At 43.8% G+C, this 72,089-nt stretch overlaps 1 long non-coding RNA gene across 1 annotated transcript; it reads right to left on the bottom strand.

The window, feature by feature from the left end:
• Positions 1–25,025: 25,025 nt before the first annotated feature.
• LOC142244104 (uncharacterized) lies at positions 25,026–43,938 on the bottom strand. The gene is made up of 3 exons (XR_012724441.1): positions 43,786–43,938; positions 36,090–36,162; positions 25,026–25,611 (listed from the first exon to the last, which is right to left on the bottom strand). It is a non-coding gene; the product is annotated as an uncharacterized LOC142244104 (long non-coding RNA).
• Positions 43,939–72,089: the final 28,151 nt, after the last annotated feature.

Here is a 72,089-nt window from a genome sequence, read left to right as displayed (position 1 = left end):
GACTACTATGGACAGCTTTCTGCCCATAAACAGTGTATGTAGAACACTGCCAATCAGAGGTAGGGGTGAGGTTATACAGAGCTGATGAATATGGCAGCACGCCAAGTAGTCCTGTAATGATAAACTACTGCTGATTAAACAGTGATTTTATCAAAACTACACGAAGCAGCCCCGCAAGTGACACATCGCTGGAATCAGGGTCTCTGACCCTACATTATGCTGCTCTTAGATTAGGTGGCAAAAACCTGCTGACAGATTCCCTTTAAGTGGTAATAATTTTTTTGTTGTGTCGTCATTTTCCGTGACCCATAACATCTTCATTTTTCGGCAACTGGGGCTGTGTGATGACAATTTTTTGTTTCCTAAGCTGATGTTTTTCCTAATAGTATCAGCATCCCACAATCATGTCAGAGGCGTGCTGATGTGAGTGGGAAATGATGTCCACCCCTGCCGGCACATGTCAATCTCTGACGGTGGGATTTAACTGGATAACAGAAGCAGGTGAATCTCTAATCGGCTCGCGGCTGTTAGGCCAGGGCCACATAGGGGCTAATGCGATCAGACCTCAGCTGCGGGGGACGGGCCAGCACTGAGGAGGGGTGGGCCAGTGCTGAGGAAGGGTGGGCAGACACTGCGGAGGGGAGGGAGGGATGTATCTCCCTCTCTCCTCCGTAGCCGGCTATTGCCATTCTCGCCCTACACTCGGGGTACACCGGTGTACTGCGAGTGCAGTGCAATCTTTCTCTCGCCCCATATACTTGAATGGGTGCGAGAGAAACAGTCTTGCATTACAGTAGTAGCATGCTGCAATTGTTTTCTCGGTCCGATTGGGGCCGAGAAAATAATCGCTCATGGGTGCTGACACACAGGCTAATATTGGTCCAAGTGGAATGTGATGTTTTATCGCACTCCACTTGGTCCAATTTTCATACCGTGTGTCTTAGGCCTTAGACACACATGATGGCTGATTAAATCAGCCATCATGTGCAGGGAATGGTGCAGGCTCAGCAGGTGAGCCCGCATCAAAGGCAGAGGCACGAGTTTTGATGTACATATACGTCAAAAATCATGACAGGGTTAATTGTTTGCACTGTCGTTTTAATTTAACTATTTTGAGGTAGAAATTACATGTTGATTGCTTTTATTGCATTTTTTGGGAACTGCCACAACCGAGAAATGGCAAATCTGACATTTCAATTTTCTTTCTTTCCAATGTTTAACATATGGTTTTTACAATATTCGATTTTCATACATTGGACTTTTACTGACCTGAAAATACCAAATGTTTTTTGTAGTATAAAGTGCAAGATATACAATATTGCAGTATATAGGATAATTTTGTGTATTCTTATGAAGCTGTCAAGCCAGGAAGACTAAGCTGAAAGCCATAGGGGGCCTTCGGCAGACCTCCATCTACTATGGTAACCCATCGGCTCCCTGCAATTGGGTAAATGTGAGCTAATGGGAGACGGTAAACGAGCACACTGCATGATCATATAGAAAAATTACACAGAAAAGACAACAAAGGTCATAAATATAATATATTTTATTGATATATTTTGAACTAAACCAGGAATTCAAAATATGATTCAAAATATATCAATAAAATCTATTATATTTATGACCCTTGCCAGCTTTTCTGTGTAGTTATTATTCTTGGCTGGTTCTGATAGGTCATTATTGTGATGGTCTAATCACGCCCCTGTGCACACTTTGAATTGATTTCTTATTGAATATATATTTTTATATATATATATATATATATATATATATCCACATATATATGTGTGTGTATATATATATATATATATATATATATATATATATATATATATATATATATTGTCTATGGTGCAGGGTTTCTTCTTTTGTTGCTTTTGAATTGTTTATGGCTATATAGCAGCAGGGTTTGTATCAGGACCTTAGAGCTCAGGGGGTCCAAAAAAGATGTCTCCTTTGGTCCATATGAGATGACCAATACCTCCCAGGCTAGATGTGGGATATATTATACACTGGAGCTTCAAGTTTTGCACTACACACTGGCAAATAAACCTTATTCATGGATTGACAGCTACATTTAGGCCTCTGCCACACTCACGTGAAAATCACGCACGTGCCGCGAGACACATATTTTCCTTGTGTGTTGCGTGAGGTAAGTACTTGTCTCCGGTACGTGCCGGCCATGTGTGTTCTCCATGTGCTATCCACAATAACACACGGAGAATCGGTAATTTACATACTCACGTGGTCCTTGCTGCTGTCCAGGGTACTGATCTTCAGCTCGTGTCATGCCCACTCCCCGCTGATGCTGCTTCTGGCCAAGCAGAGGGGCGGAGATTAACACCCGTGACATCACGCCCACCTCCTTAACACGGTCATAATGAGCGCCAGACGGCAGTAACTGTTTACAGCGGAAGACTCTGCAGGGCTGAAGGAGGTGAGTATGTTTTTTTTTATTTTAAAATAATGACACGTGTTTCTCCGGCATGTGTCACACGGGACCACATCCACACTACATCCGTGCTGCCGGAGAAAAACGGACATGCCGCCGTATAGGGCACACGTACAATCCACACGGACACACGTTCCGTGTGGATTTATGTTAATGTGCCTGTTACCATAGGGTTACATTGGTGTACGTGTCTCCGGTACGTGAAAAAACTGCCAAACACGTACCGGAGGCACGAACATGTGACAGAGGCCTTAAATGGTTAAACAGCAGCGATAAGAGCTAGCTCTGGATGCTGCTGTCACAGGGAGATGCTGGCCCCTGAGCTTGTTCTGTACACCATGCATGTGAACTGTGAAGAAAATGTACATTACAAGTAATTAAGGGGTTAAAGAGCCTTCCTATATGACTGTAATACATCCCATTTGGGGTTCTTGCCGCTCAACAATGCAAAAAATATCTTCAAAATACAAAGGTAGTTTAGCTTTGCTTGGAGAAAAAAAATGAAACTGACATGGTTGTACTTGATGTAAGATTATAGTTCTTACCTCCATGGCCTTTCTGTGTAGGTAGAAGCACAGGACTAATACACGATGAACTATGATGCTCGTCAGACCTTTTTTTCTTATTTTATGAAAAATCAATGACTTCCATTTCAATAACCTGATAGAAACTCCTTCAATTTCATATATTTTGTCACCATTAGAAGACTTTAATGTCATCGTGTTTTTCTGTGTAATATAGTAATCAGAATCACACCTTGTAACCCAATTATAACCTAAAATGGCCTCGTATTTAGGTTGCATTATGCTCTGAAATCCATGCGTGTTAGCACATACGCAGGCTAATGCACTTAGCTGCTTATTATCTGCTATTACCTTATACACTATTTCTTCCATGGTCGCGTTGCACTAAACTTTGCCCCTTTTAGTTGTGAGTTGAGTGCTTATTATTTCTGTCATATAGAACTTTGTGTCATATGCACATACCCAAATCTTATGTTGCTGACTAGCGTGCTTATTTTAACCTCTTTGTTCTTGACTTGAAAAAAATCTCATTATAAGTAAAATGTAAAATTATGCCGTGGTGAACAATTAGGTAATAATTTTTGCTTTTTTTGCCTGTTTGTTCTGTATTAGTTAAGAAATGGATAGTAAAAATATTGCTCATCAGTGCTAAAAATTGGTTGTAATGGGTCCCCACTGTGGCACATTAAAACCCTTTAAAGGGTTTGTTTCATCATCAATATTGAGGATCCCGACGTCTTTCTGACATCTTACTGGGGAATGTACACTCCTGCTTGATTGACAGTTTGGATCAGCAGCATTCTTGCCACCCAAGTATGAACTGCAAGATCCCCAATGTGGTTATATGAGGCAATTTGGACTCAGCAGCATCAGAGGAGTATGGCAGAGTCTAGGAAGGTCTTTGGCAGCCCTGTAAACTATCTCTGCTATGTTCCGAAGTTACCAGAATGGCGGTAACCAGTTATCGTACTCACCTGATCCTGGTAACTCAGAACAGACATTTCTTTGACAGCCAACACTGACCTCTGGAGCTGCCTGCACTGGATCCACTGACATATATCACTGTTTATTATTTTAAAAACATTATTGTCTAGAAAAAATATATTTAAGCGTTGAGGATAAGAAAAACACATTATTACTCCCCCAGCCTACGTTACTCAATGGGGTTGTCCAATACTTTACATTGAATGCCTATCACTTTTCCAGTGACAGCAACATCTAAAAGTGATCACTCGCAGAGCAGAATTACCCATCTTTGTCACCTGTATAGAGGCCTCAGCGGGGTACTGCAGATTGCCGCTTCTTTAGAGTATAGGTGGATCTGCAGTACTTAGAAGTGGCCACTATACAGTTGAGTGGGACAAAGGTGTGTAGTTCCGCAGTACACTGATCGCTTTCCGACAACACCATTATTGGGAACAGCTAATCAGTAGTACTGCCGGGTGTTGCACCCCAACTGATCTAATACTGATGACCTGTCCTAATGGTAGGCCATTAATATACAGTAAAGTACTGGACAGCTTTACTTCTCCTTCATCCTGTTGCTTATTCCCTTTGAAACATATGACATACTGGTACGTCAGAGGTTGTTTCCCTCCCGTTGATGGGGGCTTACACACCAAGCCCTCATTTTCCCTGCACATGTCAGCTGACCAGATCAGCTGACATGTGCCTCTAACAGTGCAGGGTGGACTGGAGTTCAACTAACAACTGTTAACTTGTATAAATCCTACTGTCAATCTCTTACAGCATGATTTAACACACCGATGGGGAGCGCGCCAATCCCTGCACCGATTCATGGCCTCGTGACCTGATCGCTGGGTGCTGATGGGTTGTCATGACAGCCAGGGCCAGCTGATGACCCCCGTGTCTGTGATGATGAACTTCCTATGAACTCTGGCTGTGAGCTGGCATTCATAGGAAGTCACAATTTCTACTGTGCAAAACAGTGCTATTGCTCACCTAGCCCCCGTTCCTTTGGCACTCTGCTCCAACCTCCGGTGCACTGACGCTTCACACAGCACAAGCAATGATATGAAGTTATCACATCTGTTGGCCCTAATGCTGATTGGTGTAAAACAGAGCCAGCAGCCCCCTCCTCCACCAATGCATTCACCGTTGTCTGCATTTTGAGGATGCAAATAACTGTGACTTCGGGTGGTGCACATGTGCCAGCAGGCTGAATGGTGCAACCTGCGGTCCACTGTTTTCAGCCCTTCGGCTGTCTCGGTCTGCGGGCCTGACTAGCAGAGCCAGAGGCCTAGATGTGGCCTGTGAGACACACATTGCCCAGTCCTTATGTACAAGGATTAAAAGTGCCTGAAAGCTCTGATGGTGGTCATGTTGGTAGCGAGACCTATATGCAGACATTCCATGTGTGGGAATTCTCTTCCATGTTGCCAGAGGACCTATCTGTTGCATTGCGCAAGCTATGCTATTGGAAAATAAGCCAGTACCATCCTGTGGCACACATCAATTAAAAAGCTAAATCACTCTGTCAGCACATGAAAAATCATCACCTGCTCAAGTGGGGAAAGCAAACCGACCAGCAAGATGAACAAGGCTCAAGGTGTCCTCCTTCCTCACCTCATGTTCATCTTTCTGGTAACCAGTCTACACCTGCAAGAAGTGCCCTGTTGTTATCAGCCACTTCGGTCCCCTCACAGGTCTGTATACTTCTTTCTCTATCTTAATTGCATCATCAGTTCTCCTTGTGTGACCAAAACACATTAAGTTGTCCAACTCTTTAGGAAAAACCCTAAATCTCAATGAATCCTGACCTAACAGTCTACAAAGTGCAGCAAAACATTATTAAAAAGAGCTCGCTGCTGCCACCTATTGAGCATTCATGACTGCACGGTCACTGCAACCACAGTAGTGCAGGTCATGTTGAATAGAAAGAGAAAAATAGTCTCTGCCAACAACACCGGGTGACACTCCTCTCTCTGGGAAGTTGGTTTCTTCAATCTGCAGATATCTGAGGACAATCAAGCTGACATCATGTAGAGTACATTGTTAGGTCTGGTAGCCTACTAAAGGTACCATCACACTAAGCAACGCTCCTGCAATCCCACCAGCGATCTGACCTGGCAGGGATCGCTGGAGCATCGCTACACAGCTGCTGGTGACCTGTCAATCAGGCAGATCTCCACAGCGATCAGAGATCAGCCACCAGCAACCCGTGTAATGACGCTGTGCTTGGTAACCATAGTACACATTGGGTTACTAAGCAAAGCGCTTTGCTTATAGTTACCCAATGTGTACATTGGCTATGTGTGCAGGGAGCAGGGAGCTGGCTTCTAGAAGCTGCGGACGCTGGTAACCAAGGTAAATATTGGGTAACCAAGCAAAGCCTTTTCTTAGTTACCCGATGTGTACCTTGGTTACCAGCGTCCGCAGAAGCCGGCTCCCTGCACATTCAGATCGTTGCTCTCTCACTGTCAAACACAGTGATGTGTGCTTCACAGCAGGAGAGCAACATCCAAAAAATGGTCCAGGACATTCAGCAACGACCGGCGACCTCACAGCAGGGGCCAGGTCATTGCTGGATGTCACACACAGCGACATCACTTGCAAGATCGCTGTTGCGTCACAAAAACCGTGACTCAGCAGCGATGTCGCTAGCGATATCGCTTAGTGAGACGTGGCCTTAACTCTACTACATATTAAGATGGGAATACAATGGACCTAGTCTTTTAATATGATTTTACTAACTCTCCTCTCCCATTTGTAGACTAACCTGGCATAGATGATGGCAATGCTGGAACACGCTGCAAACACATTTTCTTTTACTCCAGCTGTGCTCCAGGTGTGCATTATGCGTTTATGCTTAAAACATAAAACTCTGCCCCTTACCTTCCCAAACAAGTCTATTTCTTATCACCTCACTTTCCAACAATCCAAAATGAATCTTTGACTTTTTTCACTCTCTCCTTAGTCCTAAAGTGTAGGCCCCAGCAACAGCCTCAGGGTTGACAATCGAAGAAAAAATGTAACATATCTGACATTAAATTGTCTCCCAATCCCAAAATAGCATGGACCCTATACGCTCCCGTACTTCAACATGTTCAGTTTCTGTCTTTCATCCAGTCACCAAACAAAAAGTTACTAAGCTCCTTGCTTTGCTTTCTTTTTGTCCATATACCTGTATCGGTCACCCTATTTCCGCACAGATTCTCCAGGTCCTGTGCCCAGCTCTCACCACTCACCTAACTAAAATATATACCTTCTGTCTTTCATTCTTCATCTTTCACTCCACCTTCGAGAATATCACCAAAACCCCTTTATTAAAGAAAAACATCCCTCGACCAGAACAGCTCTGCTAACTACAGATTGGTCTCTAATCTCCCCTTCATCTATAAACTCATAGAATGGCTTTGTCTAGTGTAATGCGCTGTCTTTCAGAGAACTCTCTTGATCCATTACAATCTAGTTTCCACACTATTTGCTATTTGGGGCATTCCAGTATTTGACTGAGTGCCCTCTGACTGCTGTGCCCCGTAATAAGGGGTTAATCCGGTCGTCCCATGTAATTTCTCCCTCCTCCCTGTTTACTGTGATTTTATTTCAGTGATTTTATTTTGATATTTTGGACTGTGACCGACCCCATCCACTATAAGATGAGATTTGATGATTAAATCTTCAAATAAAGAGAGTTCTCTTTTATATACTTGAGTCTGGTTTTTCATTACATGGGACGATCAGTTATGGGTTTGTTGGGTCTCAGCAGTCAGAGCTTACTTTAATGGTCACTATTCCCTTTTGATTGCCTGGGATCTCTCTGCAGCATTTGACACCATGGTTCACCAGCTCCTCTGTACTATGCTCCACTCTATTGGGTTTAATTCACCATTCTCTTACAGTTTTCATTCTACCTTTCTGACCACTGCTCCACTGAATCTTTTGCCGGCTCTTCATCCTCTCCTCTTACCCTTACTGTAGTGGTTCCTCAGAGTTCAGTCCTTGATTCCTTCCACTTCTACTTACAGTGCCTACAAGTAGTATTCAACCCCCTGCAGATTTAGCAGGTTTACACATTCGGAATTAACTTGGCATTGTGACATTTGGACTGTAGATCAGCCTGGAAGTGTGAAATGCACTGCAGCAAAAAAGAATGTTTATTTCTTTTTTTATTTTTTTTTTAAATTGTGTAAAGTTTATTCAGAGGGTCATTTATTATTCAACCCCTCAAACCACAAGAATTCTGTTTGGTTCCCCTAAAGTATTAAGAAGTATTTTAGGCACAAAGAACAATGAGCTTCACATGTTTGGATTAATTATCTCTTTTTCCAGCCTTTTCTGACTAATTAAGACCCTCCCCAAACTTGTGAACCGCACTCATACTTGGTCAACATGGGAAAGACAAAGGAGCATTCCAAGGCCATCAGAGACAAGATCGTGGAGGGTCACAAGGCTGGCAAGGGGTACAAAACCTTTCCAAGGAGTTGGGCCTACCTGTCTTCACTGTTGGGAGTATCATCCGGAAGTGGAAGGCTTATGGAACTACTGTTAGCCTTCCACGGCCTGGACAGCCTTTGAAAGTTTCCACCCGTGCCGAGGCCAGGCTTGTCTGAAGAGTCAAGGCTAACCCAAGGACAACAAGGAAGGAGCTCCGTGAAGATCTCATGGCAGTGGGGACATTGGTTTCAGTCAATACCATAAGTAACGTACTCCACCGCAATGGTCTCCGTTCCAGACGAGCCCGTAAGGTACCTTTACTTTCAAAGCGTCATGTCAAGGCTTGTCTACAGTTTGCTCATGATCACTTGGAGGACTCTGAGACAGACTGGTTCAAGGTTCTCTGGTCTGATGAGACCAGGAGTGAGATCTTTGGTGCCAACCACACACGTGACGTTTGGAGACTGGATGGCACTGCATACGACCCCAAGAATACCATCCCTACAGTCAAGCATGGTGGTGGCAGCATCATGCTGTGGGGCTGTTTCTCAGCCAAGGGGCCTGGCCATCTGGTCTGCATCCATGGGAAGATGGATAGCACGGCCTACTTGGAGATTTTGGCCAAGAACCTCCGCTCCTCCATCAAGGATCTTAAGATGGGTCGTCATTTCATCTTCCAACAAGACAACGACCCAAAGCACACAGCCAAGAAAACCAAGGCCTGATTCAAGAGGGAAGAAATCAAGGTGTTGCAGTGGCCTAGTCAGTCTCCTGACCTTAACCTAATTGAAAACTTGTGGAAGGAGCTCAAGATTAAAGTCCACATGAGACACCCAAAAAACCTAGATAACTTGGAGAAGATCTGCATGGAGGAGTGGGCCATGATAACTCCAGAGACCTGTGCCGGCCTGATCAGGTCTTATAAAAGACGATTATTAGCTGTAATTGCAAACAAGGGTTATTCCACAAAATAATAAACCTAGGGGTTGAATAATAATTTGACCCACACTTTTATGTTGAAAATTTATTAAAATTTAACTGAGCAACATAACTTGTTGGTTTGTAAGATTTATGCATCTGTTAATAAATCCTGCTCTTGTTTGAAGTTTGCAGGCTCTAACTTATTTGCATCTTATCAAACCTGCTAAATCTGCAGGGGGTTGAATACTACTTGTAGGCACTGTATATACTGCTCCTATTGGACAAACCATCAGCAGATTTGGTGATGCACAATTATATACATATTCTAACAGCATCACGCCTGCATTACTGCAAAAAAAAAGTGTTGGTCTGTCCGCATCTGTTAACATCATGTCCACCCTCTATCTGAAAACGAATCTGTCAAAAACTGAACTTCTTGTGTTTCTTCCCTCTACTAACATACCCAAACATGAAATTGCCATTTTTCATTTTCCTACCATGGTTCATGACACTGAGCTTTCTCTCATCCCCTTTATTCCATCACTTGCTCCTAAGAAACATTGTGAGAAACTGTCCTTTTCTTACCTTTGACACTGTAAAAACTCTAAGGCCATGTGTCCACGGGAGATCGTACTTGCAGACTTTTCTGCAGGTATTTCCGCAGGTTCACGCATCAACTCCCCGGAATCCGCAGCTATCCGTTGCTGCGGTATTTCTGTGGAATTGTTGCGGTAAACCTGCGGAAACAATGCTGATTTACTGCGGAATTCTCGCCCTGTATCACCACAGTGGAAAGGCAGGAATTCTGTAGAGAATTCCGCATGTGGCTGCAGGAAATCCGCAGCATTTTCTGCAGCCGCAAATACCGCAGCATTGATACAGCACTCCCCAAATCCCATAGGATAACATGGGGAGTGTCTGTACTTGCGTAAACCCGCGGATTTATTGTATCTGGAAAATTTAGAAAATCTGCGGGATTCCCGCAGCAAAATCCACAGTATCTTTCTCCCGTGGGCACATGGCCTTATTGTTGCTCTGATTCTTTCTCATATGGACTACTACAACCTGAATGCTGCAGCCAGGAGTAGTAAAATCATCATGATATGTTCCCTTTAAATAAGAAATTGTTTAACAATTCAATTATAAGAATATAAATTGCCATAAATATCTAATTTTTTTACATGTCATGTTTCATTTCTCTCCAGGTCACCCACATTTTTCCCTATAAAGAAGACTGGTCACTAGAGATGACTGAGTGACCCCGTGGAAGTTCGGTTCAGCAGGTTCAGCCGGGCTTTAGATAAAGTTTAGCTTTGAGACTCAGATTTGACCTGAATCCCAATGGAAGTCACTAATTAAGCAGTTTGTGTCTTTGCCCACATGCAGCCAGCCGTAAAACAGATCACTTCCAAGGGAGGGTGGGTGGGCGGGGTTTTTCCATTTTTTTGTTTGTGCCCACAACATCTGATCATGCTGTTTTTACCCCCAGTGCAAGCCGATGAAACACTTCATTGGCGCGCACTGGGCTGAGCACCGAGCGTACCCGAGCACAGTGATGCTCGCGCAAGTGGTGTTCATACGTAAATTGCCCGAAATCTGTTTTTTGTTTTTTTGTAAAGTCTGTGATTGGTACGAGGCTCGGGTTCGCTCCTCTCTATTGGTCCCTTCTTACTTCTGACATATTTACATGTGGTGTAAATTTTGCTGTTTGCCTGCACTGTAAAGTTATTTTTCTTTGTGCACCTCCATTCCTGAAATATGTAGAATGAATATGTAGTATATTGAACATTACTGTATGGAATGGGCCACTATTCATCCACCATACCCTACACATTAGCGTAGTGACGTATATTTCTTCATCCAATTTTCATTCCTGAAATATGGCGCCCTTTTCCTTGAACATAAATCTGGTCAACTAGACATGATCCTTTTGATGACTTGCTTGGAGAAGATTTGAGAGCCATGGTTACTTGCCTTACAATATGGACGGAAAATGGACCGTATCTCAGGAATGGAGTGAAGTGCAGCAAGCAAAAAAAAAGAAAAGCAACCCTCAATTCAGATCAGTGGTGGCTTTTACATCAGATAAAAAATATCAATGGTAACCGACTGTGTTCTTGATAATGAAATACAATTTGGAGCCCTGAAGTAAGATTGAAAGATTTTGTTTCCTCCAAGTACGATGCTTCAGGGTGTTTCATTGCTCTTTTACGCATTTACTTTATAAAATATTATGATAAAAACAAAAAGACTTGCTGACAAAATTATACTGTTTATGATCAGCATGTGTGGCGATTGAAAGAACGGCTGTATTATTGTAAAACGGCCACAATTGTAGTGATAGCTCAGTTGATCAAGCCAACGTATAACATCTTTGCTGACTTAACGTAAAAGGACTTCATATGATAAACTCCTCCCCTGGCTGCAGTTTGCTTTAAAAAAACAAAACAAACTATGTTTTAATCACCTTTCTCAGGTCCAGTGTCTCCACCGCTGCCACCAGTGTCTGATATTGTCTGCAGAACTGAAGTGCCATTGATAGAACTGCAGCCTGTATCCGCGCTCCGTGACTCTGACCGGTTGGCCACCATGAGCCATTTAGAGCCGTTGAGCTCAGTTTTTGGCTACAGCGCTGTCAATAACAACAATAATGAGCACCGAAAACAGTGGCAGAGACTCAACACAGGACCCAGGAAGGGTGGGTAAAGTCCAGATTGTTGGATTTTTTAAAAAAACAAATCTGCTGATGGGGAACAGGAGTTTTACTGATCCAGAAAGCTCCTTTATGTTGTGATCCCAGCAAAGAATAATAGTTATAGCACCACACTTATTTGGCATTCTCAAAAATGTCTTGGCTGCTACGCTTCATTGTCTCAGCTGAAGAATCTTTCCCATCTAAACATAATTCAAGGTTCCCGTTTGTATCCAGGTCACCAGTTTCTTGGCCAAGATGGGGGCAGTGCTTGATTAATAAGGGTATTGGTTGTTCCACTTTTACCTCCTTCATGATTTGTATTGTGATTTAGTGGACACATACTGATCTTCAACAACAGAGCTTAGGCCACAGGCAGTGACTATTAATTATTCCCCATACCACCCACTAGACAAACAAAAGGCTTTAAAGACTATAAATTAAAAAAGTCCATTTGATCTAAAGCTTTTGTGCTGATAAAACCCTTTGTTAATCAAAATTACTCTTCTAATCTTCCTAGTGTGCTCATATTGGAGATATATATATATATATATATATATATATATATATATATATATATATATATATATATATACATATATATAATCCTAAGCAAACTATAACACACACGTGTGTGTTTATATGTATATATATATATATTATAGTTTGCGTAGAGTTAATAGAAAGGCTGTAGTGAACCCTACAAGTGTATCCTGTATTGCTGTTTTGAATGCTTAGAAAAAATAAGTATTTTATCCTTACTGTTTAAAAAAGTAATTTGATTCTGCCTTACATCCATGAATATCTTGGCCCACCATACACAATACCATTGTTGCCCATCTACTAATTATTTTTTAGATGTGTGATCGATGGGCGTAATAATATTATTTAATCACAGCTGGCATCTTACGCTAAACATTGTTTGAATCCTAGTAGTTACAGTGGGGAAAATAAGTATTTGATACAATTGCTAATTTTTCAAGTTTTCCCACCTACAAGGAATGGAGAGGTCTGTAAGTTTTATCGTGGACAACACTTCAAATATGACAGACAGAATACAAAACATAATCCAGAAAATCACATTGTAGGATTTTTAAATAATTAATTTGGATTTTATTGCATGAAATAAGTAATTCAATAGAAAAACAGAATCTAATATTTGGTACAAAAATCTTTCTTTGCGATTACAGAGGTCAGACGATTCCTATAGATCTTAACTAAAGGCCGCTTTACACGCTGCGATATCGTGACCAATATCGCTAGCGTGGGTACCCACCCCCATTGGTTGTGCGACACGGGCAAATCGCTGCCCGTGGTGCACAACATCGCGCGGACCCGTCACACTACTTACCTGCCCTGCAACGTCGCTGTGACGGGCGAACCGCCTCCTTTCTAAGGGGGTGGTTCGTTCAGCGTCACAGCGACGTCACAGCAGCGTCACTGAACCGCCGCCCAATAGAAGTGGAGGGGCAGAGATGAGCGGGATGAACATCCCGCCCACCTCCATCCTTCCGCATTGCGGGCGGGATGCAGGTAAGGAGAGGTTCCTCATTCCTTCGGTGTCACACAGAGCGATGTGTGCTGCTGCAGGAATGACGAACTACATCGTTACTAGAGCAGCAACGATATTCGAGAATGTACCCCCATGTCACCGATGAGCGTTTTTGCACGTTTTTGCAACGATGCAAAATCGCTCATAGGTGTCACACGCAACGGCATCGCTAAAGCGACCGGATGTGCGTCACAAATTCCGTGACCCCAACGAGATCACTTGAGCGATGTCGCAGCGTGTAAAGCGGCCTTTAGTTTGCACACACTACAGCAGAGATTTTGTCCCACTCCTCCATACAGATTTCCAGATCTTTGAGGTTTCAGGGCTGTCACTGGGCAACATTCAATTTTAGCTCCCTCAAAAGATGTTATATTGAGTTAAAGTCTGGAGACTGGCTAGGTCACTCCAAGACCTTGAAATGCTTCTTATGGAGCCACTCCTTAGTTGCCTTGGTTGTGTGTTTTGGGTCATTGTCATGCTGGAAGACTCAGCCATGACCCTTCTTCAATGCTCTTACTGAGGGAAGGAGGTTGTTGTCCAAAATCTTGCAATACATGACCCCATTTAATATCCCTTCTATATGGTGGAGTTGTCCTGTTCCCTTAGCAAAAAAAGTACCCCTTAAGTATGATATTTCCACAGCCATGCTTTACGAGTGGAGTTGATACCAAAAAGTTGTATTTTGGTCTCTTTTGACCACATGGCTTTCTCCCATGGTTCCTCTGGGTCATCCAGATGATCATTGGCGAACATAAAATAGGCCAGGATATGTGCTGATGTAAGTAGGGGGACCTTGTGTGCTCGGCAAGACTTTAATCCATGACAGTGTAGTGTGTTACTAACAGTAATCTTTGAGACTGTGGTCCCAGCTCTTTTCAGGTCATTGAACAGGTCCTCCCGTATAGTTCTAGGCTGACTCCTGACCTTTCTCAGAATCATCCTTTCCCCATTAGGCGAGATCATGCATGGAGCCCCAGATCGAGTAAGATTGACAGTCATCTTGTGTTTCTTCTCTTTTCTAAAAATTGCGCCAACAGTTGTTGCCTTCTCACCAAGCTGCTTGCCTATTGTCATGTAGCCCATCCCAGCCTTATTCAGGTCTACAATTTTGTCCCTGGTTTCCTTAGACAGCTCTTTGGTCTTGGCAATGGTGGAGAGGTTGGAGTGTGATTGATTGAGTATGAAGACAGGTAGTTGAAACAGGTACTGAGTTCAAACAGATGAAGTTAATACAAGTAACGAGTGCAGAGTATGAGGTTTTATTAAAGAAAAAAATAACAGGTCTGTGAGAGACAGAATTCTTGCTGAATGGTAGGGGATCAAATACTTATTTCATGCAATAAAATGCAAATTACTTATTTAAAAATCATACATTGTGATTTTCTAGCTTTTTGTTTTATTCTGTCTTTCACAGTTGAAGTGTACCTCTGATAAAAATTACAGACCTCTCTATTCCATTCTCTATTCTCCATTAGGTGGGAAAACATGCAAAATCAGCAGTGTATCAAATACTTATGTACAGTGCCTACAAGTAGTATTCAACCCCCTGCAGATTTAGCAGGTTTGATAAGATGCAAATAAGTTTAATATTTTGTGGAATAACCCTTGTTTGCAATTACAGCTAATAATCGTCTTTTATAAGACCTGATCAGGCCGGCACAGGTCTCTGGAGTTATCTGGGCCCACTCCTCCATGCAGATCTTCTCCAAGTTATCTAGGTTCTTTGGGTGTCTCATGTGGACTTTAATCTTGAGCTCCTTCCACAAGTTTTCAATTGGGTTAAGGTCAGGAGACTGACTAGGCCACTGCAACACCTTGATTTTTTCCCTCTTGAACCAGGCCTTGGTTTTCTTGGCTGTGTGCTTTGGGTCGTTGTCTTGTTGGAAGATGAAATGACGACCCATCTTAAGATCCTTGATGGAGGAGCAGAGGTTCTTGGCCAAAATCTCCAGGTAGGCCGTGCTATCCATCTTCCCATGGATGCGGACCAGATGGCCAGGCCCCTTGGCTGAGAAACAGCCCCACAGCATGATGCTGCCACCACCATGCTTGACTGTAGGGATGGTATTCTTGGGGTCGTATGCAGTGCCATCCAGTCTCCAAATGTCATGTGTGTGGTTGGCACCAAAGATCTCGATCTTGGTCTCATCAGACCAGAGAACCTTGAACCAGTCTGTCTCAGAGTCCTCCAAGTGATCATGAGCAAACTGTAGACGAGCCTTGACATGACGCTTTGAAAGTAAAAGGTACCTTACGGACTCGTCTGGAACGGAGACCATTGCGGTGGAGTACATTACTTATGGTATTGACTGAAACCAATGTCCCCACTGCCATGAGATCTTCCTGGAGCTCCTTCCTTGTTGTCCTTGGGTTAGCCTTGACTCTTCGGACAAGCCTGACCTTGGCACGGGTGGAAACTTTCAAAGGCTGTCCAGGCCGTGGAAGGCTAACAGTAGTTCCATAAGCCTTCCACTTCCGGATGATGCTCCCAACAGTGGAGACAGGTAGGCCCAACTCCTTGGAAAGGGTTTTGTACCCCTTGCCAGCCTTGTGACCCTCCACGATCTTGTCTCTGATGGTCTTGGAATGCTCCTTTGTCTTTCCCATGTTGACCAAGTATGAGTGCTGTTCACAAGTTTGGGGAGGGTCTTAATTAGTCAGAAAAGGTTGGAAAAAGAGATAATTAATCCAAACATGTGAAGCTCATTGTTCTTTGTGCCTGAAATACTTCTTAATACTTTAGGGGAAGCAAACAGAATTCTTGTGGTTTGAGGGGTTGAATAATAAATGACCCTCTGAATAAACGTTTCACAATTTAAAAAAAAAAATAAAAAAAGAAATAACATTCTTTTTTGCTGCAGTGCATTTCACACTTCCAGGCTGATCTACAGTCCAAATGTCGCAATGCCAAGTTAATTCCGAATGTGTAAACCTGCTAAATCTGCAGGGGGTTGAATACTACTTGTAGGCACTGTATTTCTAACAACAAACAAAACAAGTTATCCTCTGTCCATAGGAGTTATCTCTATAGGATAACTTGCTGAATATTGGGACCCTGATAATCCCCAGAATAAGGCTCTGCAGTCTCATTTTGAGTAGAGTGGGGCTTGGCATGCTCAATTGTCCATGGGACTGAGGCTAATTCATGCCCATCTTTCTCCAGGAGTTCAATTGCTCCAGTCAAGCCTTGATCCCAAGATCTCCCTGCGGTCCCAGTACTAAGGGGTACTTTGCACACTACGACATTGCAGGTGCGATGTCGGTGGGGTCAAATGGAAAGTGACGCACATCTGGTGTCGCTGTCGACATCGCAGTATGTGAATTCTTTTACATACGATTAACGAGCGCAAAAGTGTCGTTATCGTATGATTGGTGTAGGGTCCGACATTTCCCTAATTTCGCAGCAGCGATGGTACGATGTTTTTCCTAGTTCCAGCAGGCAGCACACATCACTGTGTGTGAAGCCATAGGAGCGAGGAACATCACCTTTCCTGCGTCCATCGGCAATGAGAAGGAAGAAGGTGGGCGGGATGTTTATGTCCCGCTCATCTCCGCCCCTCCGCTTTTATTGGCTGCCTGCCGTATGATGTCGCTGTGACGCCGCATGACCCACCCCCTTAAGAAGGAGGTGGTTCGCCGGCCAGAGCGACGTAGCAGGGCAGGTAAGTGCATGTGAAGCTGCTGTAGCGATAATGTTCGCTACGGCAGCAATCACAAGATATCGCTGCTGCGACACGGGCGGGGACTATTGCGCACGGACGGCATCGCAGCATCGGCTTGCTATGTCCTAGTGTGCAAAGTACCCCAGCGACCAATCCCTTATCCTATGGATATAGAATAACTTGTTTATTTAAGAATAGCCCTTTAATGCTTCATTCCAGTGATAATTGATATGTAGTGGCAATAAGTGTAGCAATAAATGGCAAGCATACATAAAATGTTCAGATCCAATCATGAGTTAATGAGTTAACCTGGGCACAAATGTTTAGATCAATACTACACTATTATTAAGGTCGTAAGCTTGTAAAAATTTGATTGACTTACTATATATTGCATCATATATATTGTCTTTTTTCAGTTTTGTACTTATTTCAACTGGTGCCTGATTTTCAGTGATTGACTATCCACAGTGAGAACTTTATATTTCTTAAGAACAAGTGTTTGAGTGAGGTCACATATGTGCAATTCTATCATTGATAGTCTATGGATATGATGGAGATAGTAGCGAGACCTGGTGATGCTGCTGAGAGTTGTCTTTACTACCCATCGCCTTTGAATATCTGTACTTTACTTCTATTTACAGTCGCCGGAGCTGCATTATATGGCCTATGACGGAGCTTTGTGGGATCATTTTTGATAATAAAATTGCTGAACGAGGAATAGTGGGGAGAAGTCTTTATGCAAATAAACATTTTTTTCGGTGTCTGTGGATTTTTTGGGGATTACTGGGTTAGTAATGGGGGTTTCTGATAGACATCTCTTAATAACAAACCCTTGGGCTTGATGTCAGCTGACATTACACAGTTGACATCAACCCCCAAAATATTACTCTGATTGCCATTGCACCAGGGCAATCGGGAAGAGTTGGGTAAAGTGTCAGAATTGGTCCATCTAAAGAATGCGCCAAATCTGGGGTGGCTGCGAGATAGTATCTTTAGGCAGAGAAGGGCCCAATGTCCATGGACCTACCCAGCCTGATAATAACAGCCCCTAGCTCTGCGCTACCTTGTCTGGTTACTCCACACTGTTTCTTTAATTTATTTATTAGGTTAAACAAGGCTGAAAACACCATTTAGTGCCACATGAAATGCACTAAAGGGTACAAGTGGTCAAACCCTGTTCTAATATGACCTCACTCTCCCACAACAAGTCTTCCTGAACTGCTTCTAGAGGACATTGCACACCTGGGTCTCATATAAGACCCTATGATGCAATGTGCCTGGCCAATCGCAGTAATGCCAGTAGCCAACATGGCTATGGCAGTATTGTGTATGGCAGGCAATCCATGTATGTTAATTGGCTGCCTAATAGCTATGAAACATGTGGGGTTGGGACTCAAGCATGGAGCTCGAGTTCTCGTGATACTTGATTGAGTAATGAGAGTACCCAAGCACCCTGATGCTCGATTGAGTATCGAGCAGTGACGAGCACACTCACACATCACTGCTCAAAGCCATTTACTACTTCATACCTTGCTGTGCCGATTTTACCCAACACTACAGCATATATTTGACACAAGGGTGCGCTCACCAATTTCAAATTCAGTATGAGCATTTCCCTATCTGGTTCAAGGTCGTTTACTTGAGCATTTTTGGGAAAACTTGGTAATGATCGGCTATGTTCGTTTTCCAAAATGCTTTTCTAATAACATATGATGCTTTTGGATAGGATTGTGGTGCTGTATAATGAATGGGGAGATGTGTTTATGTGTTTAATGACGGGAGTGGGTGGGGAGGAACGTCAAACTTTTTTTTTATTAACTTTATTTGTGGATGTTCTTGCAGCCCATCATTGTGCAGAAAACATTCACATGGTTCAGATACAAGGGCTTGTGTAATTAATTGCCTAAGTCACATGTTCTTCTGTAAATAAAATGAGGGCATGCGGCATTGATGATATTTTGTGATGTTAAAGCTTATGGGAGATGCTGCTGCCACTGCAACTAAACAGGTAGCTTAGCTAGGGGTTTAATCATAGGTAGTTCAGATAGATAGATAGATAGATAGATAGATAGATAGAATAGAATACGGACATGCAGTGTAGGGAAAGGTGTGTGTGCTACAAATCGGCATTTTATGATATAAATATGGATTGCTACTTGTGAGTGCCTGCTACAGAGTTGCCAATGAACAATCTAAATACATATTGGTACTTTTTAGTGCCTGTAGAAACTTTGGCAGTGTACCATCTCAATAGGTATTGCAACTTCTTAGAGGCAGCTAAAATTTTGCCAGTGAACCATCTCAATGGTATTTCTACTTTTAAAAGCCTGCTAATAATTTGCCAAGGAACTATCATGATAGGTATTGGTACTTTTTAAAGCCTGCAAAAAAATTGTTAGTGAACTATTTCAATAGGTATTGGTACTTTTAAGTGCCTACTAAAAATTTGCCAGTGAACTATCTAACTAAGTATTGGTACTTCTGTGGGCTATCCCAATATTGCCATCTCAGCCAAGAAATACAGAATTTTACTTTTGTGTTAGGTGTCTGACAGGTGTTGGCCTAGGGTTGCGAAACATCGGTTTCAAAGGGGAAGAGTACATCAAACATGAGTGGTAAATCACGAGGTTGTGGTGGAAGGGGGAATAGGCAGCGTGTTCGAGGTATACGTGAGGGATGTTCTAATGTTGGTTAAAGCTCTACTAAGCAAAAACCAGCTCATGCTATCCCAAGAGAACTGAAAACAACTTACATTACTGGATGGGCTACTACACTGCATTTCTTTGGCAGACACACATCGCTTCACCTTATAAATGAGGGCCAAAAACAGCAATTGCTAGAGTAGATGGCAAGCGCTGCATCAAGTGGCCTCCCCTCCTCTTCCTGCATCTCAACATCACACAAAGTTAATTCTGCAGAAGTGCCACCCCAATTACACTTGTTTCCCCCCACATCACAACTCTCCAACTGACTGTCAGAAACCACCCATGGGCGAGTTTGCAGAGTTGTTCACATATTCTATCTCATGGGCATCAGAGGTCTGCTCCAAAGATTCACAGGCTGAAGAGGACAAAAGCATCTGCACCGATACCCAAAATCTTTGTCAGTTGGATCCAGGGTGGGATGAGGTCAGTTCTGAGTAGGATGCAGATCCACATTAACAGACTTATATCCCCGATGGTGGAGGTGATGATGATAAGACTCTGATACGTGTAGCGCATGCGCACTGCATTGTGATGTCAGGTTAAGAAGAGGGCTGGGTGAATGTCAGGGCAAGGAGCTGGACAACAGAGAGGATGATGATGAAGTTGTTGATCCCACTTGGTGTGAACCAAGAGGCATGCAGCGGAGTACCTCAGCAGAGAAGGTGGAGGAATAGGAAGATGAGGTGTTATCCGCACAGACACAGAGTGATACAACCAGGACAACCCCTGCATCCCCAGCCACAACCCTGGTTGTGTCCAGCAGCAGTGGCAGGTCTACATTTCGCATGGATGGCAAGGGTTGCCTGGCTTGTGTCTCTTTTGTGATGGGAATGGATGACCCAACTCACGTTCTCTAAAAACTAGGATTCAGTGGAGGGAGAAATAAAATCAATTTGTCTACTACATTCATGAACCGTCACATGACCAACCAACATGCGTAAGTCTGGGACTCTTATTGTGCTACAATGTGGCCTAGCGAGCATCCGTTACAACCCGACGTCCCATCAGCTGCATCTGATGCTTCTTCCTCCTCCGTCACTCTTGAAACTGTTCTCACCCAGGTCTCTACCCTCAGAACCTCCACTTGTTTAACAACTACAGTTGGGGTGAGTGAAACCCCATCAGTTGTTACGGAAGTGAATATGCCTATGGATTTTGACCAATCTCACAGACTGAGCATACCACATGTTTCACATTCAACCATATCATCTTGCACCTCCCTCTCAGTCCACCAGTTTGTCATGTACAACCTACTCCACCCTCTCTCAGCACACAAGCCAGCCTTTGCTCCCGCAGTTCTGGTCACGAAAAGGATTATTTCCCCCTACACATGCCAAAGCTAAAAGCTTGAACTTCACCATATCGAATCTGTTAGCAACGGAAATGCTGCCTTTTTGCCTGGTGAATACAGAGGGTTTCCAAAAGTTGATGGCCATGGCAGTCCCACATTACCAGTTGCCCAGTCATTACTTCACTAATAAAATGTGCCATGCACTACACAATCACAGACAACATTACTTATTCCTTGGAAACTCTGTGGCTCCCATGGTACACTTCACCACTAACGCTTACATAAGCAAGCATGGCCAGGGGCATTATATCTCACTGACTGAGCACTTTGTTACTTTGGTGGCTGTGGAGGAAGGTGGGGAAGGGGCTGCTTCCCAAGTCTTGAAATCCTCAAGGCTTGCAGGACCAACCTCTGTTTCTTGCTCCACTGCTTCTGTCTCCTCCACCTCCTCTAGGGCCTTCACCTGCACCGTCTACCTCTTTCTTAAAGGGAATCTGTCAACATTTTGACCTTTTTAAACTATTAACATGGGCATATAGGATATAGAACGCTGAAAAACGTCATACCTGTATGTCTCATATCAGATGCCTTGTTGTGAAAAAAATCATCTTTTATCAGTTTATGTAAATGAACTGTTCCAGACAATGGGGCGGATGCTGCCTGCAAGATAACTCTGTATCCAATGCTTATTATAAATAAAAGGAGCGTTACCAGTGTGAGACAAGTCACTGACACAGAACAGGAGAAATTAAATTTTTCTTCTTTCAAATACATTTTTTGCAGCTCCCTAGGCTCTGCTTCATTGCAACAATGTTGCAACATTGTCTTCCTGCAAGCTGAAGCCGAGAGGAACCTGCAGAAGTATTAGTTATAATCGCATACAGCTCAACAATGAGAGCAGATTGGCCATCCCACATCACACTGGTAACACCCCTTTTATTTAAAATAAGCTCTGGAGGCGGAGTTATCTTCCAGGCAGCATCTGCCCCACAGCCTGGAAGAGCACATTTACATAAAGTGATAAAAGATTATACTGATATGAGACATAAAGGTATGGCTTATTCAGCATTCTATAACCTGTATTCCCATATTAACAGTTTAAAAAGGTCAAAATGGTGACAGATTCCCGTTAATGTAACACGCGTTCCAAGAGTGCAGACAGAATCCTCCCAACTTCACACAGCTCAGCCAGCGCTCAACACAATCAGGCAGTGCGGAAATTAATATGCATTGGAGAACGCAAGTCACACAGCTGCAGAGTTGTGGACCGCTATCCAGGCCAAGTTTGATCAATGGCTCTCTCCACTAAACCTGGGGCCAGGGAAGGGCGTATGCTATAATGGTGCACACCTGGTGGTGGCCCTACAACCTGGGCAACATCAGACATGTGCCTTGCATGGCTCACATCCTCAACCTGGTTGTACAACAATTTTTAAGCCACTCCCCCGGCCTGAATGCACTGCTGCAGAAGTATGCTCACTTTTTAAAATGGAAATACCAGGATACATCCTGTGAGTTGCATGGGCCATACCTCACTGCTTTGCAAAGATACTATGGAGAAATGGAGGGGTAATTGATGTCATTTTCCTGCTGTCTGCTTGAAATGCTTTTAAATATCAAGACTATTTTTAAAATAGAAATGCCAGACCACATGCTGTGTGTTGATTGGACCATACTTCCCCTGCTGTGCAAACACACTATGGAAAAATGGGGAGGGGGGTTCAATTGATGCTACTTTCCTGCTGTCTGCCTGAAATGTTATTAATATCAAGACTCCAAGATGAGTCTCCAAGTTGTGTCTTGTCTATATTGGCAGAGGTATGGGAGCACCAGCCCTACACCTGTCTTTCATGCACCTCAGTATTTCTCATGTCAATAATCTAGGAACCTAATGGCTGTGCCAAAACAGTGGGGCTGCACTGTAGAACATATTTTTGCTGTTTTGGAAGCTTTTAGACCCCCCTAAAGATGTTTCCTCTGCCTTGGGTTGGCCTCCCATTGAATGCAATGGGGTTCAAAAACGTTTGATGAACCGTTAGGTGAATTGTTCAGAAAACATCAGGAAGTTCGCCAAAGAACTTCACACGAAACTTTGAAAAGTTCGCTGAACTCTACGTTTGACATCACCTGGTCCCTATATGAATCAACAATGAGTCCTTCACTAAAGATGGTGGCAAATAACCCAAAACATGAAGATATAATAAGTCATTCTTCTGTGCAGAAGCCAACAGGTAAAGCAGACTGGTTGCTATAAAATCAAAGTCTACAGCGGGCTTTACACGCTGCGACATCACTAGCATCAGCTAGCGATGTCGAGCATGATAGCACCCGCCCACGTCGTATGTGCAATATTATGTGATCGCTGCCGTAGCGAACATTATCGCAATGGCAGCGTCACACTCACATACCTGCTCTGCGACGTCGCTCTGGCCTGCGAACCGCCTCCTTTCTAAAGGGGCGGTTCGTGCGGCGTCACAGCGACGTCACATGGCAGGCGTCCAATAGAAGCGGAGGGGCGGAGATGAGCAGTACGTAACATCCCGTCCACCTCCTTCCTTCCGCATTGCCGGTGGAGGCAGGTAAGGAGATGTTCCTCGCTCCTGTGGTGTCACACACAGCGATGTGTGCTGCCATAGGAACGACGAACAACATCGTTAATAAACAGAAAACAATTTTTTGTTTCAGGACGACCTCTCCGCGACAAACTATTTTGGCCGCTTTTGCGATTGTTTTAGGTTGCTCATAAGTGTCACACACTACGATATCGTTAATGAAGCCGGATGTGCGTCACAAACACCGTGACCCCGACGATAATTCATTAACGATATCGTAGCATGGAAAGCCCGCTTACCAGTCCTGACTTTGAGATTTACTGGTAGATAGTGATTTACTCGTTGGCTATTACTGTTGTAAATAGTGAAGGAAGGAATGGGGAATCCCACTACAGTTAATAGCGAGGATTTACTTTGCATGGATGAGAACAATGTTTTATGTTCCCTACTTACGAAAATAAGCAAAACTGAGACCTAAATCCAAGCAATTAATAAAATTTATCATTGTCTGACTTTGGAGATAGGAACATGTTTTAACTAAACTACAAAACAAAATCCAGATTTTCCAAAATAAATTATTTTGGAATGTGTTCCTGTCTAAAACTGGATGTAATAAGCATATAAACAACTAGTGCTATAAGTCAATAAAGTTGCGCTTTCTTAATTAATTCCTACAGTACATAGAAGATAGTAGTCAGTTGACAATATAATTGACTCTCTGCCAGACCCATTTCACAAACAGAGTTAAAATAACCAATCTGCAGCCAGAAAAAAAACTTTCTGCGGCTTGTGTACCTGATCTTCACTGCTTCTGACAATTACCACATCACTGATGGTCTCTACTTATTGATCCCTTGTCGACATATAGGAAATGGTGAGGTGGGTCAAAGCTGTGCACGCCTGTTAATTTTCATTTTAATTTTTTAACAGAAAAATTGCAACATACCGCACCAAAAAGTTTTAACACATCTGTTTATGCTACGGTTTCCTTATTGTCATTGGAATGTGCACATTATAGATTCAGACTGACGGCAGCAAAGGCACAAGACAACACATATGGAAGAAAGAAGGGAACACTGGTTAAACAAGCCAAAATAAGTATTATATCATAGATACCTCTTTAACTATGATCACATCTTTACATAGCTTTAGCATTCTCTTTAACTGCTTCATCAGTTAGTCACCATGAATGACTTTCCAACAACCTTGACAGAGTTGTTATTATTATTTATTATTATTATAGCGATGTTTATTCCAAGGCACTTTACATGTGAAAGGGGTATACATAATAGGGAGAAGTACAATAATCATAAACAATACAAGGCATAGACAGGTACAGGAGGAGAGCGGTCCCTTCCCGAGAGGGCTCACAGTCTACAAGGGATGGGTGAGGATACAGTAGGTGAATCTGGAGCTGGTCGTGCAGCACTATATCAGACTGAGTGTATCAGTAGGTTGTAAAGTTGTCGGAAGAAGTGGGTCTTCAGGTTCCTTTTGAAGCTTGTCAAGGTAGGCGAGAGTCTGATATGTTGTGGTAGAGCATTCCAGAGCATGGGGGAGGCATGGGAGAAATATTGGATGCTATGGAGGGAAGAGGAGATGAGAGGGGAGTAGAGAAGGAGATCTTGTGAAGATCGACGGTTACGTGCAGGTAAGTACTGGGAGACTAGGTCACAGATGTAGGGAGGAGACAGGTTGTGGATTGGTTTGTAGGTCATAGTTGTCGGCTGCTTCGCCATCACTCTAGAGTCCAGCTCATTGCAAACTATGTCATTTGGGTTTAGATTGGGTGGTTGTGAAGGTCATGTCTTCTTCACCAGCTCTCCATCCCTTTCCTCCTTGATCATGTAGCCTTTACATGGCCTAGAGGAGAGGGGCATTTTGAGTCATCGCCTTGTTGCAAAACAAATGATGGTCCCAAGTGCAATCTAGATGGGATGTAGAAACTGTCCACTCACCATATCTCTGTCTCACAAAGACATGGCAGGGTACTTAAAAAAAAAGTATTAATTTATGGGTGTCTAAATTGTCAATCACATTATTTTACTACTTTATTTTTCTTTTTCCACTAAAAAAAAGATTTCAGTTTATTTTTCAATTAAACAGTACAAATTATAGGTCACATTATAGATGAAAAAAGGCTGTGAAATGATTCTTCTTGGCATGATTTTTTTTTCCATGGTAAAATCCTGGCATTTCAACCGTATGTAGACTTTTTATATATCTTCTGTATCTCTTGTTGCACTACATCTACATCTAAGGAGTTTTGGGGATCTTTTTCATATACCAAGAACATAATTCATTTTCAATTGATTCCTTCCTTTTAGCAGCTTTGTATTTCACCACATGCACTCATACACGTGGTCCTATGTGTTGTTCATATTTTTCATTTTTTTTCTGAGCTAAGCAATTTTTGCTTGAAACACACAACCCATTTACAGCTTGCCATGTATTGTTTTCAGGAACAAGTAACCTTGGATCATTTTCTGTGTCAATAAACCAATCAATACGTTACAAGTGCTCAAGCTGCTTAGCCCATTTGTAGAAGTCTATAATCTAGTAGACAAATCACAGTTTAGTCAAGCATGATCAAGTGATTCAGTAAAAGAGTTTTACTGATTCTCACTTTCCCATTTCTGTCCACACACCAGGTGCTGCACGAGGACAGCTGTACAATATTCCGAGATGGTGCGATATATGTACAGTGCATAGAAAGCCAGTTTTGTATACCACGATCCTACTTACAGGCATCCTTTCACAAAAAACACTTTTGCTAACGTACGGAGGCCTAAATTTAAAAAACAAAATTGCGAATCGTTGTCCTTCAACACAAAAAAACAACATAAATGAAAATATAAAATCTAAAAAACATCTTAAGATCAAGATGTTTGAACTTGACCCATGGGTCTTCTGTGACTTCTGTAGTCTTCACCTATTTTCATCCTATGTATTTTTGACAACTTTTTAATACTATTATAGAGGCTTGAAATTATTACTTCAACTTGATTTTTTTTTATCAGCATTGCCTAATCACACTGCATTTACCAAAATAAATTAGCAAAGCCATACAAACAGGGGAAAACTTATAGACTCCATGAAGGTCTTGCTGACCTACACATTATAAATATTTTTCAAAGAAGTGCAAAGTTAACGTTTTCCACTAAAAATACTGTAAATTCTGTAAAATGACTGAAAAATAGTCAAAGCAAGCAAAATGGGAGAAGGAGCAGCAAACTGCCTGCAAACAAATGTGGATAGGGAGTTAAAAAAAAAGACATGGGGCCACCCTAAGTTTTGATAACCGGAGTAGCTAAGACAGACAACTGCGGGCTGCAGCTCTCAGCTGTCTGCTTTACCTTGGCTAATTATCAAAAATAGAAGGGAACCCACACTGTTTTTTTAAATTATTTATTTTAATAATTTAGAAAAAATGGCATGGGGTGCCCTATTTTTGATAACTAGCCAATTTAAAGCAGATAGATAAGGGCTGGAATTATCATGTTGGAGGTACATGATTATTTGGCCATTCCAGCTTAAAAAGTATAGCACGAAGCCACTCCAAAAGAGGCACATCCATTAGATGCGCCAATTCTGGCGCTTGACCTGCCTTGTCCCAATTGACCGGATTAATATCAGCTGTGAATTGACAGCTTGCATCAAATCCAGGGATTAGTCTATCAGACACCCCAATTACTAACCCGGAAAGTGTGGAGTTAAAAAAACACACATACTGGAAAAAAAAATAGTTTACTTGAAAAAAGACAACCCACATTTCCTCGTTCATCAATTTATTATTTAAATATAAATCCTTGAATCCAATGATGTGATATCCCACAATGCCCACCAAATCCTTTGAGAATAAGACTCTATAAGTTACTCCTGTCAGTGGTAGGCATAGAATGAGAAAGTGTGAGTGTGTGTGTGTGTGTGTGTGTGTGTGTGTGTGTGTGTGTATGTGTGTGTGTGTGTGTGTGTGTGTGTGTGTTTTAACTGTACACTTCCGGGTTAGTACTAGGGGTGTCTGATAGACGCCTATTCATTAGTGACATGCGGGCTTGATGCCAGCTGTCAATTCACAGCTGACATCAACCCCAAAACTATTACCCCGACACAGACACAGAACCAGGGAAATAGGGAAGAGCTGGGTAAAGCACCAGAATTGGTGCAAAATTGGTGCAGCTAATGGATGCGCAACTTCTAGGGTAGTTGTGTGCTATTTTAAGGCTGGAAAGGGCCATAACACCATAGACCTTCCCAGTCTGATAATATCACCCCAAGATGTTTGCTTTACCTTCGCTGGTTATCAAAAATAGGGGGAAACCATGCCATTTTTTTAAAAAAATATTATTTAAAGAAATACTTTTCAAAAATGGCATGGGATCGACTAATTTTGTTAGCTAACCAAGGTAAAGCAGACAGCTGAAAGCTGCAGCCCGCATTTGTCTGCTTTACCTGTGCTGGTTATCAAAAATAGGGGGATCCCACATCATTTTTGTTTTTTTTTATTTATTTTGTTCACAGCAGCATGCAGGCATCTTCCCCAAGCTGATAAACTTGTTTATTGCCTGTGGTGCAACAAACTTTAGTATATGAACAGCACCTGAACTCCGAATTTGACCCCGGCCCGTGAAAAGTCAGAGTTTGAGACTGGGACACCAGGTGTCTGGTAGGAATCCCAAAATTTACCATTCTGGTCCACTCATCCATAGTTTTTGCTTCCTTTTTTTTTCCACCACCTTTTGGATGCGGATTATAAATCTGCTTTGCATGCACTACATGTTTAATAAAAAACAGAAACAAGAGAGACCCCAAAAAAAATGTAACAAAATAATTATTATATTTATTGAACATCAAACACAGACAACACAATAATAAAGATACGCGGAGAAAGGATAAAAATGCAAAACAACATGTAGAAAACATTTCTTGTATTGCAGCGATTTTTGACTGGTCTCATTCTTCTGTGGGTGAAAAGCCCTGTCCCAACCGGTCGATTTTGCGCTTTCCGTTTTTTTGTTGCCATTCTTCTTCCGAGAGCCGTAACTTTTTTATTTTTCTGTCAATATAGCCATGTGAGGGCTTGATTTTTTTGTGGAACGAGTTGTACTTTTAAAGGCAACTATAGGTTTTACCAAATAGTGTACTGGAAAATGGCACAAAAATTCTAAATGCAAATTTTTTTTTTAAAAAAAGTGCAATGCATATTGTTTTTGAGATATTTTATTCACTCTGTTCACCTGATGCCTCAGGTCAGTGTGACTTCGTAGACATCAAACATGTATAAGTTTACTTTTATCTAAGGGGTTAAAAAAAAAAAATCCAGAAGTTTTGCGCCATTTTCCGTGACCTACAGCATTCTCATTTTTTGGGATCTGGGGCTCTGAGATGGCTTATTTTTTGAGTCTCGAGCTGATGTTTTTAATTGTACCATTTTTGTGCAGATGTTACATTTTGATCATCTGTTATTGCATTTTGCGCAAAATTTGCCGCAACCAAAAAACCTAATTTTGTCGTTTGGAATTTTTTTTGCCGCTACGCCGTTTACCGACCAGATTCATTGATTTTATATTTTTTTAGGTTGGCTATTTCTGAATGCAGCAATACCAAATGTGTAAAAAAAAACCAAAAAGCCAGCACCAAATGTGCACTTCAGCACTAAACATTCCAAACTGTACTTATTATACAAATTTTTTTGAGATTTTTGGCAAAAAATTGCAATTTCTTGAGCTGCCTCGCCACGTCACGGCAAATCTCATTTGAGGCAGTCCTACACTAAAATATTTTTATAAAATGTGCCATACGGCCTCACTATGAATAGTAGAACTGCGCTTAGCAGCACTCACCTGGTCTATTTCAATCCCGTACCCATGACTGAGTCATGGCTGTAGGCGGGACAGGTCCAAGCAAATGCTGCATGAAGTAAATAGCTTGTGGACAAAGCCTGATGACTTAACCCCTTCACCCCCGGCCACTAAAACACCCTAATGACCGGGCCATTTTTTGCAATTCTGACCAGTGTCACTTTGACAGGTTATAACTCTGGAACGCTTCAACGGATCCTGGCGATTCTGAGATTGTTTTTTCGTGACATATTGTACTTCATGTCAGTGGTAAATTTAGGCCGATATTTTTTGCATTTATTTGTGAAAAATTAGGAAATTTGGCGGAAATTTTGAAAATTTCGCAATTTTCAAACTTTGAAAATTTATGCCCATAAATCTGAGAGATATGTCACACAAAATAGTTACTAAAAAACATTTCCCACTTGTGTACTTTACATCAGCGCAATTTTCGAAACAATTTTTTTTTCCGTTAGGAAGTTAGAAGGGGTCAAAGGTCATCAGCAAATTCTCATTTTTCCAACAAAATTTACAAAATAATTTTTTTTAGGGACCAAATTACATTTGAGGTGACTTTGAGAGGCCTAGGTGACAGAAAATACCCAAAAGTGACCCCATTCTAAAAACTACACCCCTCACACTGCTCAAAACCACATCCAATAAGTTTATTAACCCTTTAGGTGCTTCACAGGAACCAAAGCAATGTGGAAGGAAAAAATGAAAATTTTACTTTTTAACACAAAAATGTTACTTTAGCCATAAAATTTTCATTTTTACAAGGGAGAAAAGAGAAAGTACACAATACAATTTATTGTGCATGTTCTCCTGAGTACGCTGATACCCCATATGTGGTAAAAATCAATTGTTTGGGCGCACGGCAGAGCTCGGAAGGGAAGGAGCGCCATTTGAATTTTTGAACGCAAAATTAGCTGCACTCATTAGCGGACGCCATGTCGGGTTTGAAGACCCCCTGAGGTGCCTAACCAATGGAGCTCCCCCACAAGTGACCCCATTTTGGAAACTAGAGCCCTCAAATAATTTTTCTAGATGTTTGGTGAGCACTTTGAACCCCTGGGGGCTTCACAGAAGTTTATAGTGTTGAGCCGTGAAAAGAAAAAAAATTTTTTTTTACCACAAAACGGTTGCTTCAACTAGGTAGCTTTTTTTTCACAAGGGTAACAGGAAAAAATGCACCATAAAATGTATTGTGCATTTTCTCCTGAGTATGCAGATACTTCATATGTGGTGGAAATCAAATGTGTGGACACACAGCAGTGCTCGGAAGGCAAGGAGCGCCATTTGAATTTTTGAGTGCAAAATTAGCTGCACTCATTAGCGGACGCCATGTGGGGTATGAAGACCCCCTGAGGTGCCTAAACAATGGAGCTCCCCCACAAGTAACACCATTTTGGAAACTAGAGCCCTCAAATAATTTTTCTAGATGTTTGGTGAGCACTTTGAACACCTGGGGGCTTCACAGAAGTTTATAGCGTTGAGCCGTGAAAAGAAAAATTATTTTTTTTACCACAAAACGGTTGCTTCAACTAGGTAGCTTTTTTTTCACAAGGCTATCAGGAAAAAATGCACCATAAAATGTATTGTGCATTTTCTCCTGAGTACGCAGATACCTCATATGTGGTGGAAAGTAATTGTTTGGGCGCATGGCGGGGCTCAGAAGAGAAGGAGCGCCATTTGACAGCAAAATTGGTTGGAATCATTAGCGGACGCCATGTCACGTTTGGAGACTCCCTATGGTGCCTAAACAGTGGAGCTCCCCCACAAGTGACACCATTTTGGAAACTAGAGCCGTCAAATAATTTTTCTAGATGTTTGGTGAGCACTTTGAACACCTGGGGGCTTCACAGAAGTTTATAGCGTTGAGCCGTGAAAAGAAAAAAAAAATTTTTTACCACAAAACGGTTGCTTCAACTAGGTAGCTTTTTTTTCACAAGGCTATCAGGAAAAAATGCACCATAAAATGTATTGTGCATTTTCTCCTGAGTACGCAGATACCTCATATGTGGTGGAAATAATTGTTTGAGCACATGGCGGGGCTTAGAAGAGAAGGAGCGCCATTTGACTTTTCAAACGCACAGACGCAGTGCACTGATCGGCCGCTGCAGGACGCACGGTCGGATGCGATAAAAAAAAGCGTCGGGGATACGTAAAAAAAAAAGTCACGCCAAAAATTGACCATGGATGCAGATACGTTATGTGCATCCCTGATCAGCGCTTGGTGGGATGCACGGACGGATGCGATACAAAAAGCGTCGCAAATACGGAAAAAAGTCACGCCAAAAATTGAGCAGGGATGCCGATCAGTTATCTGCATCCCTAATCAGCGCTCGGCGGGACGCACGGACGGATGTGATACAAAAAGCGTCGTGAATACGGAAAAAAGTCACGCCAAAAACTGACCACGGATGCAGATCCGTTATCTGCATCCCTGATCAGCGCTCGGCGGGACGCACGGACGGATGCGATACAAAAAGCGTCGTGAATACGGAAAAAAGTCACGCCAAAAATTGACCACGGATGCAGATCCGTTATCTGCATCCCTGATCAGCGCTCGGCGGGACGCACGGACGGATGCGATACAAAAAGCGTCGTGAATACGGAAAAAAGTCACGCCAAAAATTGACCATGGATGCCGATCCGTTATGTGCATCCCTGATCAGCGCTTGGCGGGACGCACGGACGGATGCGATACAAAAAGCGTCGGGGATACGGAAAAAAAAGTCACGCCAAAAATTGAGCAGGGATGCCGATCCGTTATCTGCATCCCTGATCAGCGGTTGGCGGGACGCATGGACGGATGAGGTGTAAAAATGGACAGGGCATACGGAAAAAAAAAAAAAGTTATACTCACAGTACCCAGAGGACTAGCAGGAGGATCACTGACCAGAAGAGCCGCAGAGGAACAGATGGCAGAGAGATGGACAGCTTTACAGGAGCAGCAGGCAGATCAGCAGAATGCCCAGGAAGGACCCAGCGATGGACGCAGATGTGATCAGGCCGGTGAAGACAGGTAAGAGGACGTCGGGGGAGAGCAGAGGGGGAGAGGGGGGGTTGAGAGCAGAGGGGGGGGGAGCAGAGGGGGAGGGGGTAGAGCAGAGGGGGAGACCGGAGAGGGAGCTGCAGAAGCAGAACAGAGATAATGGGGGAGGCAGTCAGATCGCGGGGGGAGCAGATCGGGATGTCGGGGGGGGGGGGTTGGGGGGAGCAGATCGCGGGGGGGGCACGGCAGGGGCTATCACGGCAGCGCGCAGGGGCACCACGGGAGCGCGCAGGGGCACCACGGGAGCGCGCACGGGCTGGCTGCAAAGTGAGCACAGTACTCACGTGCAGCAGCTATGGCGGCGGCGGCAGCAGCAGCGGTGGCGTGGTACCACAAGTACCAGCCACTGCATGCTGCAGACATGTTGGGGGAGGGCTCGCAGGCCAGCACAGGCCTGGGGAGGGCGGCTACCGGCAGATCAGACCGCCCCACTGCACACTGATTGGAGCGATTGCGCGTCATAGCACGATCGCTCCAATCAGTGCTGCAGGGGCTGGGGGCGACATGTTTGAGGTCCACCTATGATATGCTGCAGCAGCTGCGGCATCTCATAGCTGGATCTCACAGGATCGCACTAATTCGGGCATTATTTTTGCTGAAATTAGTGCGATCGATGTGGTTGGCGGTTCAGATTTGAACAGCCAATCACATCGATCGTTGATAGGGGGTGGCGATGCCGCCCCCCCTGGGGTCAAGCAAAGGTCCCCTGCTGTAAGAAACAGCAGGGGACATCATTTGAAAGCCGTTGCTATGGCCACGGCAATCAAATGAAGTTTAGGCAGTAAAATTACGTCCCTGGTCGTTAAGTCACGTTAAAATAGGACGTAATTTTACTGCCCGCGGTCGTGAAGGGGTTAATGTGAACAGTCACCAACCGCCAAAATCTAGAAAGATGGAATACATCTCAAATTGGGGTGCATAGGTGCATAGCAAGGTGGAGGTCAACCACCGACCAATTCAATGAAGAAAAAACAAAAAGCCAGCACCAAATGTGCACTTCAGCACTAAACATTCCAAACTGTACTTATCATAAAAAAAAATTTGAGATTTTTGGCAAAAAATTGCAATTTCTTGAGCTGCCTCGCCACGTCACGGCAAATCTCATTTGAGGCAGTCCTACACTAAAATATTTTTATAAAATGGGCCATACGGCCTCACTATGAATCCACTCCAAGCAAATGCTGCATGAAGTAAATAGCCTGTGGACAAAGCCTGATGACTTAATGTGAACAGTCACCAACCGCCAAAATCTAGACAGATGGAATACATCCCAAATTGGGGTGCATAGCAAATACCAAATGTGTGTATATTTTTTATTTTTTTAACCCTTTAAATTTCAATGTGGCAAATGGGGGGGGTTATTTGAACTTTTAGGGGTTTTTTTTGTTTTGTTTTTTTTTTCCAAACTTTTTTCTTTTTTTTATATTTTACTGGTACCCTTAGAGGACTATAAGGATCAGTAGTCTGATCGCTTTTCCATATCTGCTACACAGCTGTGAACACCAGATATGCTCATCTCCTGTCTCACACAGCTCTGGGCCAGGGGAAACAGGAAGCGAGCCATGTGAGCTCCAGGAGTCTTCACATGACCCTGTGTCAGGCGGGGAGTAAACTTTAAATGCTACCGCGATTATAATAGCGCTGTCACATTTTGACAGCCCAATTTAAAAGGTTAACAAGTATGGGTAGATTGCGGATCTGCTCGTGCCTGATTTGTACAACTAACATGTGTGCCTATCAGCTGACATGTGCGTGGATCCCTCCCGCTGCCTGCGGCAGCCGGGTGGGATTAGCACAATGACCGCTGGAGAGTAATTTTACTGCCTGCGGTCGTTAAAGGGTTAAAGAACACTCAGAGAACTGATGTTCTGCAAGCTTCAAAAATACTGTAGTTCTCAAATTTAATCAGGAAAAAAAACAGCTGCGTGAGATTTCTGAAATCACATAGCTTTTGCTGGTACTGTAAAAAGCAACTTTTATGCTATGTTCACACACTGTATCTTTTACTGCGATTTTGGTGCATTTTTAGGTGAAAAAGATGCACCCAAATGCGTGCATTTCCTTCCCCCAACAAAGTCTATGAGATTTCTATTCTGCTGTCTGCACAGTTTATCATTTTTATGGCTGCGTTTTTGAAGATGCAGCATATCAATTCTTTTTGTGTTTTTGAGCTCTTCCAGTCCATAGATTTTACTTAAAAATGCATTGGGCAAAATAAGGTAAAAATGCGTCAAATACGCATGTGTTTTTTATGTGTTTTTGCTGCTGGTGCGATTGTGGGGCCAAAAATACTGCATCTTTGTGGTTAAGAAAAGATTGAGTGTGTGAACATAGCCTAAAGGTCGCTTTACATGCTGCGACATCGCTAACGATATATCGTCGGGGTCACGATGCTAGTGATGCACATCCGGCGTCGTTACCGACGTTGCAGCGTGTGACACCAAGGAGCGACAATCAACGAGCGCAAAAACATGAAAAATCGTTGCTCGTTGACACGTTGCTCCTTTTCAAAATATCGTTGCTGCTGCAGGTACGATGTTGTTCCTCGTTCCTACGGCAGCACACATCGCTATGTGTGACACCGCAGGAACAATGAACATCTCCTTACCTGCGTCCACCAGCAATGAGGAAGGAAGGAGGTGGGCAGCATGTTCCAGCCACTCATCTCCGCCCCTCCTCTGCTATTGGACGGCTGCCGTGTGACGTTGCTGTGACGCCACACGAACCACCCCCTTAGAAAGGAGGCGGATCGCCGGCCAGAGAGACGTCGCAGGGAAGGTAAGTCCGTGTGACGGGTGTAAGCAATGTTGTGTGCCACGGGCAGCGATTTGCCCATGACGCACAACCGACGGGGGTGGGTACGTTCGCTAGCGATATCTGTACTGATAGCGCTGCATGTAAAGTACCCTTTACTTTGCATTCAAAAAGGCTGTAAAAAAAAACTGCTGCAAGTGAATGTAGCCTTATACTGCAAAGTAGGAAAAATACATAAACTTAAACTAGCAACATGCAGAATGTAAGAAGAAAAATTCAACAGAAAGTTCTGAAATAGTTCTATATGTACCGTAATGAATATACAAAGTACATGGCCAGATTTATTGTCATGTTTTATGTACTGCTCTGTATTTGAAATTTCAATAGACTTTTTAATACTCTGTATGAACATACATATTGTAGGATACTTGATTACAGGCTGAAGTAATTAGGGTTATTAACTTGCCTATACCATACATGCTTTTTCACATCTTTGACTTTATATCAGTCAAGCTATGAAAAGTGTCTGTGACAAAGACCATGCAAGCATTTCCAGCAGTGAAGCGAGTTAAACAGCAGCAGGCATAAAACTATTAAGCATTTAGAAATTCAATCCACATATGAGTTGAAATGATCTTGGGAATGCAGTCTTTAAGATTATGCTACAATATCTAAAATATTTTCATTACCTAAGAATGAGCAGCGGAATATCCGGCATTATGAAAAATGTCTCAGCACATAGTAGCAGGAGGTCTGGATAGGCTGTGCCAAGGGATTAAAAAACAATGACAGAGAATAAGAACATCAGGCGAGCAAAGCGAACTTTACAAAAAGGCAAAAACATTGCTCGGAGAATGACATTTTAGAGATTACAATTTGTATTTTCAGACACATGGCATTATCCTGTGTGAGGTTACAGAATATAATGCTATTATAGTAAGTAGGAAGTCTAAAGCTATGGACACTGACATTTTCATTAAATGAAAAAAAGATGCAAATATGCAAACTCTTACTACCCACTCTCTGCTTCCCAAAATTGGTGGACTAGTTTTATTTTTTACAAGTTTTCAAAAGAACATGCTAAAGCCAAAGTACAATCATTGTCTTATGACTCTCTATGATACCATTAGAGGAAGTCATCTAGATATCATTATCTTATAATACCAAGAGGATCAATGGGCCAATTCTCATAAATGAAGAAAAGCAAAGTACTGGAATAAATAACTTTTTTTTACAGCCTTTGGGCTTGATCTTGAGCCTAGGCGACTTGATGGATGAATGATCAATCTTGTGGAAGCCTAGATAGGTCAACCAGGGTCTTCTCCACCATTGTCTAGATTATATCAAGCCATCAGGTTGCTGGTCTTCCTCTTCGCCTTGCTTCTGCCATTCTTCCAACCATTTTGTCCCTCTCCAGTGATTGCTTTCTGCAGATGATCTGTCCAAATGTAACTTACTTTGGGTGACATATCTGGCTTGATTGGTTTCAAAATTGATATGTTTGTTCTTCTTGCCATCCATGGTATTGGTAACATCCTTCTCCAGCACTACATTTCAAAGGCGTTGATTCTTCTTCTGTCTTGCTTCTTTATTGTCCAGGTTTCACATCCGTATGTTAGTACAGAAAAGACCAGACTATGTACAAGCCAAGTCTTCATCCCCAGTGAAATGTTCCTTGATTGAAGACCTTGTCCAGTGACTTCATTGTTGATTTGCCCATAGCTATTGTACTATGGGCTTCTGATATCGTTGCTGCATCTTGAGTGATCATTGATCTGAGCAGGGTGAACTACTTTACAATTCCAGTTTGTCACCATCCATCTCAAATATGTCCAGGTCAGACCTGACTGTATACAAAGCTCATATTCTGAAAAAACTATAGTCTTTTTTTTAAAGTCTAGTAAGTTGTTATAATTATTTACTCATCTTACTATCAAAGGTGTCTAACTTACTGTGTATAATAGAACCTCTGGAAACACAATGATATTGAAGTTTGCTAATTTAGGATGCAAGAACACCAAAAATCAGCCTAGGTATAGTATGAATAAACTGGGGATTATATATAGTAAGGTAGTCTCCAGACATAAGGAAAAAATACCACCACCCAATTTTCCATACATAAAGATGGATACTCTGATCTGTATCAATACAGGCAACCAATTCACAAAAAGATCAGATAGCAAGATTTCATGTAAAAAATCACTTTATTTGTCAAAAAAGGGGTAAAAATGAACAAATGGAGTATAATAGCAGAGAGGATACACATGATAGGCATACCAAACCAGCTGGGAGCAAACAAGCGTGCAATAAAGGAGAACCATAGAAGAGCCTTGTAAGAAAGTATATGGGACGCCAGGCAGACACAGGGGATACACCCAGGTACAATCCCAGATTAACAAAGTACAAAAGGCATCATATCAGTGGCAACCAGTTGTAGAACAATAAGCACACATACTCACAGCAGGTAATGGCGCCAGGTCCCATCCGACGCGCGTTTCAGCGTCAGCCTTCGTCAGCCACGCCCCCTCCTCCCTGACGAAGGCTGACGCTGAAACGCGCGTCGGATGGGACCTGGCGCCATTACCTGCTGTGAGTATGTGTGCTTATTGTTCTACAACTGGTTGCCACTGATATGATGCCTTTTGTACTTTGTTAATCTGGGATTGTACCTGGGTGTATCCCCTGTGTCTGCCTGGCGTCCCATATACTTTCTTACAAGGCTCTTCTATGGTTCTCCTTTATTGCACGCTTGTTTGCTCCCAGCTGGTTTGGTATGCCTATCATGTGTATCCTCTCTGCTATTATACTCCATTTGTTCATTTTTACCCCTTTTTTGACAAATAAAGTGATTTTTTACATGAAATCTTGCTATCTGACCTAATTTAGGATGCAGTAAATAAGTTAGATCTGTCCCTAGCTTTGATGCTTTAATGGATATATGGGAACCTGTGCAGGATTGACACAAGGTTGTGGTCCTGGGGAAAGTCTGTCATTGTTGGCAGATGCATGATCAGATGTAGATATTAGTCAGAATATAACGATATGGGGAGCAGACAGGAGACAAATGTTGGAAAAAAAAAGCATTGTTGGGATCAGGAGTAAGAAGGAGGTTCATGTGCAGGAAGAAGGTCAGGAATTTAAGGGGTTGACTGGACATAAAATATTGATGACCTCCCATTAGGATAGGTTATCAATACCAAATTGGTGGTGGTTCGATACTCGGCACCACCACTGCTCATGTGTTATTAGACCCGGTGTTGGTCAGATGCAAACTATAAAAAAAACTGTACTGCATAGTTGTGATCAATGTGAAGCCAATGCATCCTAGAACTGCAGATCAACTCTACTTCATTGGATTAGGAGCCAAACTGAAGTAGTGGGCACTGGCTGTTACATATTGAACTAATAAGCTTCATGCAGTGTTTACATCTAGCCAGAACATCTCATCTCAAGGTCTGCAACAAATTATTGGTAGTGCGGCGTGTCGGACACACACCAACCTGATACTGGATAGTTCATCAATATGTTATGCCTGAATAATCCCTTTAAACTAGTTCAGACATATGAGTAAAACATCAACCCTTTTGGCAGGTTTTGGGTGTTAAATATTCAAGCAAAGCAAGTCAAAGAAAATAGTTGGATAAAATGTCCCACCTGGGTGATATCATAAAAATACATCAGCAATGCAAGGGGTCAACTAGCACAGAAACAAAAGAAAGGAAGCGGAGTGAGCCGTGTGCCTGGTAAGGCACCACTGAAATGTCTCTACCTAAGGATCTTCTTTTCACATTATTTCTAAAGACCACTTTACACGCTGAGATCTCACTAGCGAGATTGCTAGCGAGCGTACCCGCCCCCGTCGGTTGTGTGTCACGGGAAAATCGCTGCCCGTGGCGCACAACATTGCTCGGACCCGTCACACTACTTACCTGCCTAGTGACGTCGCTGACTGGCGAACCGCCTCCTTTCTAGAGGGGGGCGGTTCATTCGGCGTCACAATGACATCACTAAGCGGCTGCCCAATAGAAGCGGAGGGGCGGAGATGAGCGGGACAACCATCACGCCCACCTCCTTCCTTCCTCATTGTGGGCGGCTGCAGGTAAGGAGATGTTTCTCGTTCCTGCAGTGTCACACATAGCGATGTGTGCTGCAGCAGGAACGACGAACAACATCGTACCTGCAGCAGCAACGATATTTGGGAAATGGACAGTGTGTCAACGATCAACGATAAGGTGAGTATTTTTGATTGTTAGCGGCCGCTCATACGTGTCACACGCAATGACGTCGCTAACGAGAACGGATGTGCGTCACTAATTCCGTGACCCCTATCTAATCACTAATGCGATGTCGTTGCGTGTAAAGTGGCCTTTACTCCAATTTTTATTTCTCAATTTTATCTTTACATTTCTAGATTTCCGGGATTTTTTTATCAGTAAGATAAGCAAAAAATTGAACATTTGCATTGATTCAGCAACTTCCAGTGTCAATTTCCTAGCAAACAAACAACTTTGCTATTCACAACACAAATCTGTATGCTCCCCAAAGAAATCATCGGGGTCTGAAAACATGACTCTGTAATTATATTGATTTCCTTGTATACTGAATAAATATGTAAAAGCAACATTTTTATTTTTGCTCCCATTTTACGAGCTCAACTCAAAGATCTAAGACTTCTTCTATGGGCACAAAAGGCCCTTTTCTCTCAAATATTGTTCACAAATTTGTCTAAATCTGTGTTAGTGACACTTCTCCTTTTCTAAGATAATCCACCTACCTCACAGGTGAGGCATACCAAAATACTGATTGGACAGTATGATTATTGCACAGGTGTGCCTTAAGTCTGCTTTACACGCAGCAACATCGCTAGCGATGTCGCTCGTGAAAGCACCCGCCCCCGTCGTTTGTGCATCAAGGGTAAATCACTGCCTGTGGCGCACAATATTGCTAGGACGCGTAACACACATTTACCTTCCTAGCGATGTCGCTGTGGACCGGGAACAACCTCTTTTTTAAGAGGGAGGTTCGTGCGCCATCACAGCGATGTCTCATAGTGGCCCGCCAATAGAAGCAGAGGAGCGGAGACCAGCCGCATTAACGACACGCCCACCTCGTTGCCAGAGGACGCAGGAACGCTGCTGTTTGTCGTTCCCGGGGTGTCACACATAGCGATGTGTGCTGCCTCAGGAACAACAAACAACCTGCGTCCAGCACCAGCAACGATTTTTTGAAAATGAACGTGTCAACGATCAACGATTAGGTATTTTTGATCGTTAACACTCGCTCATAGGTGTCACACGTAATGACGTCGCTAACGACGCCGTATGTGCGTTAAGAATTCCGTGACCCCGACGACATATCGTTAGAGATATCATTGCGTGTAAAGCCCCCTTTAGACTGGCCAAAATACAAGGTCACTCTAAAATGTGCAGTTTTATTACACAGCACAATGACACAGTTGTTGCACATTTGAAAGCACATGCACTTGACATGCTGACTGAAGGAATGTCCACCAGAGCTGTTGCTATTAATTGAATGTTAATTTCTCTACCATAAGCCGTCTTAAAAGGCGTTTCTAAGAATTTGGCAGTACATCCAACTGGCCTCTCAACTACAGACCACGTGTAACCACACCAGCCGAGGACCTCACTACCCAGCATCTTCACCTCCAACACCATCTAAGGCCAGTCACCCAGACAGTTGCTGCAACAATTGGTGCATAAGTAAAGAATTTCTGCTCAAACTGTCAGAAACCATATCAGGGAAACTCATCTTCTGCTCGTCGTCCTTATCGGGGTATCTATTTGACTGCAGTTCGTGATTGTAACTGAATTGAGTAGGAAAATGCTCACATTCAATGACAGCTGGTAAGTTGGTGAGGTTTTCTTTTCAAGGATGAATCCCGGTTTTCACTGTAGAGGGCAGATAGACTGTGTGTTTGGCATCATGTGGGGGGAGTAGTTTGCTGATGTCAACTTTGTGAATCGAGAGGTGCATGGTGGCGGTGGGGTTTTGATATGGGCAGGTGTGTGTTATGGACAATGAGCACAGGTGAATTTTTTTTATGTCATTTTGAAAGCACAGAGACAGTGTGACGAGACCCTGAGGCCCATTGTTGTGCAATTCATACACAACCATCACCTCATATTGCAGCTGATAATGCACGGCCCTTTGCTGCAACAATCTGTACACAATTCCTGGAAGCTGAAAACATCTCAGTTCTTGCATGGCCGCATACTCTCCGGACATGTCATACATTGAGCATGTTTGAGATGCTCTTGATCGACGTATACAACAGCGTGTTCAAGTTCCTGCCAATACCCAGCAACTTTGCAGCCACTGAAAAGGAGTGGACTAACAATCCACAAGCCACAAACAACAACCGGATCAACTTTATGCTAAGGGAATATGTTCCACTGTGTGAGGCAAATGGTAGTCACACCAGATACTGACTGGATTTCTGACTTCCCACCAGGATTCTACCAATACTGTAAAACTGCACATTTTACAGTGACCTTTTATTGAGGCCAGCATAAGGCACACCTGTGCAATAATTATGTCTAATCAGCATGTTGATATGCCACACCTGTGAGGTGGGTGGATTATCTCCGCAAAGGAGAAATCTCACTAAGGCTATGTTCACATGTCCAGTAATCATCCATTAGAATGGATCTGTAGTGCTCCTGAAAACCTCAGGGCACTACAGGGAACTGCATCCTCTTGGGGATGCAGGACCTACCTCCTGGGACCTGGAGTACCAGTGCCGATTCCACCAACACATCTAAAATCCTGGTTCTCCTCTCCACACTGGGCATAAAGGGTTAATCATGTAAGGGGATGGTTACCATGGGAACAGGTCCATGGTTATAGCCAACTGAATAGGATAACTGAAGTGAGCACTAATATATATATTCTGAGTGCAAGCCAAAAAAATACATACTATATAATGTATATATATCATGGTTATAGCCAGTGTGGTGGGAGGGGTCAGTCAGTTGGTAGAGAGTAGAGAGTGGAGTAGCACATAGGAGAGGTGTGCGGACGTGCCTGAGCTGGGCCCATGTAATGGTGACCCCGTGGGCACAGGAGAGAGGTCGCCAGGATGGGTACCGAGATACCGCTGGAACTGGAGCACACACGGGGCACAGGGTCCAAGGTCAAATGTCAAGTTTCAAACGGTTTGACAAATACCTGCATGGTGAGGACACCTTCATGGACTTCATCGAACCAAATAATCTTGGGCATCAGCAGTAAACTAGGATCGGGGTTCGGACACTTACCTCCCCACAGGGTCCACACTGCCCACCCTACGGAGGAGACTGTACCCCTAAAGGGACAGTCGGGGTTCCCAAACGCTCCATGCTACGGGGACTCAATCTACAGAGAGTGCCGGGGATATAGCAACCTGGGTCACTACATTGGCACTGATGCTCCTGGGACCTGAGCCAGCAGGCCGAGGGTCCATGTGAGTAGAGACTGTTAAAGTTAACCCGTTGTGGTCTCCATCATTATACACCGTACATCTCCTAGGCACAGCCCTACCTGCGGAGGGCCTACCACCATAGCTGCCACTATCACCATCTCAGGGAGTACCTACGTTGAGCAGCGGCAGTTCTCCATTCTTAACCACACCCCGCAGGTGGCATCACGAACATTAACTCTATTATCCCCTGTAAATACCCCCTTTTATTAAGCGTCCCCAGGGCACGGGACCGGACAACGTCCACCAGAGTGACATTCCCGTTTGTAACCGCCCGGGACCGAGTACTCCTTCCCTGGGCGACACAGATCCAGCAGCAATCCATTGTGCATACAACCTTATTGTCAATTTTGAAAAAATTGATTTTTGCAGAATCCATTTTTTAACATGGGAGTCTATGGAAAACGAATCTGCTAACTGATTGCTTTTATCTTTCCTTTACAACTGATCAAATGAGCAAAAATTGATCCTTTACAAATTAAAGAAAAAGTGATGGCTAAATCAGTTCAATGATCCATTTTCCATAGATTTCCATGTTAAAAAAATGGATCCTGCAAAAATCAATTTTTTCAAAACTGAAAATAAGGTTGTATGCACAACTTTTTTGCCAATAGATTGCTGCTGGATCCATTCTAATGGATGATTACTGGATATGCTAACTTAGCCTTACACTGATTTAGACACATTTGTGAACACTATTTGAAAGAAAAAGGCCTTTTTTGTACAAAGAAAAAGTCTTACATCTTAGGGTTCAGCTCATGAAAAATGGGAGCAAAAACAAAAAGTATAGTGTTCATATTTTTTTCAGTGTAGTTAGCACAGGTAATAATAACCCTATAGAAGACATATCATTGGTGCAACACATGCTGTCACAAGATGGCCCAAATGGTATGAGGGCCCATTTATACCTCCAAAGCAGTTGAAATTTTGGATGATGAGTAGCCATTGGACTGAAAAAAGACCATGTATTGTTCTTGCACAGAGGCCCATCTATCCCTGTGTCCACTATTGTGCTCTCCCCATGTTTGCTTGGGATTCCTCTGCGTGCTCCAGTTGCCTTCCAAAATCTGAAGACATATTAAAAAGAAATTTAAAAAATGAGATTGACTGGGGCACTATACAGTGTGTCCACCCATATCCTGTCCACCGCCATTAACTTGAGAACGGCGGCAGCTATAGGCATAGAAGTAGTGTTTAGGTATAGTAAAGTATCCATGTGCTACGCAATGAAACTACCTATAGCACCACCTGTTGGAAAACAACGGAGTTAGCATTTTTATCTCGAAAACGGAACAAAATAGACAAAAAATGTGAATTACAAAGTTGTAGAGAACCATCAATTCAATATGAATCGACACCTTGCATACAGAAATGCTATGATTAGAACGTATAAAACTCACAAGGCTGCGGACGTGAAGCGATACCTCATGGAGACCTTCCTACAAGTCACTGGGTATGGTGGCTGTGTGGAGTGGCCTCCACGCTCACCTGACCTGACCCCATTAGACTTCTTTCTGTGAGGTCACATCAAACAGCAGGTTTATGTGACCCCTCCAACAACATTGCAGGACCTATGACGACGTATCACAGATGCTTGTGCAAATGTATCACCTAACATATTGCACAACGTGCAGCAAGATACAGTATGCTGTGTAGAGGCCAGATGTGCATTGCAGCTGACGGTGGTCACTTTGAGCATCAAAGTTAAATGAGCACCATATGCGTGACCAGAATTCAATGTTTTGGGGGGGGGTCATGGGTTTCACATCATAGCATTTCTGTATGCAAGGTGTCGATTCGTATTCAATTGATGATGCCCTTCAATTTTTTTTATTCACTTTTACTCCTCTATCTCGTTCCGTTTTTGATATAAAAATGCTAACTCTGTTGTTGGTTTCATTGCATAGCGCATGGCTACTTTACTATACCTAGACACCACTTCTATGCCTATAGCTGCCGCCGTTCTCAAGTCAATGGCGGTGGACAGGATATGAGTGGACACACTGTATAAGCAAGCAGAAACCCCCCCAAAAAACGTACAGCAAAACTATCTCACAAAGAAAAGGCTGCATACAGCTGGTCTGCAGGTATGTTTTACCAAAACTGTATGATGTTAAACTCATATGTTGAGTTTTTTCCAGGGTTGGGTGTGCACTACTACTATACAAATGACTGTAAAACATGAAATAAACAAATTGTAAATTAGAAATACTGTTAAAAGGGTTTTCCCCTCTAGAATGTTCTGATAACTGTACTAATTATTTAAACAAGACGTGTAGAGGAATATCCATGGACGCCGAATTCAGATTGTTTCAGTTAAACTTGTTTTGACGACGACCCGAGACCAACAACTTGATTTTGTTTACAATAAAAACCTTTTTATAGCAAGTTTCTTAATTGTTCTCAGGAATGATTACATCTGTCTTACCTTAGGTAACATAAACATCTCACAAAATGTGAATGTGATTGTAGTGTTTTGTTTTTATTTTCCTTTCCTACAGACAATTTATGGAGTAAGTGGTGCTCTTCCCGTAATAGATTCATTCTGTTCTGAATGGATTACTTTTAGGGTGGGATCCCATAGTGCGGCACCTCCATACTTACAAAATCAACTACTAATTAGTATTCAACTTGCAAAACTATTATAACGCCCCAAAAAGTGTTAAAGGGAATGTGTCATCAAAAAACAACTTACTGTTTAAATTAGGCTTTTATGTAAAATAAATGTAACATATTTTGATTAAAAAAATATAAAATAATATTTTTTTTTCAAATCATGATCTGTATAGATAAATAATTGCAGTTTTCACACTGGCCATTTATGTTAGTTTAGACTCCTACTTCCTATTCTTTCAGGAAATTCACATGTACAATATATTAGCAGAAAAAGACTGAATCAGACCCTATCTTTTAGTTTGAAACATTTAATAAGCATGTGCAAAAGTCATTGTGAAGGGAGGAGGATCAGGAGAAACTAGAACATCACTTAGTCACTGTAACCCTGCCTGTAATGATAATGAAACTTCTGAAATGTCTTGTGTAAAGAACACAAAGTGGGTGTCTCAAAAAGCCCCTGTGGCCAATGTGAAAATTGCAATACTTCTATATATTCTTTAGTGCTTAAAGGGAACCTGTCAGATCCAATATGTCCCCAGAACCAAGAGTAGTTCTGGTGCATATTGCTAATCCCTGCCTAATCGTCCCTGTATACACTATAATAGATAAAGAGATCTTTAGAAAAAGTATTTCTAAAGATCTTTTACCGTATGCTGATGAACAAGGGGACTAGTCCCCTGGGCGTTAGCGCCTCATTAGCATGTTAGAATGTCCCTATGGGCGTGCTAACATGCTAATTAATACGCAGTGTCAGAGAATGATCTCACTCAACTCTCCGCTGCCATCGCATCCGACAGGCAATTTTGGCTCAGTGCGCATGACCCCGGAGTTTGGGTTATGCGCACTATAAGGCTGGGTGTACGCTTCCTGGCTTCAAGCTGAAGTAGTGCGCATGTTACAAACTCCGGGGTCATGTACACTGAGCCGAAATCCAGCGTCAGACGTGATGGCGGCGGAGAGGTTAGTGAGATCATCTTCTGACGCGGCTTATTCATTAGCATGTTACCACCCCCCAGGGGCGTACTAACATGCTAATGGGGGTGACTGGCAAGGGAAACTAACGTCCTTGGGACTAGGCCCTCGCTCATTAGCATACGGTAAAAGATCTTTAGAAATACTTTTTCTATAGATCTCTTTATCTATGCTAGTGTATACAGGGACAGTTAGGCAGGGATTAGCAAAATGCACCCAGAACTGCTCGTGGTACTGGTTGCATATTGGACCTGACAGGTTCCCTTTAAAATATGGTACTACTTTATATTTACTGCATGACCGGTTTCACCTCTGTCCACCCTTCTTCTGCCCAGTTCTTAATTTTTGTCATCCTGTGTTTTTAACTATTCAATACTGTTTCAATAAAGGTGTTTATTTGGTCTAATATGGAGTTTGTACTGAACCCAGTAATCAGTATTTTCTGACCCTGCGTTCACCTCTCAGTATGGCTATAATGGCGAATTTATTCATATGTGATTTGAAAAAGTAAAAAACATTGCAAAATTAAAAAGAAAACAAAAAAACATTCAACTTAAAATATTTTTTTTAAACAATATTCCATATTCTGAGGATGTGCAGTACTGGTTAAAAGTTTGGACTAATCTGTTCATAAAATGGTTTTCCTTGTTCTTATTGAAATGTGAACATTGCAGATTCAGACTAAAGTCAGACAAATCTCAAATGTACACATATGGAAATAAGAAGTAGAGACACACAGGTGAAACAAACCATAATATGTAAAAAACCTTAGATTCCTCTAAGTACCCCACTATTACTCTGATGACAGCTTTACACACTCATGGCATTCTCTTTAGCAGATATATCAGATAATCACCAGGAATGGTTTCCAACAGTCTTGAAGGAGTTCCCAGAGGTTCTGAGCACTTGTTGGCTGCTTTGTCTTCACTCTGTGCTCTAACTCATCACTAACCACCTCAATTGATTTCTGGTCCTGTGGTTGTGTAGACCGTATTCTGGTTTGTTTCTTTACTCCTTGTTCCCATATGTGTTCCTTTGTGGTTTTGATGCTTTCAGTCTGAATCTACCATATGCGCATTGCAAAAAGAAAAAAAAAACTATTGCATGAACAGGTGTGTAAAAATTTTGACAGTCACAGTATTCCCTGAATGCCAATTTCCATTCATTTTTTACATTTACCATATTTGTCGTTTTATAAGATGCACCCCAAATTTAGAAATAAAAAAGGTAAAAAAAATGGTGTCCGTCTTAGGCTGTGTTTTTTGTCTCATTTTTACGCATTTTTCGGGTGCGTTTTTGCTCTAAAAACTGCATGAATTTTCTTCCCCAGCAAAGTCTATGAGATTTCATTTTTGCTGTCCAAACAGTGCAGTTTTTTTAGCTGCATTTTTGTGGTGACCACAAAGATGCAGCATGTCAATTCTTTTTGTGTTTTCCCTGCGTTTTTCACCCATTGAATTGAATGGACAAAAACGCAACAAAAAACGCAGCAAAAAACACATCAATACGCGGTGGGTGCGTTTTTGTACCAGAAACGCTGCATCTTTGTAGTCAGAAAAAAAACAGCGTGCGCACATAGCCTTAAAGCTGCTTTACACGCTACGACATCGCTAAAGCGATCTCGTTGGGGTCATGGATTTTGTGACGCACATGCGGCCGCGTTAGCAATGTCGCTGCGTGTGACACCTATTAGTGATTTTGAATTGTTGCAAAAATGTTCAAAATCGCTAATCGTTTACATGCCACCCTATTCTTGATTATCATTGCTGCTGCACATACGATGTAGTTCGTCGTTCCTGCGGCATCACACCTTGCTATGTGTGACACCGCAGGAACGAGGAACCTCACCTTACCTGTGTCCCACCAGCAATGAGGAAGGAAGGAGGTGGGTGGGATGTTCGTCCCTCTCCTCTCCGCCCTTCCGCTTTGGTTGGGCGGCCGCTTAGTGACGTCGCTGTGATGCCGAACAAACCGCCCCTTTAGAAAGGAGGCGGATCACCGGTCACAGCGATGTCGCTATGCAAGTAAGTAGTGTGACAGGTCAGCGCGATTTCATGCGCCACGGGCAACGATTTGCCCATGTCGCACAAACGATGGGGGTGGGTACGCACGCTAGCGATATCGGTAATGATATCGCAGCGTGTAAAGCGGCATTTTTACTCCGATGGATGTCTTACTGGAAGGGGCGGCAGTGGACGTGGAGCGGGGTCACAGGAGGCAAGGGGGTGTTGGAGTAGGGCGATGCTGGCTGCTGTGCTGTCTGCGGTGGGGGCGGCTGTGATGGCAGCAGTGGGGATAGCTGTGCTGGCTGCAGAGGCTGTGCTGGCTGTGTAGAGCAGGGCAGTCAGCGGTGCGAGCTTGAAAGAAATGGCACCTGGATTCGGCGTGTGCACAGATTGCGCTCTCAGCTCAATGACAAGCCGAGATATCATCTGCGCATGTGCCACCTCTGGGCGTCATTTTCCTTAAATCCACTTCTGTGAGATCAATGGGCTGAAGGCGGCGCGTGTGCAGATGAGATTTTGAGCCGAGAGCTCCATCTGCGGATGCACCAACTCTGAGCACCATTGATTGAAGCCCTCACCACCAGCTGCCACAGCCGCCACAGACCCTGCACAGCTGCCATCGACCCTGCACAGCTGCTGCAGCCCCAGCCCATGCACAGCCACCGCAGCCCCTGCACAGCCGCCGCAGTCCATGCACAGCCATCGCAGACCCTGCACAGTCGCCGCAGCATTGCCCCTGCCTCCTGCTGTCCTGCTACCCCTCTCCACCACCCCGGTAAGCTACGTGTGGATTATAAGATGCACCCTTCACTTTCCTTACAAATTTTTGGGAGGAAAATTGCGTCTTCAAAATACAGTACTTTTCTTGTAGACAATTTTATATTAGAAATTGTGTGATAACATTTCTCCTTATATAAACATGCATTTACTGGTCCTTATTTGTAAAACCTAGTGCAGAAACAAAGAAAAGACTTTACATTTTTTGTATGCTGAAGTTTGTGTCCTTGCTCCTGACATCAAGAATTTCCAATTTTTGTCAGCTCAATTTTAAAAGGACCATTTCAGTGGGATTTTTAATTTGCCTCTTTACTTACTAGGGATCATGTGTGTTAAGCGGGCTTTACACGCAGCGATATCGCCAGCAGTATCGCTAACGAGCGTACCCGCCCCTGTCGGTTGTGCGTCATGGGCAAATGGCTGTCCGTGGCGCACAACATCGCTAACACCTGTCACACTATACTTACCCGCCTAGTGACGTCGCTGTGAATGGCAAACCGCCTCCTTTCTAAGGGGCCGCCCAATAGAAGCGGAGGGGCGGAGATGAGCGGGACAAACATCCCGTCCACCTCCTTCCTGCCTCATTGCGTGCGGCCGCAGGTACGATGTCGTTCCTCGTTCCTGCGGTGTCACATGTAGCGATGTGTGCTGCCGCAGGAACGACTGACAACATCGTACCTGCAACAATAATAGGGATAGGAATGACCAGACAACGATCAACAATATGGTGAGTATTTTTGATCATAACCGGTCGTTCCTGCGGTGTCACACGCAACGACGCTGCTAACGAGGCCGGATGTGCGTCATGAATTCCGTGACCTCAACGGCATCCCGTTAGCGATGCTGTTGCATGTAAAGCCCACTTAAGTGTCATGAATGCAGTAACATACTCAAAGGTTGAAGTCTTGTCGAGATTTCAATGATGGTCGGGTTGACTGTGTTTGTGGCCTTTAGAATAAAACAGTGTCTGAAGGGTGGAGAGGAGATCACTTTTTGTATTTTCTCAATATAAGTCTATGATATTGAGAACGAAGCTTACATTGAGAGAGTAACCTCTGCTCCATGTAGTAACTCGGCAGGTCACAAATGCGGTCATGTAGTGTCGGAACAGATCTGAAACTGGGAGAAAATGGCAACCAGGAGCATGTTACTACTTTCAAGAAAATATTTTTATTACGTTTCCAAGTAAAAATATGCATAAACATAATCACAGCAAAGTAGACTTACTGTTTCAAATACGTTTTGGAGACAGTCCAACTGATGTCTTTGCAAAAGAGAGACACATACAATAAAAATAAGAATATAACTAAATGTTTTCCACTATAAAAAACAACATTACTAGGCAAAATGAGCAACGTACAACATTTAGAAACGATAAAGATTAGGGTTTATACAATGATAAACACTAAAGAGAAGGGTGAGAGAGAGGGGACAGACGATGTGAAAGGCTAGTAAGAACTGAGAAAGAGAAGAAAAAAAAAAGAAACCGGAAAAGAAAAAACAAAAAATGGGGTGGAGGGGGAATCTAAAATGACCAAGAAAGCCAGCTGTAGAACTGAGAGCCCTCCTTAAATGATGACCATGAGAATCATACTTTGGCGTATTGGTTCCAACTGTCATTGTTCATTTGCCATCAGAGACTCCATACATTCCAGATGGCTTAGCTCCAATATCAACTCCATAATGGTGGGAGGTATGAGAGTTTTCCAATGTTTAGGGAACACATTCTGAGCCGCAGTAAGGAAACAAATTGTAATGTGCCCTTTTTTGTAGAAGAAATAGAGCCAGTGATTAAGTAGAGAAGTGCAATCTGGGATGATGGCACTAAACGGTTACAAGTTACCTGGAAATATATTTCAACAACAGAGTTCCAGAAGCGTTGTATGAGATGGCAAGACCACCATATGTGAGTCATAGTGCCAACACCGGTTCCATATCTCAAGCCCAAATCCAAAAGATTTTGTTAAGTTCAGAGCACCTATGACAGCGAATTAAAATCTTATAATTCTTCTCCTGGATAAAACAAGATATTGACATCTTGTGAGTTAAAGCCAAGATTTTGGAGCAATCTGAGTCAGAAACAGTATTCTAAAGTTCCCCTGCCAACAATCAAGGAATCCAGGCGGGGCATCTACGGAGGCATTAGAGATGATAGAATATAATTGAGAAATGAGAAGGGAAGGTGAAGAGTAGAGATGAGCGAACCGGTCGCAATTCGGCTCGAGCTTGGTTCGCCGACCGAGGTCTGGTTCGCGTTCGGTTCGGCGAACTACTCGAACCCATAGGAAACAATGGGAGGCAATCACAAACACATAAAAACACCTAGAAAACACCCTCAAAGGTGTCCAAAAGGTGACAAACAACTCACAACACAACACAAGGGAAAGTGACAAGGACATATACTCATGCGAAAACAAAAGGGCTGGACAAGGAAAAAGAGGAGGAGACACAGATATATGAGTATATGCAAGGGAACATCGATGCCATTACTGTGCAACTTGAGCCTTGCTCATTTTAGGCTTCCAATCTGGATAAATTGCCTGAGCTCACCACGTACGCCTTGAGGATCTTGTCGTTTCCCGCAGCCAGCGTTCTCTTGGAACGTGTCCTCAGTGCTGCTGGGGGTGTGCTGACAGATAAGCACACGCGTCTATCCATTGACAATGTGGACATACTAACGTTCACCAAGATGAGGAAGTCATGGCTCTCAGAGGACTTTTCTTCCCCTGGCTCATCCAGGGGAGGCGAAAGGCACGTGTATTTTTGAGAGTGCTTCATGCAAAGTATCTTTTTCATCTTGAAAATGGGGGTCAACTGATGCCAGTCAAGTGGGGTAAGTGTGGCCCAATTAGTGGAAACGAGGGAGACTGTGGTTGGAGTCCCCTTGTTTTTGAAAAAAAAACCAAGATGAACAAGTCATGGCTCTCAGAGGACTTTTCTTTCCCTGTGTCATCCAGGGGAGGCGAAAGGCAAGCATATTTTTGAGAGTGCTTCATGCAAAGCATCTTTTTCATCTTGAAAATGGGGGCCAACTGATACCAGTCAAGTGGGGTATGTGTGGTCCAATTAGTGGAAATGAGGGAGACTGTGGTTGGAGTCCCCTCGCTGTTTTTTACATGATTTTCGAAGTGCATGACATGGCTAAGAGGTTTAGTTTCAGCATCTCAAACTTGTTGGCTACAGAAAGGCTGCCTTTACACCCTTTTGTCACCAAGGATTTTCGAGACCTTATGCCCATTGCAGTGCCCCAAGAGCCGATGGCCATTCGCCACTCCTTCTCCAAGAAAGGGGTGCCCGCGCTACCACAGCAGGTCACACACAACATCACCGCTTCCTTGAGAAACTCTGTGTGTAACAGGGTGCATTTCACCACAGATACTTGGAACAGTAAGCATGGACAGGGGCGTTACATGTCGCTGACTGGGCACTGGGTAACTATGGTGAGAGATGGAGAAGGGTCTGGTGTACAAGTCTTTCCGTCCCCACGATTTGTGTGTTTCAATACTTCCTCTGTATGTACAAGTTCCTCCACTTCTTCTGCCTCATCAACCTCGTGTTGTTCCTGCACCTCAGCCAAAACCCTGTGTGGTCAGGCCACCCTTCCTTGTAACTGCGCCCAAGGAATCCCACACACCTCCTTACTATGCTGGCAGCAGAGCTCAAGGCCATCAGGCGGTCAAATGTTTACTTTGAAATGTAGGGGAAATGTGAGACATCACTGAGGAGTTGTGGATGGTTAGCTCTGTAGAATGAGACCGAGTTTTATCAATGGTTGTCTCCACTCAACCAGCAGCCAGGGAATGCCGGGTGCGACAATGATGCAAAACAGTCTGCGGCCCTTCTTCAGGGCAATGTGACACACGTGCCTTGTATGGCTCAGAGGTTGAATCTGAATCTCCAGCATTTTTTAAAACACTATCCCGGCCTACATGTCCTTCTGTCGAGGGCACGGTGTAACGCCTGCCTGGATCGACACACTCAGACGGGCTGTAAAGGCTAGGCTAGAGGGAAGCCACTCACCAAGCTGGACTCCCAGAACCCTGAAACCCTTTAACCCCTATACAGTGATTTTGAATGACACAGGGACCAAGTTGATCAATACCTGTGGAAGGCTGCAGTACCAGAGAATAGTAGTTATGCAGGGTCAAAACATTAATTCATCAGAAAACAAGCAGAGGTGAAATGCGAATCGGCCAACGAGGTACATAAACAGCAAGCAGGAAAAGTAGTCAGGTAACAAGCACACAAACTCATAAAACTGAACTGGGGGTAACAGTAACCAGAGGTTCATAGCTATGTCTGGCAGTGGTCTTCAGACAGGAGGGGCCTAACAAAGGGTGTTGTGTCTTCCCATTGGTTGTAGCTGAATGATGGTACTTCATCTGTGAGATACCCACCACCTGCATTCAGCCATTGGTTCTGCATATGTCAAGGTAACGCAGCCCAGTGGGTGAGCATAACCTGCGTCCACCTACGCCGCTGGCGTCGACTCCTCTCCCATCATCAGCACTATGCATGAAAGGAACATGTTGTCACCTTGCAACAGGAGTACAAATTGACGTAGCGGACTCCAGTGGTGACTTAACAGCCGTGTGCGGCAATGATGCAAACATGGCAGCGTGCCTTCGTCAGGGCAATGTGACACACGTGACTTGTATGGCTCACGTGTTTAATCTGATTCTCCAGCAATTTTTAAAACAACATCCTGGTCTACATAGCCTTGTTACAGTGGGCACGCTCGCTATGTGCTCACTTCCATCGTTCGCACCCAGTAGCTCAACAACTTTCATCGCTCCCGAAGTCTTAAGGTCTGGCGGTTAAACGTCTGAAATGCGATGTTGTGCGCCTCGTTCGCCAACCTTTTTTTAGGGTGGTGGGAGGCCACCGTCGTCTTTCCATCTCAGGCATTTCAGGAGCGGGTATCACATTGGTACCGCTACATTGAAGATATACTTTTTGTGTGGGAGGGTCCGGAGGATGAGTGCTTGACATTCATTTCAGATTTGAATAATAACAATTTGAATATTTTTCTCTCCCACACAATCTTGTCGGTAGCGGTCACCTTCCTAGATTTGATCATCTCCATCAAAGATCAAGGTTTGTCCACATGCTTATACAGAAAGACCACAGCAACCAACAGTCTCCTCCATTACTCAAGCTTTCACCCTCGCCACATCAAGACAGGTATCCCCATTGGACAATTTCTACGTGTCAGACGTAATTGCAGTGAGACAGTAGATGTTGATCAACAGGCTTGTGGACTTACTCATAGGTTCAAGGATTGCAGTTACCCACGCAAGACCATCGCACGGGCATACCAGAGAGCGAAAATAGAAACCCAAGCATCCTTGACTCGGACTAAATCAAAGACGCAAGAGAAGTATACCAGATTCATCACCACTTACAATAGCAGCTGGCATAAGGTAAGAGGCATTTTACAAAAACATTGGCCTATCCTTACCTCGGACCTACAGACTTCCTTAGTGGTAGCTCCACACCCTCTTTTGACAGCACGTCGAGCCCCCAATCTGAGAGATCTTTTGACTCATAGCCACTTTACTAGACCCTCTACCAGATTGCAACGAGGCATTATTTTAAGGGTCTCTTTTCCTTGTGGTGAATGCAACATATGCGAGTTCATGCATGTGACACGTGACACATTCCGAAATCCGCAAGATTCCACTGACCATCGCCTTAGGGCCTACATCAATTGCAAATCCAGAAATATAATTTATTGCATTATTTGTCCCTGTGAAAAGATCTATGTAGGACAAACTACACAGGAACTCCGAAATTGGATCCAGAAGCATTTTTCAACAATAAACTTGGTGGCATCTGATGTCCGAAAAGGTAAACCCCTCACCTCTGTGGCCTCGCATTTCTTGGCCAACCATCATGGCAACCCACGTGGTGCCAGGGTCATTGGCTTACAGAAATACTTTGGTAATGTTAGGGGGGTTCTTGTTCCAGGTAGCTCCTTCAAAATGAGTCGCGCTGGATTTATAATCTACATTCTGTAACACCTACAGGGCTGAACGAAGAGCTACTATTCACAGGTTTTTTGGGCTGATCTTATGTTCTATTTTTTCTACTTCTGCAGTTTCCATGTTTCCTGGCACCAAAGGACGACATTATAACATCTCATCTCTGTACTGGATTCTATATGACATATCCACGTATTCGATGACAATATTGGCTGATGATTCCCCTTCTGCCTGATGTATGCATTCTGCAAGATTGCTTTCACCTGGACTTTTGGTTGGTTTGCTCATGCACTTTCAAAATATATTTTCTACGTCTATATATTGGACAGTCTCTCTTCAGAGATTCCCGTCTCATAATCGGGAATATTGGGCCATGTATTTATGGGACCTCAAGTCACTATACAATGCTGAATACTTCTTTTTCTTTTTCATTTTTATTTTTATTTATACTTATTTTTATACAATCTTTTTCTTCTTTTTTTGATGTCTGTTTTTGCCTTTTCTAGGTCTAGCTGTAACTGGTTTGCAGTCATACCAGTTATTAGGGTTCCATGCAGATGGCTTCTCTTTTGCCATCTCTTTTCTTTTTACCCCCTCTAGGCGACTAGCTTGCAATTCCTCATATGGGACACTGAGTGAGACTCTTTATGCCCCCACTCCATGCATGTATTATTTTTGGGCTATGTCCCACCTTTATTATACATATATATATCATGTTGGAATTTGTGGTGGCATCTGATTTCCACGTGCGCCTGTGTGCATGTACATGCGTGTATGCATGTGCACGTATGTGCCTGCATGTGTGTGCACGTACATATATGGGTCTGCCCCTCTCCTCGCGTGTCCATTGAGCCATGCTTTATTCATGCAACTAGAGGGGCTTATCTACTAAATAACCCCTTATGTGGTATCTATGCATATGGTCCACCACGATCAGCCGTATTTACCTAGAACTGCTTATTTTATTATTATTATTACTTTGGTCTATTGTTCACAAGAACTTCAATTTGGTCCATTCTTACATTTCTTTCTATGATCACTACTTTAAAGTACCCTCCATGCCAGATATCCTTTGATTGTTCTATCTTTTCTCTGTGCTTGCGTCGTTATACCTTATTACAGTGGCTATACACGCTTGCTCTGCTTTACAGCGCTTTGCCGTTACTACTTTTGCCTGCTCTGCCTTGCCGTAGTACTCTACTGCGCATGCGTTAACATGGCGCCGTCCAGCTACACACATCTTACGTTTTGGTCCTCACAGGTTCGTGTACTTTCTTTAATTATTACTTGTATTTAATATGTTGCCTTCTGTATACCTCTGCACTTGCCCTGAGGAAGCGTCGGCCTGCCTGCCTGCCCTGGGCTTCTTGCCACTGGATACCTGTGCCTGACTTTCTAATGCTGGTCTGGTTCTCCTGACCATCCTCCCCTACCTAACTACTGGTTGTGCTGGTATTTTACCTTTGTACTAGGATTGATCTGCAGCATACATATTTTATTAATCCCCTTGGGATTCTTCACTTATACTGTGTCCTTTTCTACTGGTTCAGGAGAGTGCTCAGCGTATTCACCACAGCATTTCCATCTTCCAACTCTTACTTCAGGTTCACTCTTTCGCATATACAGGTCATTTATTGTGTTTTCCTGCTTTATACTGTTGCAATTAATGCACCTGTGGTCCCTCCTGTTTCCATATTCACCATCTTTTATTTTGATCACCTATATACATCATTATTCAATGTGATCTCCGCTGCTTTTGGTTTCCCAGACCGACTATTGATTGTCATTCAGCATTGTATACTGGCACCTTATCCTTGTGTACAGCATTGTGGTATTTTTTGCATTTCTCTCATTATCTCCTATGTAATGCTGTCACTATTATTCTTATTTTTATTTTTTGCCCAGGGTTAGCTGACCCCACCTCCCGGTTGTTTGTATGTCTTGCACCTTCTTTTAAATGTTTTTAATATAGTATATAATAAAGGCGTTTTTTACCTTCTATTTTTGGTGTGCATCTGATTCATGTGCGGTAGCTTTCTCCTCTTTTGCTGAAATGCGATGTTCCGACACGCAGGAATTGTAATCTGCACATGTTGCAGCGTCTGTGGCAGCACCGCAGAGCCCCGCTGAAATACGTTATGATGTATACCCTGGGCTTACTTGATCCAGAGGTGGTGCAGATCACGCTGCTGGAGTGGTGTCAGATCAAGGACCTATGCACCGTGCTACACAGTTTACAAATTACAAATGTCGACGCAGATGTTTAACACTGGCGATGACATTCTCAGCGTGACAATTCTGGTCATCTACATGATGGAGCACACTGTAAGCATTATTCGGAGTCAGGTGTTGGTCCAAGAGGAAGGGGAGGAAGTACTGGAGGAGTCATATGCGGAAGGGATAACAAGATGTACAAGGTCCAGACGGTCAGCGGCACCTTGGCGGCAGTCATGGTACGGTGGGGGAGAGGGATTATCAAGTATCAGCAAAACAGTTGAGGAAGGTGCAGGAGCCCAGGAAGAAATGGTGGATGAACTGGCGATGGGCATGGAAGACTCAGCAGATTAGTGAGAGCTTGCTCACATTTTGGTTGTGCGAGGTTGGGGGGAGAGGGCAGAGGAAGGAGGCACGATTCTCACCTCTCTGCCACCAACACACCAAGGACTTGGTCCTCCTGGATGCACAAGACACATGAGCGCCTTCTTGCTGCACTACCTACAACATGACCCTCGGATTGTACGAATTCCAAGTCATGCTGACTACTGGGTTGCCACACTGTTAGATCCCCAGTAGAACACAAAATTTTGCGAAATAACTCCTGCCATAGAAAGGGACGCATGTATGCAGGAGTATCTGCAGAAGGTGTTACGCAATCTTACATCTGCTTTTCCACTAAACACCAGTGGTGCACAGAGTGAATCTCAACACTTTTTCATCGATAGGAGGAAATGGTCTTACTTGTCCACATCTGAGGGACCGAGGGCTGGCTGCTGTGCTGAGACGGCATTGAGTATGGTGTCCCGGCAGAGTTGCATTTTTGGTCATATACAAACTGAGTTGAAAAAGGACAGATGCTGGTGGAAAGGGGAACAGGTGTGTTGGAAAGGGTAAAAAATTTTGTGTCCGTGGGTTTGGTGGTTAAGCAACATTAACATTTGCTGAAGAAACAACATCTGGTATGGTGGGACTGGCAGATTTTGATAAGGTGGTATATACTATGTTACCGCTATATAAAAAAATTAAGAAGAAAAGAAAGAGAAAGGTAGATATCCCAATTGCCATTTGGTGTCCACCATGCTCATAGATGGAAAAGGAGAGGTTGGCAACTGGAAGGTTAGGTGGAGGATACAGAGCAGGTTGACTCTCAAACAAATAGTAGCCTGAACCAAGTTAGACGCCACTCGGATCTGGAGACTGGGAGCCCTGTTAGCGTGACAGGGTTCACACGACCACCCAGCCCCGGAACTCCCTGTTAACAACACAGGGGCCATTGGGTATGCTGTCCGTGTGTGTAGGGGACACACCTGTGGACAGCAGGTGCATCAGCAGCAGCAGGCCTGTTTATGCCACTGGGCTGCACTAGCAGGACTGGTAGGACAGGAGCTGTTCTTAAACGTTCTGCGTTACCAACTGTGGTGGCGGCCTGCATCGATTAACTATCCCTGCCTACCTCTGGGATAAAGCCGCAATGTGTTCAACACATGGAGGTGAACTGTTTCGTAGCATAATAGAAGACTGGGCACCTTCTTGTTGGCCCCAGCCCCTTTTATAACCTGGGTCTGCCCCAAACCAGGGTGGACCACAATGCACCTCCTGGAGACAAAAGCAGAGTGACACGTCATTAGTGGCATAACTAGCGTCCTATTTTGAACCGCCACTTGAATGATGACCTCATGGCTGGCACAACCAAAACACTTCAACTGTCATCGTCTGACCAACAACAATGAGGCGACAAGTCATAGGGGCGGGCCTCTGCAAGCCTGCTGAGAGTGGCCTGGCCAAATTGTCAGGACACCTGATGCCCTGTGGTCTATATGGGCCCCCCACATCAGGGGCAGGTCCAAAGAGTTCATTACCGGACCTAGCCTCTGATGCAGTAAGTGCCTGAGCATGCTCAGTAGCATGAAATACAGTTTCTGAAAAAAAGACTATCCGCTTCAGCATGCTGTCTAGGCACAACACAGGACTTAGACCCGGCACGGAGTGCAAGTACCTGTGCAAAGAGGCTTTTCTCAGTAAGTGTGAAGCCCCACAGGTGTTGTGTTGGTGCATTACCTTCAGGGACTCCACGTGGAGGAAGAGTCCGGTAACACTTAGGTTGCTTCTTTATATGTATTTTAGTGACACCACTCTCGGTATTGCGGTTAGTGGGGACCGCCACTGCAGTGTATGGGGACACCTGTTGCTGATGTTGGGTGCAGTTAGTTTTAGTGGCCTCCCGAGAGTGAGTCAAGCCCCAGGGCACTGTGTAAGTGTGTTGAGCCGCAGGTCGCAGAATAACTCAGGCACAGTCCAAATGAGCATGCGCTGTAGCTCAAAATTAAGACTTTGCCTCTGGAATGACACAGGCTGAGCATACTCAGTAGGCGAAACACTGGAGTTAGGCTGCGACTGGGGTAAATCGGCCCACGCATGCGCACTGGCCGCCTCTCCACACTTACACGTGGTTGAGAAAGCAGCCAGCTGGACAACCTGAGGCACAGCCCTAAATGGCAGCTGACGCCTAGGCGCAACTGGAACCGCAGCAGGTTGCTTGCGTTTACGGCGGCACCAATTCGTAACAACAAATAACAGCTAAAATAACAGGTGTACTTCTTCCCGTAGATAATCTGATATGATCTTTTTTTCACGGACACGACCATCGTTAACAAAAGTAGAGGATGCACCCAAACAGCAGCTGCTTCAATGGATGTGAAGTGAGCAATAAAGTGGGCTCTCCTCCACCACAAGTTCAATATCACAAATACTACATTAACCAGTGGTGTAAACCCAATCGCGCTTGCTTCATAACTGCTCTCAAGTTTCTACCAGCACTGCTGAATAAGGGGTAACAGAGATGGTTGAGTCTGCAGAGCCGTTCAGGGACACTGTAGCCTGGGAATCAGAGGTCTGCTATAAAGTTCCAGTGAGTACAAACAACGAATATCTTATTATTAGTATTATTATTATTATTTATTTATAGAGCACCACTGATTCCATGGTGCTGTACATGACAAGGGGGTTACATACAGAATACATATACAAGTAACAATAGACAGACTGGTACAGGGGGCAGGGGACTCAGCTTTTGCGGGATTACATTGTAAAGTATTTTGTGGAGTAGACAGTAGGTGGGGTGTAGGTTGGGCAGAAGCTCTGCACCGTGGTGGTGTCATTTAATGGTTATAGTAATTAACGAACAGATTATTTTTCAGGTTCCGTTTGAAGCTTGCGGGTGTAGCAGATAATCTGACGTGTTGAGGCAGCGAGTTATAGGAGACAGGGGAAATGATCTGCACAGATGGCCAGAAGGTTTGTGAGTTGGATCCAGGCCCCGATGAAGAAGGTGCTGATCATAATGTACACCCTCATTTCCAAATCGTACATCATCCTGGTGGAGACAATGGGTAACATGATGACGAGACTCAGATACCTGATTGTAACGTCAACTTTGCTATTGGGTCAGGGCAGGAAGAGGTTGTCACGGAGGACTCAGGACGAGGGGAATGAAAACAAACAGGGTGATGATGAGGTTGGAGACACCACTTACTGTCAAACCAAAGTGAGCCAATCGATAACGTCAGCAGTGGAGGTGAAGGAGGATGCTACTGATGACGAGTTTACGTTGTGTCTTCATGGACAAAGACAAAGTACTGGAAGCAAGTCAACAACTGAATCCTCAGCCATAACTCTGCCTATGAGCATAACTCATGTTGGCTATGCAGTTCGCATGGGCTGTAAGCCTTGCCTAGCCTGGGAATTTTTTGGACATAGCAAAGGATCACCCAAGTCATGTAATCTGTAACAATCTCTAAGTAGAAGTAAAAAAATTTCAAGTTTGAGTACTACCACCATGAAGTGTCACATGGATATGAATTAATAACATGAGGATGTATTGCTCAGCTTTAGCCACTGTCAATGCAACATGCTTATTTGCTGTTCATTGCATGCATTGTTGCAGACTACACACAAGGGGCTGCAGTTTTTTTGGAGCTGCTTTTGTCTGTTTGTTCACTATAGCAATAGCAAAACGATCTTCGGATGTGGACTTGGAGATGCTGTCTATGACTAGAATGAAAAATAAAGGTGTGTGTTACAGCAAGGAGCAACCACGGAAACACTTCGTTCAATTGTGAGGGGAGTCATTGTGGAGTTTGGTGAGGAGTACCGTAACGCCAGTGAGCAGCATCCTGTGACACAGACCAACATTCTTACAGTGCTGTCTATACTGTTAACCATGATAGGAGCGTAAAGTCTGTATTTATGGCAAATGGACATCACAGTACCCGTGTACGGTAGGCTGTGCCCAGACAGTAATGCGTGCACGCAACACTTTGTTTTATTATAAAAACACATATCTGTTCTGGGTAGGACGACTATATAGACAATCACACTTGCTGCCTCTGCACTGTCAAATTGTCACGTACAGTTTAAATCATAGAGGGACAGCGACACATGTTTGCATTGAATGTTGCTTTTCAAGATTTACATGACTGTGTTGCAGAGCTGTGTGGTTTGCATTCACACTGTTATCATCTGCCTTATCTGTGAGGCTTCAGCTAACAAGGGTATTCGGGGGGGTAATGTGTTTTGTCTATGTTTAGGTAGATAACTGTGAAGCTCTTGTGATGCGCCACTAGTAAGTTGTCTTCGCGCACGCACGCACACACACACACACACACACACACACACACACACACACACACACACAATTACTGCTGCTACGCAGAGGGCTTAGCAAGCAGTAGGTAACTGAATAGATTGTTCTATTATTTCAATTTAATGCATGGTTCTTATTGTTTGTTTTGAAAAGTGAAACAATCGTTTATGAACCCAACTGCATACAGTGCTTTTCATGTCGCGTGGTTTTGCTGCATACTGTGGATCCCACCAAATACAAGACTTAAAATGAAGCATAAGTCGCAATTGGAATTTCACTGTGCTACAATGCAGCCTAGCGGGGCTGTACAACCACTGCCTGCCCAATCACGTGCATCTGCGTGCTCTTCATCCTCTGTGACTGTGGGGACAGCAGTCACACATGCTTTTTCACACTGAACTTCCACCCCGTTACCCGTAAGCGGGAGTGTGATTGGCAGGTCGTCACTTGTTTTGTATGTGCAAACAGATGGTATTGTTGAGCTGTCACACATCGAGAGAACCACCATTGGATGAAGGAAACATTATATCCACGCCTGCACCTTCGTGAAAGATTGGCTGGACTACCTGCAGTTAATTATTGCGTTACACAAATAGAAAGGAGTGTAGAATGCACATGTGTTGCACCTTGCTTGGCACCAAAGAAACAATAACTTAGTATTCCAAACAATTTTATGATGGCAGAAAAAGAGTCAGCTCTTTGGGCAAATAAAATAGCGTGGCAAAAGTGGGCAGGTGGGTACAGTGGCTGTGTTCTGTGGGTACCAGGACAGTAAAGGAAGCCTCACTTTCTATCCCTCCTAATGATGAAATGCAGAAAGGAATTCCATGAGTTTGCTATAAAAATAGCGTAGCTAAATGAGCAGGAGGGTGTAATGCAGAGGTGCTAGAAATAGCTTGGCACCAGTGGGGCACAAATGGAGTACAACAGCCACTTTTTAGATGCCACTAAGTTGCAGCATTTTTTGCTATTATTATAGCTTATTAAAAACAGAGCAGGAGGGTGTAATGCAGAGGTGCTAGAAATAGCTTGGCACCAGTGGGGCACAAATGGAGTACAACAGCCACTTTTTGTATGCCACTAAGTTTACTCAGTGTTTGCTATTACAATGGCTTAGTAACAATGAGCTTGAGTGTGCAATGTAGTGGTGTTGCAAATAGCTTTGCACCAGTGGGACACTAATGAATTCCAACAGCCACTTTTAGGATGGCACTAACTGGCAGCACTCTGCAATTAAAATGGCTTCGCTAAAAATGGCAGGAGGGTACAGTGGCCGGGTTGTGGGTCAGTGTAGAGGAAAGTAAGCCTCACTTTCTATCCCTCTTAATGGTGAAATGCAGCGAGGAAGTCCCTGAGCTTAGCTACATAGACGCTGTTATCTGTAGCTGTTAAAAACTGTTTCCACGGACCTGACTGTCACCTATGGCTCTGAGCCTGCTGTAATTAGCCCTTACAAGGGCTGAAAGAAACCTCTATCCCTATTCTGTATAGAGCTGTGTCTAGAGCGTACACAACAGGATCGGCGACAGGAGCTACGCCAGCGGTGACTGACACCCAGACGCAGAAGGCAGATAATGGCATCCTGACGGGCAGATACCCGTTTTTATAATGCAGGGACATGTGACATGGATAGCCTATGACACATGCCCTTGCTTGTCTGGCAAAAAGTCCACTTAGCTGTGTGTGTGTCTGGGATTGGCTGACATGCTGGCCCGCCCCACTACACGCGCGCTTAGGGAAGGAAGACAAGAAAAAAGAAAAAAAAAAATGGCGATCGCCATTATCCATACAGCAGTGATCTGAACGCGCAGTCCCCGCACACTATACGCTGAAATTTCATAACAGTGTGAGTCACAGAGTGAATTACACTATTACAGCGAAAAGCCAGCTACTAATTAGCTTGGCTTTTTGCTGCTAGAACCGTTCTCGAACGTAACTCGAGCTATCGAGCTTTTAGCAAAAAGCTTGAGTTCTAGTTCGATCTAGAACACCCCCCAAAATCACTCGAACTGCGAACTGGAGATCCACGAACCACGAACTGCGCTCAACTCTAGTGAAGAGGAATTCAAAGGGAGAGTGAGGAGACCAAACACGACCCTGTGGGAATACATTTCGAAAAATGGTCTTCAGTTGCAGGTATTCCTGCCAAGGTAGAGTCATCTCCAGTCAGGTCCACTGCAGAGTCACTTCTAACACCTGCCCCCATTCAATCCGGTCCGAGGTGTGCCAGTACAAAAAAAGGAGTTCCTTCCAATGGGAAGGTGGGAAGCAGGGTTGTCAAAGAAGGGACATATAGGTCCAGGCTCATGGGAAAAATTGAAAACTTGGTGAGATTTGTCCCAAAACAGAAGGAACAATTGTGTTAAGAGTTGAAAATCCAGGACAGCTGGTCTATTGGAAGGGGGAGTCCATAACAAGGATCTTAAAGGAGAGGGAGATACAAGCTTTTAAATAGAAATCCACTGTTTGTTAGATTTGTTAAATCTCCAATCTAAGATTCTTGCTAGAAGGACCCCTGTTAATATCGCTCAAAATCGGGCAACCCTGCACCCCATTTAAATTTAGGCCAGACAATCTAGTAAACTTAATCCGTGGCCTACGTCAGCTCCACACAAATTTATTAAGAGCTTTTTGAAGACCTCTGAAGTAGTGTTTGGGGATATGTTTCTGGGCCATTTGAAAAAGGAGGAGAAATTGAGGTAAAAGGTTCATTTTTATTGCGTTTATTCTGCCGAACCCAGACAATTAAGAGCGATCATATGTTTTCAAATCCAGAAGCGTTCACTGATAGAGTGCAGAGTAGTTGAAGGGAAATATGTCAAAAGGATTAGGTGACACCCATACACCTAGATAATTTAATAGCTTTGGGATGTCACTTAAAGGGAAAGAGGCTTGAAGTATTTTGACTTCAAAGTTGAGGAGGGAAATACTCAGGGACTCGGATTTAGAAAAATTTACCTTAAAGTTTGAAACAGCTCCAAACTACACTCCTTAATTAAAGCGAGGGAAAAAGATGCTAAGATTCGTTAGCTATAAGAGAAAGTCATCTGCATGTAAAGCTAATTTAAAATGTTTCCCTCTTATCTGTGGGCCTGTAATATTAGGAAAGTTGCGAATTGCACCTGTCAATTGTTCCATTACTACAATATAGAGTAAGGCCGGCGTTACACGGGACGATATATCGTGCGATCGCATGAGCGATCGCACCCGCCCCCATCGTTTGTGCGTAACGGGCAATTTGTTGCCCGTGTCGCACAAAGTCGTTAATCCCCGTCACACGTACTTATCTCCCGAACGACCTCGCTGTGGGCAGCGAACATCCTCTTCCTGACGGGGAAGGGACGTTCGGCGTCACAGCGACGTCACACAGCGATCACCCAATAGAAGAGGAGGGGCGGAGATGAGCGGGATGTAACACCCCGCCCACCTCCTTCCCTCCGCATTACCGGTGGCCGCAGGTAAGCTGCAGTTCGTCATTCCTTGGGTGTCACACGTAGCGACGTGTGCTGCCTCGGGAACGATGAACAACCAGCGCGCAGAAGGAGGAACGATTTTATGAAAATGAGTGACGTGTCAACAATCAACGATAAGAAGAGTATTTTTGCTCGTTAACAGTCGCTCGTAGCTATTACACGCTACGATATGTCAAACGATGCCGGATGTGCGTCACTTACGACGTGACCCCAACGACATATCGCCCGATATATCGTAGCATGTGACGCCGGCCTAAAGGGTAGTGAGGACATCTCGGTCTAGGCCAATTAGCAATTTTAAAAGAAGGTATTATTAAATCTGTATAGAAGCAGAAGTTTGACATAATTTTTTCCAGCATGGGCTTTTTGATACCTAATTGGCTTAAGGCGAATAGGAGGAAAGTCCAATTGACTCGGTTGAAAGCCTTCTCAGCATCAATCGAGGGAAGGCAAGCTGGAGATTTATGTTTATATAAATAGGAAGTGAGGAGAAAGGCTTTGTTAGAATTATTGTGTGCCTCTCAATGTTGTAAGAACCCTACTTGATCACTGTGTATGGATCTGGGCAGGAGGGGGCTTAATTTGGCAAAGACCTTTACATAAATGTTAATTAAAGAGATGGGAAGATAGCTGGAGCATAGGGTAGTGTCTTTCCCTGGTTTAGGAATAAGGGTGATAATAGCCACTAATGTTTGGGGGGGTGAAGGGACAATCTTCACAGATGGCGTTAAATGCTTTGGTCATAAATAATGCTAATTGTTCAGTTAAGGCTTATAGAAATTATCGGGAGAGCCATCGGCGTCGGGAGTCTTACCATTAGCAAGGGCATATAGTGTTGTAATTATTTCTTGTTTTGAGAATTGGCCCTCTAAAGCAGAGGCTTCATCACTAGGAATGGAAGGTAGAGGAGTATTAGCAATGTAAGAGTCAACTCTCGATTGGAAGGTTGTTGGAGGCATGTCAGCAAACCTTTTAAGTTGTTATGTTGTTATGATGAGATAGAAAATCAGAAATGGTTGCTCTCACAGCTGCCAAGCAACATGGATCCTTAAGCAGGACGGAGTTAAGAGACCACAGCCTCGCTCCTGGAACTAAGTCAGGAGTTGTTAGGAATAGTAGAACCAAGGCATGGTCAGACCAAATCATAAGTTCAATATGGAACACTGGATCAAATGACAGCAAAAGAAGACTGATTAGAAAAAGGTTTATTCTACTATAAGAGTTATGCACCACAGAATAAAATGTGTAATCACGGACTTTCGGGTTGAAAAGTCTCCAAATGTCCACTAATTGCATATCCAAGAGTTTGGATTTCAAAGTGGAGACTTGTGCAGGGACATGAGACCTACCTGAAGACGAATCCAGACTGCGGTCCAGGGCAAAGTTCAGGTTTCCTCCAAAAATTAAGTGCCTTCAACAAATTTGGTAAAGAGATTGAGATAAGCCCTGCAGGTGCGAGCCTGGTCCTGATTAGGAAGATAGAAGTTCGCAATTGTAGAAACATCATAAATACGAAGTTCAAGAAAAAGGAAACACTCTTTTGGGTCAGACTGAGATGCTATAACACTCGCAGGAAGAGATCTATGAAGAGCAATACTCTTTCATTTAGATTTTGCCTCAGCATTGGCAGGATGAAAATATTGGGTATATCATCTATGTGTAAGCAAAAGGATATGATCTGATCTAAAGTGTGTCTCCTCTAAAAGAACGTGAATATATTTCTTATACATATGATGGAGGATATGATCTTTTGAACGGGAGGTTAAAAGCCCTGACATTAAGGGGCACTTTGCACACTATGACATCACAAGCCGATTCTTGCGATGCCGAGCGCGATAGTCCCCGCCCCCGTCGCAGCAGCGATATCTTGTGATAGCTGCCGTAGCGAACATTATTGCTATGGCAGCTTCACATGGACTCACCTGCCTTGCGACGTCGATCTGGCCGCGACCAGCCTCCTTATTAAGGGGGCGGGTCGTGCGGCATCATACGGCAGGTGGCCAATAGAAGCGGAGGGGTGGAGATGAGCGGGACGTAAACATCCCGCCCACCTCTGTCCTTCCGCATAGCCGGCGTGAGCTGCAGGATGCAGGTAGGAGATGTTCCTCGCTCCTGCGGCTTCACACACAGCGATGTGTGCTGCCACAGGAACGAAGAACAACATCGTACCTGTCGCAGTCGCGTAATTATGTATTTCCCAGACAATACACCGATGATATGATTTCGACAATTTTTCACTCGTTAATCGTATCATCTAGGATTTACACACTACGATGTCGAGTGCGATGCCGGAAGTGCGTCACTTTCGACATGACCCCTCCGACATTGCACCTGCGATGTCGTAGTGTGCAAAGTGCCCCTAAGAGAGCACAGCTTAAAAGAAGCCATCCATATTTAGGGCGGGTTTAGGGAGCACAAAAAAGAGGGAGGGGTAGGGAGATATATAGAAGAGAAAAGAAGGAAGGAAAAGAAAGGATCAATATAGAAAAGGAGGAAGAATTTAGAGACTAGGCCTCTCAACTTTAATTCCTGACAACTAAGTACAGGGAAATAGTAACGCAAAAATAGCTATGTTATTTTGCTCAAAGAACACACCCTAGTGGGGGGTTTGACTGGAACTATGACACCCCCATGTGACTGTCCTTAAACTTCCCAATGCTAAATGAGCGCATATCTATTTGAACCAGAAGGGGAAAACAGAAAGATGAGGGAACCCTAGTACTTAAGAGTATTTCTATAGCAAGTATTAGAAAATTATACGGCGAGCTTAAGAACATACAAGAACAAAGACATATTCATCAGATGATACAAAGAATGTGATGCATGATAAAAGTAAATAAACTATAGGAATAACAGGTAATGATATCAAAATGCATAAGTAAGATCACAAAATAAGAACCCGATATGAAGCATGTCCCCTGTCTCCACAACAAAGCCACCACCTCTAAAGTGAGCAGCTAGGGCCCAAGGGCATGAAGAGAGGGAACCGCAATAGATAAAGGTGACACTGGTAAAATTCACTGTGGTTCACTGCCATCTCCTGCTGGTGTTCCTAAATTTCTCTGGAACGACTCTTTTCAGTAAAAGTTGGGGACGACCTTCTAGATGGAAGATAACTCTCTAGTGAGAACAAAACTCACCGTAAAAGAACCAGTATGACAGAAAATTTCCTTCAGCTTTAATGTAAACTTTGGGATCATTGAAGGGCAGGTGTAAACAGTAAATCCTCCTCTCCCCATTCATGCAGAGGATGACTAGGAGAAAAGGTCAGCTGGTGCTGTTATGACTTTTGTTTATGTGCAGATAGCTTCTCAACAAGGGATCGCCCCTCCCAACGAGCCACCCACTGTAGAACAGGTGGCATCAAAGGCTACTCAGGCATCAAAATAGGGTCAAGATACAATGATGCCTTGCTCCGGGATATCAGCAGGTGAACGCAATATTAAAGAAGTACCTCTTCTCACTTGCACTTGGAAGGGGTATCCCCAAGAATATACAATGTTATTTCTACAAAGTATTTCCAAAAGTGGGTATAAAGGGGGCTTTACACGCTGCGATATCATTAATGAATTATCGTCGGGGTCACGGTGTTTGTGACGCACATCCGGCATCATTAACGATATCGCAGTGTGTGACAAGTACGAGCGACCTTAACCGATCACAAAAGCGGTCAAAACTGTTTGCCGTGGAGAGGTCGTCTGAAACAAAAAATCGTTTTCTGCTTATTAGCGATGTTGTTCGTCGTTCCTGCAGCAGCACACATCGCTGTGTGTGACACCGCAGGAGCGACAAACATCTCCTTACCTGCGTCCACCGGCAATGAGGAAGGAAGGAGGTGGGCGGGATGTTACGCTCATCTCTGCCCCTCCGCTTCTTTGGATGCCTGCCGTGTGACGTCGCTATGACGCCACACGAACCGCCTCCTTAGAAAGGAGGCAGATCGCCGGCCAGAGCGTCGTAGCTAGGCAGGTAAGTGCGAATGACAGGGGTAAGCGATGTTGTGCGCTACAGGCAGCGATTTGCCTGTGTCGCACAACCGACGGGGGCAGGTACGATCACTTGCGATCTTGCTAGCAAGATCGTAGCATGTAAAGTACCCTAAAAGCTCTTCACTTCACCAGAGTAGTACAGGAAAGGTAAGAGAGAAGTTGCAAGGAGGCCCCATCAAACATAATCGTACCCTTGTATAATGTATTCATTAAGTTGAAAAAAGTGGATCCAGCATATAACATCCTTTAGTCTCACTGGGTCTACACTCCTAGGGCAGAGTGTTTCATGGGCCCTGTCAATCTCAATGGGGGTTCCAGAGGTACAATCTAATATAGAATTAAAATGTCCCAAAATGCAGGAATCAGGTATTCCAGGTTGGTGGCCTCTGGTAAACCACAAACTCTAATTTTGTTTCTACAATTTCTATTCTCAGCGTCATCTGTTATGTCATATAACATTTGAATGTCATTGATATGCTGTTTGAAAGTCTGCTGCTGAATATTCTGTTGGAGATTGAGGTCCTGGGTTAAGGATGTCTGCACTGTATTACCCAGTGCACAAAGGTCCTTTCTGAGAGAACACATCTTCAATTTACAGACTGCTTCCAGCCTTGTTATGTACCCCTCCATGTCAGCCTAGGTAGGTATGGCAGTAATTTGTTGCCGGAAATTTAAGATGGCGCTGCAGAGTCCAGGGAGGTCAGAGTCTTAGGCGGGCTTTGCACGTTGCGACATCGCAAGCCGATGCTGCGATGTCGCACGCGATAGTCCCCGCCTCTGTCGCAGGTACGATATCTTGTGATAGCTGGCGTAGCGATAATTATCGCTACGCCAGCTTCACATGCACTCACCTGTAAACATCCCGCCCACCTCCTTCCTTCCATATAGCCGCTAGCGGCAGGTAAGTAGATGTTCCTCGCTCCTGCGGCTTCACACACAGCGATGTGTGCTGCCGCAGGAACGAGGAACTACATCGTACCTGTCGCGGCACCGGCATTATGGAAATGTCGGAGCCTGCACCGATGATACGATAACAACGCTTTTGCACTCGTTCATCGTATCATCTAGGATTTACACACTACGACATCGCAAGTGACGCCGGATGTGCGTCACTTTCGATTTGACCCCACCGATATCACACGTGCGATGTCGTAGTGTGCAAAGCCGCCCTTAGTCTGCCGACAGCAGGTTGCAGAGAAGGCTAGGGGTCATATATAACCTCAGACACAGGGGGAGAGTCTTGGTCGAGGGTGCAAGCGCCAAAGCTCCTGACGCTACAAGGAGTGTCTGCGTCTGCCATGACAGGGTGCACAGGCTGGCCAGGTGAAGGCCCTAATTCAGTCAAATACCCCTTCATATCACCTTTAGGGTGGCCCAGAGTAAAGGCTGCTTTACACCAGACAATCTATCGTGCGATAGATCGTCGGGGTCACGGTTTTTGTGACGCACATCCGGCATCGCTGGCGATGCCGGCCTGTGTAGCACCTCCTAGCGACGCAGTATCGCTCACAAATCGTGAGTAGTGTACTGCTCGCTAGGTTCCATAATATCGTTTAATTTAGTAGTTCATCGTTTCCGGGGTAGCACACGCCGCTCCGTGTGACACCCCGGGAACGATGAACAGCAGCTCACCTGCGTCACGCGGCCGCCGCCGGCTATGTGAAGGAAGGAGGTGGGCGGGATATTTACATCCTCCGCCCCTCCGCTTCCATTGGCCGGCGGCCGTGTGACGTTGCTGTGACGCCAAACGTCCCTCCCACTCCAGGAAGTGGACGTTCGCCACCCACAGCGAGGTCGCACGAGAGGTAAGTATGTGTGACGGGGGTTACTGACTTTGTGCGACACGGGCAGCGATTTGCCCGTGACGCAAAAAGGACGGGGGCGGGTACGATCGATTGTGAAATTGCACAATCGGTCGTACCGTGTAAAGCAGCCTTTAGACTAGCGGGTGCCTAAGATTGCAAGCTGGTTTTCCTTTTCATTGAGGCGCATGTAGAAGAGATTAGACGCTCTTAATAGGCAGAAACAATGGTCACAGGAACAGAGCTCTCACACCATGTGTCCAGGAAGCACCATAGCCAGCCCATGCCCCCATGTTACTACCTTCAATAGACTTACACTCATCATATCTAACAAAGGGGCAAAAAAATAAAATAAAAAAATCACTGGGGTAGTTCTGTGCATACGTGCCTTCTTGTGTCCATTATACACTATATAACAGTGTAGCACCAATGTAATATTCTGAACTATTCTCCAATGGTTTGTGGATGATGGGATGGATTTTAAATTAAAATTGGACTAGCTATAATGATGCACCCCATAGTTGAAGGCTTTGTCAAATGCATGTTGTGGTTGGCGCAGTGACAGAGGCAAGCAAACAATATCCGAATGTAACTTGTCATATCCAAAACACTTTGTTTTGTTATTATTGGCATTAATGCACTTTGTTGCTTAGCATATGGTTCATCCATATGGAAATATGCTACATATTACCCAGTACAAGCCCCCCGGAGAGCCCATCCTATACTATGTCTGA

This window comes from Anomaloglossus baeobatrachus, chromosome 6, assembly GCF_048569485.1.
Source record: "Anomaloglossus baeobatrachus isolate aAnoBae1 chromosome 6, aAnoBae1.hap1, whole genome shotgun sequence".
Classification (NCBI taxonomy): domain Eukaryota; kingdom Metazoa; phylum Chordata; class Amphibia; order Anura; family Aromobatidae; genus Anomaloglossus; species Anomaloglossus baeobatrachus.
The sequence above is the reverse complement of the archived record's forward strand: the minus strand, read 5'-3'. Positions and strand labels throughout refer to the sequence as shown.